The sequence below is a fragment of the Lathamus discolor genome, chromosome 11 (genome assembly GCF_037157495.1).
Source record: "Lathamus discolor isolate bLatDis1 chromosome 11, bLatDis1.hap1, whole genome shotgun sequence".
NCBI classification, from domain to species: domain Eukaryota; kingdom Metazoa; phylum Chordata; class Aves; order Psittaciformes; family Psittacidae; genus Lathamus; species Lathamus discolor.
Genome location: NC_088894.1, coordinates 10,684,630 through 10,756,112, shown reverse-complemented (window position 1 = coordinate 10,756,112; position 71,483 = coordinate 10,684,630). Strand labels below are relative to the sequence as shown.

At 38.8% G+C, this 71,483-nt stretch overlaps 3 protein-coding genes across 7 annotated transcripts; 2 read left to right on the top strand and 1 right to left on the bottom strand.

The window, feature by feature from the left end:
* Positions 1-21,336: 21,336 nt before the first annotated feature.
* FAM217B (family with sequence similarity 217 member B) lies at positions 21,337-31,918 on the bottom strand. Of its 4 annotated transcripts, none has more exons than XM_065691499.1 (5): positions 31,860-31,918; positions 30,582-30,787; positions 29,355-29,460; positions 27,201-27,286; positions 21,337-26,839 (listed from the first exon to the last, which is right to left on the bottom strand). In XM_065691499.1, the coding sequence occupies exons 2-5, from the start codon at positions 30,674-30,676 to the stop codon at positions 25,654-25,656; spliced, it is 1,473 nt and encodes a 490-aa protein (XP_065547571.1). In that variant the 5' UTR covers positions 30,677-30,787; positions 31,860-31,918; the 3' UTR covers positions 21,337-25,653. The 4 variants fall into 4 exon arrangements, with proteins under 4 accessions (XP_065547571.1, XP_065547574.1, XP_065547572.1 ...); XM_065691502.1 differs by having other exon boundaries at positions 30,722-30,787; XM_065691500.1 differs by having other exon boundaries at positions 31,870-31,916.
* On the top strand, positions 31,909-37,002 carry PPP1R3D (protein phosphatase 1 regulatory subunit 3D). Of its 2 annotated transcripts, none has more exons than XM_065691503.1 (2): positions 31,909-31,988; positions 32,175-37,002. In XM_065691503.1, exon 2 carries the CDS (start codon positions 32,885-32,887, stop codon positions 33,797-33,799), a length of 915 nt encoding a protein of 304 aa, XP_065547575.1. In that variant the 5' UTR covers positions 31,909-31,988; positions 32,175-32,884; the 3' UTR covers positions 33,800-37,002. The 2 variants fall into 2 exon arrangements, with proteins under 2 accessions (XP_065547575.1, XP_065547576.1); XM_065691504.1 differs by lacking the exon at positions 31,909-31,988 and having other exon boundaries at positions 31,999-32,720; positions 32,879-37,002.
* A 4,616-nt stretch (positions 37,003-41,618) lies between these two features.
* Positions 41,619-71,188, top strand: SYCP2 (synaptonemal complex protein 2). The gene is made up of 46 exons (XM_065691671.1): positions 41,619-41,790; positions 42,542-42,654; positions 43,339-43,479; positions 43,716-43,844; positions 44,720-44,824; positions 45,349-45,373; positions 46,602-46,687; positions 47,524-47,612; positions 48,379-48,413; positions 49,083-49,225; positions 49,304-49,356; positions 49,935-49,980; positions 50,182-50,277; positions 50,758-50,818; positions 51,361-51,509; positions 52,289-52,363; positions 52,826-52,972; positions 53,366-53,459; positions 55,231-55,346; positions 56,131-56,226; positions 56,357-56,429; positions 56,541-56,598; positions 57,279-57,400; positions 57,753-57,850; positions 58,357-58,475; positions 59,244-59,274; positions 59,880-59,944; positions 60,045-60,102; positions 60,722-60,777; positions 61,291-61,339; positions 61,460-61,634; positions 62,007-62,080; positions 63,307-63,486; positions 64,263-64,449; positions 64,877-65,124; positions 65,243-65,413; positions 66,142-66,171; positions 66,372-66,462; positions 67,033-67,194; positions 67,501-67,628; positions 68,368-68,462; positions 68,544-68,643; positions 69,354-69,412; positions 69,748-69,826; positions 70,231-70,287; positions 70,613-71,188. The coding sequence occupies exons 2-46, from the start codon at positions 42,631-42,633 to the stop codon at positions 70,685-70,687; spliced, it is 4,350 nt and encodes a 1,449-aa protein (XP_065547743.1). The 5' UTR covers positions 41,619-41,790; positions 42,542-42,630; the 3' UTR covers positions 70,688-71,188.
* The last annotated feature ends 295 nt before the right edge of the window (positions 71,189-71,483 follow it).

The following is a 71,483-nucleotide window of genomic DNA, read 5'->3' as shown; positions in this document are numbered from 1 at the left end:
AGAGAGGTACTTAAAACCAGCCTAGATTCATGCTTTATGAAAACCCAGCAGTTCTAGCTGGTGTTTGTAGTATCTCCCACTTGTAAACTATTAAGAGTCTAGAGATCATTGAGGATATTTTGAAAGGCATTAGTTTTAAGAATCAGTGAAGAAAACCTGTAGTTGGTCATTACTGGTGCTGCAGCAACACTCCAAGGTTCTGCTAGTGCTCAGACTCCAATATGCTGTGAATCCATAGGAAAACATGATCCAGGCAAAGAAAAGGTTGATGCAAATAAAGCAGCAAAACTTTTCACTCTGCGGTATGTTATATCAACAAGTTGCGCCTTTCTGTAAGCATTCCCCAAAAGTCTCCTTGGCAGAGACCACAGAAATGCAGAGAGCAGCAGACGGCGCCCAGCAGGTGTCTGCATGAAATGCTGCTCCTGAAGAGATTTCCAAAAGCAATAGCACTGCCTTTACCTTTGATCTTTTCCTCAACCAAAAGCCTGTTGTGGTTTTGTTTTGTTTTATCGTTTTTTTCCCCATTCTCTTTCTGTCTCATCCTCAGCCACAAATCCATTTGACAGAATTTCTGCCCTTAGTGTTTTTCAGCTACCAAGAGGTATTTGGAATCTGGCAAGGCTAAATATCATCTTTCGTTGTCTGTACACCAATTATCTACAGGAATCTTTCATTCTTCAAGTCACACCACAGGGCTCTGAATATTGACACGAGACCACAAATATCTCGTCAACCTCCTGTTACTGAGCACCATAGCTGGTTTCAGTTTAAGCCTTAAAAAATTAGGTATCAATGTGCACCTTAGAAATTTTGTCTTGTGAATTGTTATAGCTGCTGTGCCAGAACACCAGCTGACCAACGTTCATATAAAGTTCTCACTAATAAAACTCAATATACATTCCTGTGTACTGGAAATCTTTAAGTACTTGCATAAAAGCATATGTCTCACGGTACGCTTTAGGTGTGCCATCTGTCCTGCTACCTTGTTTGTAGATACAAAGATGTACTATCTGCTGCAAAAGCATTTACCATCTGAAGTGAATAAAGAAATGATGGTGGTACTGTGGAAGGAAAGTTTGTCCACACAGAAGGAGAATCAGGTTCGAGTAGAAGAGCAGTGTTTCTCCTGTGTCATACATCTCTCTTCCCGCATTGAGGGTGAACTGCCTGCTCATGTTTCTGCAATGAACCGAGAAAGAGTAACAGGGACCAAGCCTAGCATTTAGATTTGTGTTGAAAATGAGGGGGCACAGGTGCTCTCAAAGCCTTGTACTTGATGAAGGTATCATTTTACTTTGTTTCTGTGCATTCATATTTGTCATGGCAATGGAGAGTCCACTTTTTTAATTGAAACAACTGGATTTTAAGAGGTGTTTTCTTGGCTGCTTTTAATAAGCTCTTCTAATTGCCAGAGGGGTCTGAATAGTGTTTTCCCAAGAGGAAGAGAAAATGTAGTCCATGCAGGGATAAATAATGAAATAAGTGGTCCATCAGAAGGTAGAAAGAACTGAGCCATGGTTTAAAACATGTGACAGCACCCAGGATGGGAAGGAAGGTAACATGTTCCAGATGACAGGGCATGCAAATAAGTCTCTCATACTTTTAGGCACCACAGTAATTCTCATTTTTTAATCCAAACAGAATAATCACTCACATCATTTCCTGCCGTGCAAAGAGCTGACTTGATCAGACGAGCTTGTTACAAATTCACATAGGCATTTTCTTCCTCTCTTGTTCAGCCTTCATGCCTTGCCCTTTTCCCATCAGCAGCGAGTCCAGGTCATTTTACAAGTCCCTTCACTTTTTCTGAAGAATGCCCTGTGAGCTGTGGTCAGCTGCTCCTATTTCACCCGATTTGTGCCTCCTGATGTAGCATCTCCTGTCAATCATTGTCATGCCACTGGTGTTGCTCCCAGCAATGCCAGTTCAACAAAGAAGAGATAAGCTGTCTAATGGTTGCCAGCAGCTGAAGTGAGGCAGAATAGCTCTTTCAAGTATTTTAGGCATTTGTTTGGTACTAGCTGTAGTCCATCTTGTTGCCAGTGGCAGGGATGTTCACTAATTGAATGGAAAGCTTCAGAATTTGCCTGTGCGTCCTCTTCTCCTTGGTAGCCAAAGCCAGCCAAGCACAATTGCATTGCACTGATTTTCCCAGCTCTTCAGGTTCAGCAGGATTAGGAGGTATGTGTACCAGGAGTCATCACAGTGCCAGCCTGGCCCACAGAGACCACAGGCCCAGATCATTGCCATCATGTCATGAAACAAGAGGAGCAACAGATGTTGTACATTTAAGACAGAAATTAATCATTTTTGGAAGGAAAGAAAAATAAATGGATCTCTAAGCAAACCCACTTGCAAACACTATGAAGTGTTTCACACCATTCTTCTTCCAGTCCGCCTCTGGGCTACATGATATGCCATGAAAGAGATGTTACCTCTCCATTCCTGCATTTCTGCAGCCCTACTGCACTGTTTAACTTGTCAATTTACAGCTGCAGCACAAACTTTTGATTTTATTTTCGTAGGAGTGTCTGATAAGAAAAAAGTGTCTCCTACCTCCCCAAGACTGACTTTGAGTCGCTAACCCGATATTTAAGGGCTGACACATTCATTTCTTCCTACGTTGTTTAGAATTTCCTGATCATAGACTCCTTAACTGGAACATAAATTCTGCAGGTAGGGTGGTGGTGTCATACATTGCACGCTGTGTAACACTGGTATTAAATTGTTCATCTTCAGACATGCAAATTGCCTGCAGATATACAATCTGGTTTATGTGTGTGAATACTAAAACCACAGAAAATAGCTGAGTCACTGCTCACAAAAATTCATTCAAAAAGTTAATGAAAAAAAAAAAAAGAATGCCCTTTTCAGTTCCCTGTCCTAGCAACAATTTCTGATTTCTAGCATCTGTTTAATCTGTGTCCACTATTAATGAAAAATATCTTTGCACTAAAGGACATGAAAAGTCATCTTTGCTCTGGGAGTCCAGATTTCCTTCAAGCCTTGCAAACTGCAGGCAACTGGCAGTTTGGGTACCTGTTATGTAGTCCATCCTTCTCTCCTTATAATCGGGTACATTTTGACAGTTCTTACCGATGTGTTTTAAATTATTCAAAGATGAATAAACGATTCCACTGTTTCCTTGAGCAATCTGGAAAACTGACCCTTTTCCTTTTCCCTTACTGAAAGTGAAATGATACACTTCTTGTTTTAGTCTCCGTAGACAGGGAGAGCAGTTCAGCAGCGATGTATCCTTCAGTCTTCTCTTTGCTTCAGCAAACCAGTCCAGGTGTTTTGTTCACATCTACTGCCGGTTTTGTCCCTCTCCTCTGGCTTCTCTGCATTTTATAAACAGCTTTCCCAAAGTATGAATTCCAGATCCAGAGGTAATATACTTGACCTGAAGCATTAGTGCTTGTTGGAAATAAATCATTATTAGCAGTATTTGTTTATTATTTTTTGTAGTAACATGGCCTTATTGGCCTCCACTTTAACTCACACAAACCTTCTGCATTATGATGCCTGTTACATACTTTTATGACTACAATACTTTGAAATTATTTGATGAGATTTCATCTTATATTCATCTTTGACTGGCCATTCATTCATGGAAAATTTCAGCCTCAAGCTGAAGAGCTGTATGATATATAATATCTCACATGAGCAAGTTTGCTAAGGGGAGGAAATGGATTCTGTAATGCTGCACCTGACATAAAAGACTTATTTGTATTCCAGACCTCTTAATAATTTCCTATTAGAATAGTACTGAAATGAAGAAAAAAAATGTTAAATGCTAATAGAAAGTGTTAAAACTTATTTGGTGGAATGTGGCTCATTCACCACGTTACTTTTATATCAGTGTCAATATATGTGGGATTTTTAAGCATCATTATATACTGTATTCCTGTTGATGTTTCTTCAGTTATTGCTGTGGTAAAACATTTGGCTCAAGGGACATATATGATGCTAACATTTCTATGATATACATACCCAATAAAAGCTTTATCAATTTCATTACTTTGACAGGCAGATTCCAGTAATACATCCACAATAATCATGTTCCTTTTCTTCAGAATCTAAGAGAAGAGGATTATTAAGAATTATACACAATACCTCTGTACACTTAATCTCTCCAAATTCACTTTACAGTTGCTGTCAACATCAATAATGTCAGACAGTATAATCAGGTTTGTATAAAACATCAGAACTTGGATATTCTCCAGAGGAGATTGCTCTCCCACCTAACAATTCAGCTGGGTGTTTCTTTCAGTCAGAAAAAGATGCTCCCAAATGCCTGTGGAGATGTATGTGCTGTATGATAGCCAGGTGCAGCTCCTTCATCTCATCCCATCTTCCATACTGTACCTTTGGTGCACCTTTCCATTTCAAAAACCACATCATACATAATGAAAGGAATGGGTCTTCCAATACTACAGAAACCTTTCTTTAGGAGAAGAGAGAGCTTAGAGAACCCATATTCCTTCTTCTTCAACTGTCATAGGTTGCACATGAGTACCCAGAAGCCCAAGGGTAAATTCCTTAAGAGTTTGTTGAGAACTCATTGTTTTGCACTGCTGGTTTACTCCTCAGTAGATGGAATTTGAATTAAGTTCTGTGGACAAATAATATGGCAAGTAATTGTTTCCTGGGTTTAGTATGGATTTTAAAGAATGCTTGTTGCACCGTTACCAGGCTTTGTATTTGCAGTGCATGAAAAACATTCTCATCAAGGACAAGTATGCTGCATGTCCAGCTGCTCTAGTGGCATTCTTAGACACAGCTAGAGCGGATAGAATTCAGCTCTTACTAAGTTTGATGCACAAAGTGATTGAATCCTTCTGAAAATCCAGATTTTCATTAAATCATTCCGGTGTGTGTGAGGGATCATATTGTCTTCATGTACATTGCTCTCAAATCAAACTATGCCTACTGATTTAATCTTTCGTGATACTACCTTTTCAATATCGGTATCAAATCCCATGAATAACCCTGTATGCAACATTTATAAAACCAGTTTGTGTCACAACTTTTTACAGAACAACTGCGTGCACTCATTTTTATACCAGGCTTATCAGTCAATCTAGCAAATAAAATACAAAACCTATAAAACATAATATAGTTTCATTTTTCCATTAGGTTCCTGGAAAGTCAAGTTAAGTGTGAGCAAATGGAGTTCATTACTGGTCTCTAATACGTTTTGCCAACAGTTCTATGAGTTGTCAGGCAAAGATCACTGAGATACAGAAGCAGTTGTATCTTAAGTCAAAAGCAGCTCAAACTGGGAAGTGACTTATGCACTGCTAAAGGTTGTCTACAGGTTTCCAACAGTGTGTTGTTAAGTAATGATTGCTTAATGGCACCCACTTTATATTGAACAAGGGGCTTTTATCCTTTTATATTCTAGTGTTGTCTACATTTATTGCAAGTACCTCAGACAGGGGAGACATAACAGAAAATTACTTTAATGTTTGAGCAATAATGCAACATCAATAGCATATATATGTGTTTAATAAGTTTAACATGAATGATGACCCCTATTCCGAGCACAGTCAGGGCTTCAGTCAGATAATCCGATTTTTCTTAATGCCCAGTTTGTAAACCATAAGAGAGATGCGTCAGGTATATGCATATGGATATAGATCAAAAGGGTGGCTGCAGATGTTGACAGGACACTAATTAAATTGATCCGCAGTTAGTGATTACCTATTCTGAGCTGTTAATTTTGCAAGCGAGAAGATAAGCTGCCTTCTTTTTTCTAATTAAAGAGGTGCTGATCCTGTCTATCTCCTCTAGACAGTGAGTGCCACCTACCGTACACTCACTGCCTTGGAACTCCAGGAACTCAAAACGTGAATACATCCGAAAAAAGGGAATACTGTGCAGTAGTACAAAAAAGTGCTTCTTCATCAGAGCCGGTGTCTAGTGCCTTAATTCTGACCTACAGTATGTAAATCATCTCATAGAATAGATAGAAAATAGACTGAAATCTCCATGAGAGTGTATGGAAATTTGGTAAGTAATGGTTCTTCCATCAGTGATCCTACAAGGCCATGCAAGTGTTTTAATAACTGGAGGCAGAGAGCTTCAAGGGATCTAAAAGCTGTGGCCATGACACTTCCCAGTACTGAGGCACTGGGGTGGATTTTTTTACTCAAGTCTCCATAGTTATGCTGGTCAAACCTTGGTTAAGATCAAAAAGTAAGAGTACTGAAGCAGTTGACAGTGTTGATATTTAATAAAACACAGTTATGTTTCTGCTGATCATCTCGGTGAACTCAAGCAAGAACAAGAGATGATAAGGCATCTGTCAAAAATTCTTTACCAAGAGAAACTTCACGGGTAATTCTCAGAAAATGTGCTTTGGGGGGGTTCAACAAGCCCTTAAGTGGCTGTGTGAAGACAAATACTAGAAGAATACTGTTAGGAGAAGCTGGATTTAATAATGTATTTAAGATATTGTAATGTACCAGACAGAGCTATCATTAGCAAAAGCTTTGTTGCCACAGAAAATTATACTGAGAGGGTTTCTTGACAAACTGCTACCAAAGAGGTTATGCAAATTCATAGTGTTTTGCATGCAGTCCATTTTTTCACGGCAAAATGGTATCTTCATGCCAAAAGGGGATAGGCATGGCTTCTCTGACGAGGTCAGGACAAAGTGACTCCAATCAAAAGGCAGAAATGCTGAAGTTTGACTAAAATCAAAACAAATTCAAGAAAGGAATCCTAGGCAACCCTTTGTCCTTTGAATTTCAGTCCAGCGGGAGATTAGAAGCTGAAAATGTACTTCAAATGACTACACAGAAAACTTTGCAACTGTGCTACAAGAGGGATTTGTAAGCCAAAAGAAATTGGTTTATGTATCTTGCTTAGAGTCTGAGCCAATGACCATAGAATTAATAAGGGTTTTTTTTTATTTTAGAGAGCTTTGGTTCAGATAGTTGGCAATAAAAAAATGAAAAAAATGAAATTAAGCGATGAAAACAGTTCAAGGTCAAAAGATTTTACAAGTGGTGAGCTGACGCAACAGTGCTATGTATGTTTAATACATATTGATCAGCATCTCATGAACAAAGGATTTAGGATGGATCCATACTTTATTGCAAACCTTTCTTTCAATCTAATAGATTTTTTTGTGTTTATAGGCCAGATCTGTAATTTAATGAAGGATTTACAAGAGGAACGTAAAGGATGTAAGCACTCAGCTGCTTATGAAGTTCAACGGCATTTCAGTGTCTGACTCCCTCAGGCTCATATAATGAGTTAAAACTGTAACTTATTGACAATAGTCTTTCAGTCAGAAAGCACAAAATTATTACCTTTACAACAACAGAGTATTTGTTTTCTAGCCATAAGAATAATCTAGTCTGTCTTCCAGAGACTATTTTGTGGTCAAAATCAGGATAATTGACACAGTTTACCTCAATGGAAAATTCAGCTTTGTGTATGTGGGAATGCTGGCTTTACTATAAATTTACAATAACAAGTTCCTACCTAAAAGATATTATTGCCTGCTCCAGCTTTTCCCTCTTGTCTACTCCCTGACCACATTTATTCAGCAGACCTTCAGCCCAGCCCAGAATTGCTTCCTCAGCATCTCTAACCTGGGTCTGATCCAAGCCTCGCAGACTTTATTCCCAGCTCCCTCTCCTCAGGAATTGGTCTGGTTCCCAAAAACACCCCACTCCATCATCTCTGTCCAGCTCTAAGAGTCTAAATTAAGTGTTAGGACATAAAACCAAGAGTTAGTTGTGAGGGAGACATGTCTGGAGTGTTGGGTGAAGATCCAGTTTGTCCTGTGGTCTTTGTAGGTAGATTTTGTGAGAACAAATTCTGATAAATATCTGTATGTGCACGAAGGGAGTCTCCCTCTGCTGCAGAGCTACACTTGGTGTGTGACCTGCAGAAAGGGGCAAACAGAGCTTAGAGACACATTTTGCTGTTCTGATAGTTGGGCCGGCCAACAGCAGGGACAAATGCCTGTTCTGCAATTCTTTGTGGTAGATAAAGGATATTAAGTTCTATGGCTGTCGTTGCATAACATTCCTTGACTATTAAAATGTCTGTTGGAAAGTGCAAAGAGACAGCAAGGAAACTGCATGCCTTTAAAACAGGGCCAGAATAAGGGTAGTGGTAACTATTATGGGAATACTTAATAAGGTCTCTGAGTTGCTCTAGAAACTCAACATATCCTTTTGACGCGATGCCTATAAACAGTGATTACTGCTTGACTGAAGGTGTGAGGACGGAAATTCTAAGACAAAGTTAATTTACATCTTAAAAGAGTTCCCTCTTAAAAAAACCCACAGCATAGTAACAGAATTTCAGTATTGTAGTGATTAATGTCAGCACACTGTACTGCCTCTACCGCCTCATAATTAAATAGAAGATATTCAGTTGTATAGCACTTGAATGGGATAATGGTTTATGTATTAACTCATCCACCTTGCAATTTCTTGACCTATTTTTCATTTTTAGAGGCATATAATGATGGAATGTTTGCACTAGCATAAACTGAATAGTCATGGGGGAAGGAAAAATACTATTGCTATTGGCTTTACATAAGCCTTCCTGACAAACTGAAATAAAAACCTGGAAGTACATTTTCTGAGGACTTTCCAGGTATCCAAATTTAAGTTCTATATACTTAATTCCCAGAATATGGTTCTAAAAATTTTCCATGAACCAAATGAGAGCCAAAAAGGAAAACTGGGAACTTTGCTGTTCCGTTTGTTGTGAATTGCCGCTCGCTGATTTAGGGATTGCCTTCTGTTAAAACAGAGAAAACTAGCTCCTGTTCAAACACACCTTCCACCTCCTGCAGTAATCCAGGAAGAATGTAGTCTGCATTTTGAGTGTTAGACAAGATTTCCTATAATGATGTCTCTTTGCCATGTTAAAACCACCTACATTGAAAGATCTTGGGATTTTAAATCAGCAGACGTGTCTGGGGTTTGCCTGTTTCTGTCAACATATCACTGTGATGTTTGCCAAGTATCTTACATGAACTGTTTGAGTGCCTGAAGTTAACCATTGACATTCAACAAAATACTGAAATAAATCTCAATTTTTCAGAGGTGTTGAACTCCCCCACACTCAGTTAAGTCAAGCACATAATTTTTCACCCTGGTAATGGTATTGTTACCAGATATCCAGCAACACCATAGCAGTGTGTTTTCCTCCTTATTCCTGATATAACTAGCTCCTCTACGTGAAAGCACAGACTAGAAGCAATATTGGATCTTTAGCTTAAAAAATGCATGTCCTGATGAATATTTATTCAGCACATTAAAAATATCACCCATGCCTGGCTTTCATTTGGCTCATAAACCTGAATATTGTGAAAAAGCTAAAGACAATATTTGTTCAGCACATCAGCATATCATTAGTTAAGGAAAAATTCATATTTATGTTTAGGATACTTACACATTTGCTATTACAGTCCTGTCAAAGCACTTCATAATCTCTGGAAGTATTTAAGACAGGAAGGACTTTCCCCATTTCACAGATGGAGAGAAGTAGCAGACAGATTTATGACTTCTAATTCTCATTAATTCCAGTGGCGGTAGGTGCTGATACACTTTGTTAAAATCTGGCTGCAGATTTACCCAGAGTCACAGAGGAATCTCATGATTTTCAGAGTCGCTGATCAGCAATCAGCACATGGACACCTAACTTCCTGGTTTTCCTCTCATGCTGAGGGTACTTTCTTTTGGGTACCAGGACTAAGGGTACACAGCAGTATTAGCTTAGGTTTTCAGCTCAGACTTGAGCCAGAACTTCCCCATTATCCATCATACCATACTGGTAGCTTGCTCTCTGTTTTGGAGTAAGCCACCTGGATGTTCAAGCAAGAAAACTTATGTCCTAATTATTGGCCTTGGCAGTGCTTCCCAGCTTCTATGACGGATGCATGCTCCAGTTACGAGATGCAAACATGAACTGTCTCTTCCACATGAGGTCCTGGTTTGCTTGCAAAAAGACACTGCTGTGTCTGGAGAGGGATTTTGCAGTTTGAGTACTCATCCATGTACGGAATTGCTCTGGGGACAGAGCACCTCTCTAGTGCAGTTATATCTAGGTTTGCATTATACCCTTCCCAGTACAGTACTCCGCTTACAAACAATATTAAACCTTTAAATGTTCAGTCACTCCAGAATTCATTCTTGTTCATTCCAGTTTGGGTTTGAAGAGGTACTGGTTTATAGTATGATTTTTAAGAGTATCTTAATAAGAAGTTGCCCAGATTTTAAGAGTATCTGAATACGAAGTTGCCCAGATTCTGCAGTCCAGGCTTTCCCGACTTCTGACATCACAGGGAAAGCTTTTTAGCTTCCTTTTCCGATTTCCATAAGTTTGACTCCTCTTGACTATATACTTTCCAAAATGTCTTCTCTCCAACAAGACATATGGTTCCTCCTGTGTAATGCTAGCATCTGTAAGTAGAATGTCCTGGTCACTGACACGGATACTCTGACCAAGAACTGTATTGGGCCCTATCCTCTCAATTTGCTCCATTTGATCACACTGGCTTTACTAGAATCATTCTTGATTTTCCCTAACATAACAGAAAGACGGATCAGGCACTGGAGTGAGAAATTCATTCCACTGTAGATGGAATTAGGAATTTGCTTGTCACTACTGCTTTCAAATGGATTTCTAAATGAAAATACTTTTTATGCTGTCAGCACTGTAACATGGAGATGACAGGTTCTCTTGGATTTCCATCGGTTACAGCCGGTATCAGCAGCTTTTCAGGATCCAGAATACACTCAAATTTCTAAACTAAACTAAAAGCCATTTCTTTATGTTGACTTTCTGCTAGGAACAACTGTGAGTGCTAGTGCCTTCTGATGCATTTGTGATTACTGTTTTTTCATATACAAATCTGTAACATGTTCTTTGGAAGACTTGGTACAGCTTCCACCATCATCTCCTCTTCTTCTCCATACCTTTTCTAAATGCAACTCAGTTAAATAGGTTGTTGGTATTTGCATTAACCTAAGCAGCATTCTTGGTGATACAACAAGCCAAACTGGACTGAGTTTTTGTGGTTTTCTGATAGTCCTGGCCATAGCTGATATTTCTTAAGCTAAATATTTGAAAACAAAACCATGGATTTTTTTTAAAAATGTGAGATTTCTGGTTATGTTTGGTGTGGATCAGGAAGGATGGTGAAGCGATGCTCTACAGTTCCGAAAGAAAAAGTTTAATATTTTTAATTCTCTTTTGTATTAATATGCTCATCTCTTCTAATCCTGAACATTTTACCCTTATCATTTCCTTGGAATTAATTCAGAACTTAGGAATGTGGCGTTTGCCTTGCCTGCTGTTTACAAGTCTCCCTACATAACTGAACTGTTGCATCTCAGAGCTCATTTGTAACAACTCTACTAACTCAGCTCTTGGCCTTTCATAAGGGGAGGCTTCAACTATGACATCTGTGTCACTTTGCAAATGCCTAGGAAAAAAGATGTGAATGCAGAACCTATCAAGGTCACTTTCAGCATCTGAATAATCAAGATTTGACCCAAGGTCCAAGAAGTGTTGCTTGTTGAATTGCATTTCTCCATGGTTTCACTTCTGGGAAATAACCTTAGTGCAACAGACAGCAGATTTCAAGTTAGCAAATGTCATACCCATGCCAAGTACTCTTATATTTTCAAGAGCTACACTTTGACACTATCAGATGTCTCCCTGAGCCATGATTAAGGCATTTAATTAATAACATTGAATAAAAAGAAAGAAACTGATCTCCCCTAATTTTTTCCATCTTTGAAGTATCAGTTACCACAGTGAGCAGAGCATCTTTTCTGTTTACGGGATTTATAGATTTGGATATTTAAAATATATATCAGAATATGTAAATTGCTCATATGGAAAGTTACATATTGAAGACCAGTTGCAAACATAAATCCCCAGTTTGTGCTCAGAAGTGTTCATTGCTGGTATGAATGGATTCTCTCATGTGCCCTGTACTTTTAGAAATTACTTGAATAAAACCCATTGGAAAAGCAAACATTGAAATGAGCTACACAGACCATGATACAGATACAAAAATACAGAGGTATCTGTCTTAGTAGCCATTGTTGCTGTCTCTTCATGGAAAGAAGCAGTGGACAAACAGATTTCTAAATAGCCTAATGCAAAAAGAAAAAGAAATCATCTGCTTAAGATTTTCATATTAGCCTCCTCACATTCCTTTTTCTCAGTATGGTTATATAGATATCAAGTGGTACTTTCCTTGCATGATGCTGATGAGGAAAGGGTTATGTCTTAAGAAATAAAACTCCTCTCCACTGACCATACCGAAATACAGATTTTTATATTTGTTTTTAAACAGGGTGTTAATAAACCTCCCGTAGTTTTACTTCGTGGTACTGGAAGACCGATAACTGGCCTACTTATGCCATCTTCTGGATAATTACAGAACTGTCTTTATGCAGGAAAAGCCTCTATCAAGAAACATTAATGATTATCAGTGCCTTGAAATAATTTGCTAATTGAATCCCTGAAGTAGTTTTCTTTCTTATTTTATAGAATTTAGAACAACCCAAAGCCTACTGAATTATTAACGATGTATCATGTTAGGCTATTATGAATAATCAGTGGATTGTACAAAAAAGATCTTTGTAAGTGTGGTCTCAGCAATACTGAGATATTTATTGAAGTTTTGTTTTATAGAAGAGTATTTTTTTATACAGATATCCTACTAATGCGAGCCCCATTTTCTCATCAAAAGACTGGGTTTTCATCTCTTGGGAATAACCGGAAAGAAGGAATAGATGATAATCATGTTGCATAATATGTTGCTGGAGATAACTGCGCTGTTTGACACTGTCACTGTTCTGATGCCAGTGGTAGAAGAAAGTGCAAATAGCAGATGATGTTCTATGAGCTTTCTGGAGATATTTGCTATTCTATTTACTCATGTAATGTGGAGGATTGGCTTGTCGAAAAAGGTCAAAAGGTCACGCTCCCATCAACGAGCTGAAACAAGACATCTGTGTAGAACATGGTGCAAACCTCTCACGCCAGATAATGAGGAAATGAAGGACACCGGCAAACAGCAACATACTATGACCAATCACAGCCAAGGCCACTAAGTGATAAGTGCATGAGAAGGAGGATGGTGGGGGGGTGCATGGTGTAGCTGCAAAAATGTAGAAGCTATAAACCAATGATCTTGTAACATGTAAAAGCTATAAGCCAATGATCTCTCTGTAACCAAACTATAAACATGCAAGCAAGGTATATAAGTATCCATCTGCTTAGCAATAAATGAGACTTGTCGGTCATCATCGGATGAGCTCGTCTCCCGGCGATTCCCACAATGTAATCCTTCTTGCTAAATCTCACATTGGGTAATTACATCTCTCTAGGGGACAGGGAAAAAGGCTGAAGGGCCTCCACTGTCTTCTGTAGCATCTGCTTGCTTTATTTGCTAGAGTACAGAATGGTTATCCTGCAAACTAGGGGTTACTGCAGCATCCTCAGCAAGAGAGAGCAGACACATGCACAGCAGAAGAAATGTAAAAGTTTATCCTTCAGAGTAAAACACATTGCATGAGTTTGAGTTTCAGTTCACGCCTCATAGGGCAACTGGAAATAGTGGACTCCTAGCATAAATGTTAATAAAACAAAGTGGACATATAAATACTAAATATTCAAGTTTTTCAAATGCCTTCTGGTTTTGAGAAATGCAATGGTCCCTAAAAAATGTGCACTCAGGATACAATTAAGTCATTATAGAAGACATTGTAAATTATGCTATTCTCGACATCAGAAAGCATCCTGCTCAGATGTAGGTCAATGCACTGTCTCGCCAACAGGGTGAGCAGAGGTGAGTGGATGTTTCCATTCTGAATACTTCCCATCACTTTTGAAACTTATGAAATAATAGCAGTGTGGAGAACAGGAATGGCCCAAGGAAGCCATGCTACAGCATCTGCTTGCCTGAGCTTTTCATGTGTCTTTGCTCACTTTTCCCCAATCACCGGCTTTCCCATCCAGGTGCAATTATGGGCTAAAATGGAAAGCCACATTGGAATGGCATAGTTGTGAACTTAGTCTTCAGCATCTGCACATGCTAAGAAAGAGAAAGCCCACTTTCAGTTTCTTTGAAGGTGATAGTGGCTTTTGAACTGAGTTAAGAAACTCGCAACTACCACAAATGCTACAATACCTGTTCCCTGCTTGCTCTCCAAAAACCTTAAGAGAAGTCTCCAGCTTGGGCTGTGGTATTTTTTAAAACCCTAATCCAACACTCTGTTACTAAGCATTTAATTATTAGGATTGTGAAATATGAGAACACCCAAGGCATTCATAGAAGGAACTAATTATAGCCCACTCAGCATGTGGTTTACCCTTCACTTATAAAATCTCTTGTCATTTATTTGTCCTTTAAATGACTTCTTGTAAGACCCTTATCAAGACAAATGGATCTTCCAGAAGGGAGAAAATGACCCCAAACTGGCACAGAAAGATTTGATTAAAAATCATACTCCTTCTGTGGCAGCCCAAAGATCCCGAGGGATCTGCCATTGCACAGCAGTGGAGAGGAGAGAGCACACAGGGAAAATGCTTTCTGTCTGAGACCGATTTTATTGCTAACGTGCTGACATCCACTCTCTGTAAGACTACCCTGTGATCAGTATCTCTTGTTTCCTTTAAACCTCAGTGTCAGAAGTTTGGTTCCAGTGTGATTAATTCCCCCTTTACTGATTTTGTGTCATTTACTTTTAAGTAAGATTTTTATAAATGAGGCAAAACAAAGACAGAGATGAAGATTGTGCGGAGATAAACATTTGTGCTGCTGGGTCTCCCACTGACTTGGGCACAGCAGGAGCCAGCAGTAATGGGGATTCACAGGCATCATGATTAGACCTCTCACTGTGAACAGGTAATTGAAAGACTATAGCCTATCACCAGCACTTACAAAACAGCGAGCCATGGAGGTACTTAGTTTAAAGCAGACCTTGAAAAAAACAGAGGCTTTACACTTTCCCTCTGTCATGCATGGGCAAAGCATAAGCTGGGGATACAAATAACATCTATGTGCGTTTGTGCAGACAGCACTCCTCTGACACCAGTGCTGGTACTGTCCCCTGAGCCATGGCTGTTCATGTGTGGTCTGTGGGCCATGCACAAGTTGTCTGCACCAGACAGAGGGGCCTTGGGAAGAAATGTGGCAAGTTGCCTTGACCAAATGTCCTGTTCCTCAGCCTCAGTTCGCTGCAAGGCACTGGCCACAAAGGGGTATGTATAAGGCAGAGATCTCACATTAACCTTCATGTGAAGGTTTGAAAGCTCCCTCAGTGGGTGGTTCACTGGCGTCCTCACTGGGGACAGGGTTAACAGGGGTTTGAGACTCAAAGTCTGATTGGGATATCATCATAAAATCCAGTGTGCTGTATGGCACAAGTAAACATGCTGCCACCAGGCACTTTTGTCCATCTCCTGATGCATGTAGACATGTAGATGCCATAAAGAGCCCTTTACAGACTAGTTCCCTGCAACAGTGTATTTAAAAGTGTGATTGATGCAAATGTATGAAATAGGTGAGAAATGCTGATTTACACCTCATTTTCACTACTTAGCAATCATTGTGTCCCATGAAAGCCTTTAAAGAAACCTTTGTGACTGTAGTAATTTTAGTAGTGGAGGTGTACCTCATTGGCCTGAGCCTCCCTTCTGCGGAACTCCACTTAAAAGTTACTGGTGTCTCAAGCAGATGTTTCTAGTTTTTAAGACAATGGGAGGTTAATAAACTAGTTTAGGTTTCCTTCACTCCCATTTGAGAAGAAATGTCAACTCAGAGCTTATGCCCATATGGTGAAAGAAGTGTCATATGGAGACAAATACCTACAACACTAGACTTTCTGGGTCCTCTGTTGAGTTTTGCTGTTGTCCAGACACCCCCAGTCAATGTGTGGTGGATTAACTGTCCATGTTTTGGCATCAGGGATCATAATAGCTTTCAGCAGCCTGAGTGGGTTTTTAGGTGTTTATAGCATTGTCCTGGGTTCAGCAGTAGCAGTCAGTTTTTCTCCTTCTTAGTAGCTGGTGCAAGCTCTTGTGTTTTGACTTTCAGCCTGGGAACAGTGCTGATAACACCGATGGTTTTAGTTGTTGCTCAGTAATGTTCACTCTGACCAAGGACTTTGTGAGCCTCATGCTCTGCCAGGGACGAGGGGAGGCCGGGAGGAAGCAGAGACAGGACACCTGACCCAAGCTGGCCAAAGAGGTATTCCATACCACAGCACGGCATGCCCAGGGAGGTAACAGAGTTACCCGGAAGGGCACGGCCTCTCTTCGGGGTGGGGGGGTAGGTCAAACTCTTTCGGTGGTGGTATTGTATTCTCTTCCCTTGTTATTTTCTCTTATCATTATTATCATTGGCGGTAGCAGCAGTGATTTGTGTTATACCTTAGTTACTGGGCTGTTCTTATCTCAACCCATGGGAGTTACATTCTCTTGATTCTCCTCCCCATCCCTCAGGGAGCAGGGAGGGGAAGGGGTGGAAGGAAAGAAAGAGGGAGAAAAAGGGGGGGGAGTGAGTGAACGAGCTGTGTGGCTCAGTTTAAACCACAACAAGCATGCTTTGTCATTCCTACATAAAAGTACTCATTCCTATTTAAAGGCACATAAAATATTAGAGCAATCATTTAAATGAACTGAACACATCATTATGCACTTCCATGATATATACAGCTGCTGTAGTTAGCTGAAAGATCAATGAAAAATGTGATCATTAACAGGAGTTCAAGTGTCACATCACCAGATTTGTGACTGCAAATGCTTAGTGAGAAAAAAAAGGAATACTTTTTGTCCAGGTAATTGCATAAATGACAGGGCTTGACAGGAAATACGAATAGAATTATTGCAATGCCAAAAGGGGATTCTGAAAATCTAGATCCGTTCTGCAAGCCTCTTTTTGATGATGGGAGCTGACTTATGATTTCTGTGCATCAGTCCCTTATCTGTAAAATGAAGGGTTTAATTTGTTACTTCCATCACTGTTTGCTCTGAGACTGTATGTACTACAGATTTTGTACTGGTTTGATATGACCATAGCAGAGTGTGTATTCTCCAGGTATGGCCAAAAGAACGCTGTAAAAAGCTGCTGCAAAGGTCAACATAATAATATTGTGAAAGGCAAGATACACACAGAGCACAACTGCTAAGTGCCATTCTTTAGTTTGCTGCAAGCTCCCTGTGTGACCGGTCAACCCAGGAGCTCTTGCAGCCTGAATTTCTGCTTTTTAAAGTGTAAACACATCTTGCAGTGATGCTGGGAAGCTGTATTAGCTCACTGTGTATAGGTCTTCTTGAAGACACTGAGATAATGACTGTTGCTATCTGTATGGGCACATCGTAGATGACTGTAAGACCCTCCAATGAACATCCTCGTTTGCTCTACAATAGCTTTTCCTTAAAACAGTTCTTTTTTTCCCTATGCAAGAGAGAGTCAGCTTTCTCTGGCATTAGCAACTGTGGGCCCGACCATATCTACTGTTTTGGTGTTTATAAACGTGGTGCGCTATAGGCCCGATACAAGCTTAGACAAAAAATGAACACACAGAATACTTTTACTATTATTTTTAATCTTCCCTAATTTTCAGAAGAAACAGCAAAACATGGCACAGTTTGAACCTTACAAAATATGGTTATAGTCTGCAATAAAATTGTTATTAGCAGTGCTGCTACATCCCTGACCTGACTTGAAGTCTTCCATCTGGAATTAGAAGTCAAGGCCAGTTTATCAGAGTAGTGATTTGTTGTGCAAACAGATCCTGTTGCTGGTATTTAGGAAAACTTATCTGCCTGCCACTCAGTCAACTTCTTTTATCACACTTGGTTTAAGTTTCCAGCCTTGAATTACTAGTTAATAATATCGGAGCAAAAGTGTAATTTATTAAGTAAATTTTGAAACAGAAAACCAGTACCTTAGATACCAGACTTAGTGCTTGCCTTAGGCAAAGCATTTTTCTTTTAGCACAGAACTGTAATAGAACAGAAGTAAGATTTGTGACTAATTCCATCTCGTATTGCATGTATAACTTACCTAATAGCTGAACACTGTCTTCTGAGCTATTCTTTCCTCATTCACATATTGTAACCCCGATAGCCATCGTGCTATAACTGAGCATAGGTCAACTGCACACATTCAGACATGTACAAACCACAGAATTTAAAAGTAACAGATCTGTGGTTCCCATATGGGGAAATCTGATGCCATCCTCTATTATTTCATCTGTTTTATGAATGGTGCTTGAGGAAATAGGAGAATTTTCTCATCATGGTCACTTGTAACAAATTTAGAGAATTCAAATTTATTCAAGTTCAAATTTATTTGAATGAAAGGAATAACCATATCTTGTCCTCTATCAACAATTTCTTAGCTTTTAGATTATTTATAATAATCTAAATCTATTTATAATAAATCTAAATCTATTTATAATGATCTTTTAGATTATTATTTACAATAATCTAAATAGTGTGATAATACTAACAGCCACCAGATGCCAGCATAAGCTCGCAAACACTAAATAAATGCCTGGTTTATGCTAGAAGGCAAGGATGGTGCAGACATCCCCGGTCTTCATGTGGTTACAGTCACACTAAGAGTGGAAGTGCACTTTGAGTTTCAGTGTCCTATGGGAATTAAAGATCTGATCATCAAATCTGATCCACACAGAAGTGTACTATCATTAATCTTGGATTTAAAGAGACCACTGGAGAAAGGAGTGTTTCGCTGGCCCAGCCGGCTTATTTCCATACAGAACTTAGGAATTTCTAGTCTAGTAGACCTGTTTTTTTCTGTTGCATACTAAATAAAGTATCCTTAATACCAGAACTTACGTTTGTTTAAGTCTGCTCAGAATATGCCATCATCTCTGCAGAGCAGAGTGGACCTTCCAGGCACATCATGCTCTTGGCTGACAATTGTAACGCTTCTTTGATGTGGTCTGAAAGAGTAGCTGAAGCCATCACAGCTTCCCAGTTTTGCAACTCTTTTTTCCTATTCTTAAAAGCCAGCTTGACAAAGGAGGGATTCAACATTCATCTCTTATCTGACCTAGTATTTTGTCCACTGTCTGGATGATGTAATCAAGGTGTCTTACTCAGAATGTCTCATTACTGTACAGGTCATCCTGGAAGCCAGATACAGTATCTCAGGTTTGACCAGCATAAAGTTACCTACTAACATTTCTTTCCGATACAAATATTCATAGAACCATAGAATAGTTAGGGTTGGAAAGGACCTCAAGATCATCCAGTTCCAACCCCCCTGCCATAGGCAGGGACACCTCACACTAAACCATCCCACCCAAGGCTTCATCCAACCTGGCCTTGAACACTGCCAGGGATGGAGCACTCACAACCTCCCTGGGCAACCCATTCCAGTGCCTCACCACCCTAACAGGAAAGAATTTCCTCCTTAGATCCAATCTAAACTTCCCCTGTTTAAGTTTTAACCCGTTACCCCTTGTCCTGTCACTACAGTCCCTGACGAAGAGTCCCTCCCCAGCATCCCCATAGGCCCCCTTCAGGTACTGGAAGGCTGCTATGAGGTCTCCACACAGCCTTCTCTTCTCCAGGCTGAACAGCCCCAACTTCCTCAGCCTGTCTTCATACGGGAGGTGCTCCAGTCCCCTGATCATCCTCGTGGCCTCCTCTGGACTTGTTCCAACAGTTCCATGTCCTTTTTATGTTGAGGACACCAGAACTGCAAATAAGTCCAATTATCTTTCTGTTACACCAATTTACCTTATGCTGCCTTCTCCAGTTACATTCCAGCTTATTCTGGAGCTTATTCTGGAACTTATTCAGGGACTCTGAAGCTTATTCAGGGACTGTTTCTTCTTCTGAGTACATACTCTCTGTGTACATGGAGTCCTCAACTGTAGGCATTCTTTATAATTTCCAGTAGTTAAATACGTTTCTTTCTCTAAATTTATTGCATTCCTTTTCATTAATTGCATCAAACATGACAACAGAACTTTATAATGTCTACTCACACAGGTAATCCTAGCTCCTAACTATTGTCTTAAGAATTGTGGAATTGGGTTCTTACATACTAGTTTACATTTTCTTTGTCTGCTGTAACACAGAGGTTGAGTTTCCTAGTGGTCATGATGTACTTATGAACAGGGCACATGGCAGTCACCTACTGACGTAGACCAAAATTTCCTCCAGGCATTCTTTACAACAAACACAGACATTCTGTAGAGAATAGAGCTCAAACCCCTTCTGGATGTCTTGTCTTAAAGTGCAGTTTTCAGTTTAATGAGAAAATCTGTTGCCAGAAGGAACCTTGTGAAAAAAAAAAACCAAAACAACAAAAAAAGGTGATTATGAGAACTGTGGCTACCGAGAAAACATTGATACGTTGTCTAGGGGAAATTTAGCTTCACATAAACATATTGATCCAGTTTTGACAGAGTTGTATTAAATTGTATCTATCACTGGAACAACCCAGTTCAGGACCATGAAACCCACATAAATACTCATGGAAATACACTGAGTTACTGTGGGGGATCATTAAATTAGCACGGTCAACACTACGCACCAGTGTGATCCATCAGGCATGAACACCCTGGTGTCCCTAGTGAGAGAGCCTGGAAACCTGCTTCCAGGAGACCTGAGCCTAGTACTGTGGGACAAAGGAGCCACCATTCTCATAGGCACCTTACGGGGACCGATGGTGTCTTCCGTGCAGCCAGAGCCCTCGTCCCTGTGGGAAGCCAAAACATTCTGATTGTAAAATACTTGTGCGATAAACTCACAGAAGAGTTTCGTAATGCTTGATATTAGGATTACAAGAATAGGAAAGCAAAGGGATTTTCAGCAACAGGAAATGCCTTTTTTTTTCCTCTCTCCATTAATTTTCATCTTGATTAGTCTCATCTGAATATATGAACACACAGTGTGTGAAATTAAGTTAAACATACTTATCCACGTATACTAGCAGCATGGATATGCGGCTCTCTGCAAGCACATGTCCTGTTCTTTGGATCATGTTCTAAGTGTCCTGGAGATTACAATAGAGAGTGTGAAACTCATTGATTAGTGCATTTAAAAGAGAAGGTATAAATACGTAGAAGTAAGTTTTTCCTGTTATTTTCACCTATTATGATGCCTTAACACAGCCATTACAGAAGTGGCTGCCACATGGAGAAGAAATAATCACACAGCTTAAATTATCCACCTTGGCCATCAGCAGCAATATAGCTGAGAGGTGCTGAGCCAAAAGCTCTATCCTACTAAGTAAGGAGAAAAACTCAGAGGTGCCATCTTGTGGGTGATGAAAAAAATACAAGTAACAACTGGTATCGCATTTTTAATATAGTAAATATATAGTCACTTTGAATGACAAGATCACTTTCCAATGAAATTACTGGCAAAAATACCCACAAAAAGTTGAAATAAATAAGAACACATGATCACTAACATCAAAAGCTGGGATGCGGGTTCTCAGTTGAGTTCCAGTCTTTCTAGACAGAGCAGTCTGTTTATTTTTCAGAAGAAAACCCACTAATGCCAATGGTAGCAACAAAGGCTCAATACCTTTAAAATAAGGCAAAAAATAGTACATTAAGGGAATTTTCATACTGCAGCAATTTCAACTATATCAACTCCAAAAGAGGTATCACATACTGACTGAATAAACTCTTGTCAAAACATTCTCAAACTTCTAACAAGATCCTTTAAACAGCGAATACAAGATAAAAGTTACCTCAAACAACAATCAATGAAACACAGAAAGCACACAAGCAATAGCAGGATTACAGCAGAATTGAGCAGTCTGTAATCAAACAAGGCAGTTTAGTCCAATTAAGTAAGTGCAACCACCCCGTGCAGCATCACACCCCTCTTCTGAGGGTTACAAGGGGTATGGCAGCACTTGGGGCAGGGCTGAGAGCTATGGCCACAGCATCTTGAGAGGGGGGCATCAGTGGGAGATGAGCAACCTGCTTGTGGCAGCCCATCTGCTCTGAACTCAGATTTCTCAAGAACGAATACTGCTGAGCCTTTTCACCTCTGTGAGAAGCACTATCACCCATGAATTTGTACCAGCAAATGCAATCTCTCATTTGGGAAGAAGAACATGGACCACCTTATCAGCTTTAACAAGGGGCCACCTCTTAACTGGTACTGAATCAGCAGCATGGATTGACTTGAGTCTCCCTTGCAAGGCTCTTCCACTTGAGGAAGATGTGAAGCCCCTCTTCCCAGAATTGTAGGCATTGCTCACACAGCGATAACCCTCTTGGGTGCATAAATTCTCAGTCACTGCAGAAGCTTGATACCCGTACTCATAACAGAGCAAGGACCTGGAGACATTGTGCAGAAACTTCAGAACTGCTGTAAATAACTGAAAGCTACAAGGTCTCAGGGGGTGCAAGGGAGATAAAACATTGACTGATCACACTATTTCACTGCAGAAATGCAAGTAATGGAGAAAAAGAACCATTTCAAGAGAGAAACAATATTGTTTTAAATTTCAGGTTACACGTTAAAAATACAGTTCAACTTTACTAAGGAAAACAGTTTGTACATATTGGAATAAAATTCTTGTTTCTTCACATCTTTGTAACTGGGTAATTTCATTGAAAACACTACAGTTGTTCAAAGCTTATACTAATATAACTGACATAGAATTTGGCTATTTATTTAAAATGCAACCTGAGTATATTTGTTCTGTATAGTACTGCAGAACATTAAACCTTTAAATTATCTAGAAAAAAAATAAACCACTTTTTAAATATCTCACTTCACAGTAAATTGTTCTTCAAGAAGCATCATCAATGCTAGGCTTAGACACACATATAATCATACTGCTAAACATAGTGAAAAAAATATAAATAGCCACACAAATATTGTGCTGTGGAACTATTTTAATTCCAAGCTGAATGCATTTGATGGAATAAACTTTTCTGCGATATTCAGAAGTGCTTCTAAAGATAATGTCCATCAATACAAAACAAAGGAAACCTAAAGCAGAGTCCTATTTGTAAGTAGAGCTCTTTATAAGCCCAGAACATAATCAAGCTAAAACAGAAGCAAAAGTGCTGCAGGATAAAATCCAGCCCTTGCACGTCTGCTCAGTTTAGAAGCTGTCTGTTTCTGTATGTGAAACAAGATGACTATGGAAGAAGTATCAAATTAATGAACAATAATTAGTGTTGTATGATTACTGTGTGAGACAAACTTACTTGGCCAGATCACAGTCAGAGCTTAATGATGAACCAGAACTCGGACTTAAAACACTGTTTATTTGTTCTTTTAAGAAGTGATCATACAAAATCTGCCTGTATCTATATACCCTCCTTATAACCCAGGAAGGCATCAATATAGAGTTAATGTTTCAGAGGAAAATTTAGCATACACTAATATTCAGTGCTATAACAACATGCTAAATTAATTGCATGTAACAGAACTTGTTTAAAAAACTTGCTACTCTGATTATTGAGCCTGCTCACCTTGCTTATGGCGCTTGTAACAGTGCTTTAGAACAGTGTGCTAAAATCATGCACTGCAGTAGTGCTTACTGGCAAGAGCAGGCCTACTACCTGCCACTACCATTAATGTGAATCAGGAAAATGTGACTAATGAAGGCTTGCAGAATTTGGCCACAGCTTGAAATTCTACTATTGGATGCAAGAACCTTTCATCTAAAGAAAGCTGAAATAGATGATGAGTCTGGAAGAAAAGGATGAAATAGGAACAATGGAATGTGCTGGTCCTCTACAGTTGCTGGTGTTGAATACCATCCTTTGACTTTCACCACACCTCTGTCTGACACAGCTGATTTATTTGATCTGTAAGCATGTCAGATTGTTTCACTTTAATTGCATAGAGCTGAATGTACATGCAACTACAATTCATTTTAACTGTAACTTCACAAATAATGAATATGGAAATATAATACTGTACATTTGTTGCCTTTACCAGTTTAAAGTTTCACATTTGGTCTCCAGCAGGCTAGGAAAAAAAACCCACTAAAAATATTTCTCTAACTATTCCTGAGCAATGTTTTTATGTACTGTAAAATACTCTAGTTTATTACTACATTCTCACATTTTAAACTACATATAAACCCATGCTTTGAAATTTTACAAAGCTGAACATCTGGTAGGCACAATGAAAGAATAGAAACAGCTAAGCATCTTAAAACCCATATGAGATCAACAACAGAAGTGCAATTTAACTATATACATAATGTACTCTTTAATATTTGCTACTTTTTAATTTTCTATCATAATGTGAAGGATCCACTTGCAAAATCCAGTCTGTCAGACCTCACATCACTTCTCAGGAACAATTCACTGTCACTGGTTCCTGAGGGTGAAGTTAATGCTGCTCAGTAAGTCAATCTAAAATGAAAGTACAAAACTTCCTCTGGAATTTCATTTTTAACAAGAATGTGCCTCCAGCTGCTGTGATTGATTGGAAACTGTGGCAGATGAACTGAAACTTGAATAGTCACTGAACCGTCCTCTGTATTCTCTTGTACCTCATGGACACAAGAGAAAACAGAGGGTCTGAAGACAGGATTTGCTCCTGGTTGTACCATTTATTTCTGTAGGGTATTTCCCCATGTCAGTTCACTAACCTTGAAAAAAGAATCTATGCTAACTGAAGTAGGCTGGTCCATGGGATAAAGAGTAATCATCTTGGGTGACTGAAAATAGGTATCTTTTCTACCAAAATATATCTTTACTTGAACTAACAATAGCCTTTAATTTCATCCCCAAGAGTCCATTTTTTTTGTTTTGAGAGGCTACCCATTCTGCAAACTAGGCCACAGAGAGTCTCTAGTAACACCCTCACTTTGCATTAGTCATATATATCCATGTACAATTTGAAATTTGGTCATTTCCTCTGAATGACAAGGCTTACAAAAGAAACTTCTCAAGGAAAGCTGTCTGTAAACACAGTGAAAATTCCTGGGTATAAAAATACACATTCAATTTTCTTAACCTGTCACTAGTGAAGCTGTCTGCTCCCTATTAATTTTTTGTCCTAAAGAGAATCCTTTCTGCATTAAAATATTTCAAAACATTATCTCCATCCTTATAAAAAATATCTATTCATCAAAAAAATCCAATTCATCATCTTCTGTGAAGAATTAGTTTGACTTTGCATAGATAAGCATGCTCCATTGCTTTATAAAAACAGTTGAACCCTTTTCCATCAGAAAACACCATCAAACCTGTCTCACAAAATAACACATCTCTTCAGAAGAGCATGAATCCTTTTCTTTCAAATATACCATGGTAATTGTGAGAAACAGCAAAGACTTCAGTTGACTTCCACTGGTGCAAACAGGACATGTTATAATTACATATTTCACTCAACTTTCATACTCTGCTATTGTAACCTTCATTGAGCAATTGGAAATATTTTTGAGGAAAGACCAGTGGAAGACACCTGCCTTCAGGGAAAGGATTTCCTGCTGGCCTTGCTGGCTTAGGATCACATGTATTGAAATCATAGAATGAACAGTGCTGACTTAGAGCCATGCATCAAGAACGTATTTTCTCAGGATCTTCCTATAAAGAAAGTATGACCCCCCTGCATTGGCCAAATGCTTTCTAGTAGTCAAGAAGCATTAAGATTTACTGATGATTTTTTTCTTCATTTAAATTTGCATGATGTTTGCTTTGTGCCATTTATTTTCCTGTCCCCTACTGGTTTTTTTGAAGGAACGTAACTGTTGACATTGCCATTTTTCTTTGGATTTGTACACGCATATGTTTTTAAGCCTCTGATGGGAGCAGCTGAACCATGAAATACTGGGGTTTGCTTAGGGGGTCTGATATTACCAACACTTTGAATTTTAGAACCATTCTCGGAGGGCTCCACATTGAGAAGCTGTTGCTTTGCAGTTGGTTTTTTCTTCAGTTCACTCCTTACTTCTCCAGATTGTCTCTGAGAAGACATTGCACATCCCGTTCTCTCTGAAAGCTTCAAGTGACCTGCATGAGAATATAACTGGCGACTTTTTTCACAGTATGAATCTCCCCTGTGACCCAAATAGCTTCTGGGAAGCTTCGTAACACTTTCTTGGGGAACCAGCTGCTTGTTAGGCAAAGGGCTGAGCAATGCTTTGCCTTTGCCAGGGCTTTTTAGGGTACGGACAGAGCCAGGAGCAGTCTGTGGCCTGGCTTTGGCTGCCTTTCCTTTCTCGTTCTGTACAGTCTGCATCTGCAGCCATTCCAGCTGCAAAAGGCGATCAATGTATTTCTGAAGAAATCCTGTTGGCTTTGGTCGAAACTCAGTTTTACCCTCTACGTTAACAAAGATGGCCAGTTGCTTTAAGTCCCATGAGTTGAAAGGGGGTGGGAGGAAGTCTGGGTAGTAATATTCTGATTCTTTAAAACCTGTATCAGGGACGTGTTCCAAACAAACTGGATCAATTTCTTCAGCTCTGAGAATGAGTTCTGGTGGTGTGCAGGGAGATGGGGGAATGGGAATCCTTTCTGAATCAGACAGATCACTAGCACTATCATCTTCAGCATCTTCTTTAATAATTTGTACTGATTCAAAATCAAGAAACATTTCATGTACAGATGCTTCTTGCCATTTAGAAGAGCATGGACCAGCTATAGCAACATGTTCTTTGTGATTCATTTCCAACTGTTCTTTTTTACTGCAGTAAAAATGTTGCACTGGGAAGTCTTTAACCCTGCAGAAGCTACCTTGTGTGCTGTCCTTTGTGCTAAGAGAGATCCTGTGCAGAAAAGGTTCATTCTGACTTCTTTCTGGGAGACTTCTCTTTGGTCCTTGTACTCTGTGCAGTGACGTGCAAACACCTGTGGTCCTAAATTAAAGATCATATCCTGTTAGAATAATTAATGCTTTTGAACATCAATCTATAAAGGTCTTGCTACCTCCTTCAAGGACATGGATTTACATGAATGAAGCTTGGTAACAAGGTAAAATTAGTATTTGCTGGCAGAGGTAACGCTGCCTACCTACAGACTTTTTGTTTTATTTTGTTCTGATTTTGCCTGAGAACTCACTAGGGCAGGATAGTAAGTTTCCATATTGATAACTTAAATTTGTTATCCTCATAAATGCTGAACTCTGAGGTCAGTGAAGTCAAAGACGAAATACATCACAAGCATTTTATATACCAGCTTGAAATGACTACAGATTAAACAATCTTAACATGAAACTACCTCTTTGGCTGAGTACTGTCATCCAGAATGTTTCTTCCCTTCTTGAGAATAGTTGATTGGTTACCATCTTGAGTGTCATGTGGAATCTGAAAAAATATATATTGATAAGGAGCTGCTGAGAAAAGTTCGAAGGAAAAAGAGGCTTATAAAAGGTGGAAGCAAGGACAGGCAGCGTGGGAAGAATACAAGGATGTTGTCCGGGAAGCTAGGGACCAGGTTAGGAAAGCTAAGGCCCAGTTAGAATTAAACTTAGCTAAGGATGTTAAGGATAACAGGAGGGGATTCTATAGGTACACAGCAAATAAAAAACAGACTAGGGACAATGTAGGCCCCCTGAGGAAGCTCTCGGGAGAACTGGCTACCCAGGATTTGGAGAAGGCTGAGGTTCTGAATGACTTCTTCGCCTCGGTCTTCACTGGCAAAGGCTCTGACCGCACCACCCAAGTCTTAGAAGGCAGACACAGGGACTGTGAGAATGAAGACCTTGGGCCCACTGTAGGAGAGGATCTGGTTCAAGACCATCTTAAAAATCTGAACGTGCACAAGTCCACGGGACCTGATGGAATCCATCCGCGGGTCCTGAAGGAGCTGGCGAATGAAGTTGCTAAGCCACTGGCCATCATATTTGAAAAATCATGGAAGTCAGGTGAAGTTCCCGAGGACTGGAAAAAGGGAAATAGAACCCCCATTTTCAAGAAGGGGAAAATGGATGACCCAGGGAACTACAGACCAGTCAGTCTCACCTCTGTGCCTGTAAAATCTTGGAGCACATTCTCCTGGAAGGCATGCTAAGGCACATGAAAAACAACAAGGTGCTTGGTGACAGCCAGCATGGCTTCACTAAGGGGAAATCCTGCCTCACCAATTTGGTGGCCTTCCATGATGGGGCTACGGAACTGATGGACAGGGGTAGAGCAGTTGATGTCATCTACCTGGACTTGTGCAAAGCGTTCGACACTGTCCCACACAACATCCTGGTCTCTAAATTGGAGAGACACCAATTTGATGGATGGACCACTCGGTGGATAAAGAACTGGCTGGATGGCCGCACACAAACAGTTGTGGTCAATGGCTCAGCATCCAGCTGGAGTTCAGTAACGAGTGGTGTCCCTCAGGGATCGGTGCTGGGACCGGTCTTGTTCAACATCTTTGTCGCTGCCATGGACAGTGGGATTGAGTGCGCCCTCAGCAAGTTTGCTGATGACACCAAGCTGTGTGGTCCGGTTGATACGCTGGAGGGAAGGGATGCCATCCAGAGGGACCTCAACACACTTGTGACGTGGGCTGATGCCAACCCTATGAAGTTCAACCATGACAAGTGCAAGGTCCTACACCTGGGTCAGAGCAATCCCAGGCACAGCTACAGACTGGGCAAAGAAGAGATTCAGAGCAGCCCTGCGGAGAAGGACCTGGGGGTGTTGGTCAATGAGAAAATGAACATGAACCAGCAGTGTGCGCTCGCAGCCCAAAAAGCCAACCGTATCCTGGGCTGCATTAAAAGGAGCGTGACCACCAGGTCGAAGGAGGTGATCCTGCCCCTCTACTCTGCTCTTGTGAGACCTCACCTGGAGCATTGTGTGCAGTTCTGGTGTCCTCAACATAAAAAGGACATGGAACTGCTGGAACAAGTCCAGAGGAGGGCCACGAGGATGATCAGGGGACTGGAGCACCTCCCGTATGAAGACAGGCTGAGGAAGTTGGGGCTGTTCAGCCTGGAGAAGAGAAGGCTGTGTGGAGACCTCAGAGCAGCCTTCCAGTACCTGAAGGGGGCCTATGGGGATGCTGGGGAGGGACTCTTCGTCAGGGACTGTAGTGATAGGACAAGGGGTAACAGGTTAAAACTTAAACAGGGGAAGTTTAGATTGGATATAAGGAGGAAATTCTTTCCTGTTAGGGTGGTGAGGCACTGGAATCGGTTGCCCAGGGAGGCTGTGAATGCTCCATCCCTGGCAGTGTTCAAGGCCAGGCTGGACGAAGCCTTGGGTAGTATGGTTTAGTGTGAGGTGTCCCTGCCCGTGACAGGGGGGTTGGAACTAGATGATCTTAAGGTCCTTTCCAACCCTAACTATTCTATGATTCTATGTTATTAAGAAGCTGACATATACTAAGTACCCTTCTTCTGTAAGCAAAAACCAACCAACCAAAAATATTTACCTTTTCAATGGCACTTGATACATTTTTGTCTAATTTTCCAGGAGAAGGTTTCATATACAAAATTGGTTTATTTAGTCCTTTGGTGCTCAGATGGCTTTTTCCATTACTGTAATTAGCAAGGATTAAACAGAATAAAACATCTAAACAGCAACATATACAATCATCAGAACAGAAACACAATAGAAGTTTAGAGTGCAATTCAGTTTTTAAAAGTGAGACAGTCAATTACAACTACTCTTAGAAGTTCACCAGAACTATGCCATGGTCACTTTTGAGTTTTTATACTACTAATGCAAAAGTGAGTAATTCAGTCAGATAGTATAATAATAGAATTCAGCCTTTATTTGTAAGTAAGATCATGAATAACAAATAGTAAATATTAGAGACTACATATGCAACTACTAATTTCTATAGTACCTAGTACATGGTCCTACTGCAATTTAACAAAATGAATTAATTATAAAGTACTGTATGAAGGCCACTGCAAGCCAAATCCTGGCTGCCTTTCTCATGTGCATACTCTCAACAACATTTAAAGGATTATTCCTATGAAGCTAAGGAATGGAAGCGAGCAGGGAGTATACAGTCTATTCTGATCTTAATACTATTTTACAACAAAAACACAAACAAAATTCACTATTTTATGTTATAATAAAGTTGTGGAAATACTAGTAGGAGAAAAACATATGCAAGCAAAGGGAATGGCATTACTGATCTGAACAGCTTAAAACCAAAATATGTATTTCCCCAATTAAATGAGACATATTTCTTTGTAAGCACAAAGAATCATTAAATCAGTGTATTCCATAAAAATCAGGAAAGTGTTTGTTCTACGAACAAGAAGTATTACTAATTTTAATAAAGGAAAGCTTTTAAATGTCATTTTAGAACTGGAATAAGCAAACTGTGCCCTCCCAGTCTAGTCTAGTTTGACTGCAGTTTAGTTAACTTGTCAGGCAGTTTTTATGTCAGTATAGCCAGATTTTATTTTAAAACCCAAGATGTCACCATGAAGTGATTATAAAAGAATGAAAATGAGTCTTGTGCCTCCAGCACTGATGCAGTCACCTCTGTGACTTTGTGACCTACACAATCACACTAAACAATTGCTTCTGTTGCTGTGAATCAGAGGACAGGATGAGAATCTGAGCAGTTCGGCCACACACTTATTAACTAATCTACAGTATGTACAGAATTCTGTAACAAGAGAGAAAATAATTTCCTTACTTTACCATTCCTTTGTGGCTTTCATTGATTTGGCTCTCCTTTTTCTGTGTCTCTCCGTGCAGTAATAAGGGATATTCTTGAATGCCTGGTCCCATAATTTCTATTTTTAAAGGGTTATGCCACTTTTATTTTTACATCACCTTAAAACAGCTCCAGTCTTTGGGGTTTGTAAGACACAGTGTATCGAATGCAAACATCACCACCTCCTAGAGAACAAATAAACAAACACCACGTGATTCCTCCCAACTTGATTTAATTTTAAAGCATTAAGGTATATATAATAAGCTACCAAATGAACAACAAACCACTGAGCTCTTCCCATGAGGTTCACAAGCCAGTCCCTGAAGGATTGTTGGTAAAATATAGGAAAAGATCTGACAGTACAGCAGCACTGGAAGAGCTACTTTTCATTGTGTAACATGCTCATCATCATTTTGTTCCTCCTGCGCAGCATTCCGTGTATTGACTGGAGCCAAGTATCACAGTCAAACGGTGGTGGGTGTTTCTGCTCTTAATTTAACAAGAATAGATGATCAGCCGCCTGCGGTTGGAGCATGTGGAGTTGTCTTTTTTGCCCCAGAAAATGCGCTCTTCCTATATTCATATATGCAAATTTTGTATCAAATCGTTTTTTTTTTTCTCCCTTTTCCAGAACAAATCTCTCGGTATCATAAATTCGTACTAAAAACAGACCAGAATACCTAGCATTCTTTTATTTTCCAGAATCTGCATTCCCATACCCGGGGGGGGGCACAGAGAGGACCTGCGACAGCTGACAGATGTTGCGCACCCGAACACCTCATCCACCTCTGTTTTTGTTGCAGTGATGTTTATATATTTATATCCATGTCATTGCAGTGGCGTTTATGTATTTACAATCACATCAGTGTCTGTTTACATCGGATGCTGTCCTGGTTCTCCAGTGCCTCTCTCCGCCACCCCCCAGCCGAGCTCCCAGCGCTGCATGCCGGTGGGCCGGGACCCGGGGGCTCAGCCCACCGCGCCCACGGGCAGCTCACCAGCCGGGAAGGGCCGATCTAACACAGCAGCGGCTGCAGGCAGCTTCCACGGCTCAGAGCCGCAGCCGGGGCCCGGCGGGCCCGGCCCCGCTCCGCTCCCTCCCTCCCGGGCTGCACCAGCAGCTCCCGATGCTGACCCCGACCACGCTGCATGGAGGAAACGACCGCGGGCAGCTCCTCAATTAGAGGACAGGACCGCCCTCCCGGACCGCCCGCTTGCCCTCCCCGGCAGCCCTCCCGCTCCGGCCCGCCCCGGTACCTGCATCCACCTCAGCCGCGAACAGCAGCTAAGGGCATCCCAAGCGCTGCGGCGTCACGTGGGCAGTGCGCAGGCGCTCGGAGGCTGGCGGGCTGGAGGGGCGGCTCCGCGCATGCGCTGCCGCCGAGGGTGAGTTCGCCGCCGCGGGCGCTGCGGGGGAAGAGTGGTGTCGGTGCTCGGGTGTCCCGGGTCTGGGGGTGCCGGTGCCGCTGTGCCCTCGGCCGGAGCACAGGCTGGCCGCGGGAGGGAGGGAGGGAGGACTGTGCAGCTGATGTGGGCTGTAGAGTCCCCAGGCGAGGATCGTTCTTCCTCCAGCTGCAGTACCGAGCCTTCCTCCGCAGCCCCGCCCGACAGCCTCCGCCGCGACAGCCCCTGCAGCAGTACCGGTCTCGGCTCCGGCTCCTTCCCGCCCGACAGCCTCCAAGCCTTCCCCAGCCTCGGCAGCCCTCGCGACTCGCCCAGCATCCAGTGTGACAGCCTGGAGTGTCCCTGCTGCTGCTGCTGCGGGAGCGCAGGGTCGGCCGGAGCGGGCGAGGACAGCCTGCAGGGCCCTCTGCTCCTCTGTAGCGGGCTGGCGTGCTGTGGGGTGCACCGCTGCAACCCCCAGGCATTCAGCGGCCTCTCCGACAGCCTGGAGTCTCTTGGTGTCCTGCAAGACAGCCTCCAGTCGGTGTCCAGTCTGTGTGAGAGCTTCAGGTCCTCCAGCATCACCGGTGATAGTCTTGAATCCCTTTCCAGCCTGAGCAACGGGACCACCAGCCAGCACAGCAGTCTCGAGCTTACCAGCCAGTGAGACTGCCTTCATCTCCCTGTACCGTGCACTAGCTTCTGGTTCACTTCAGCTACTGTCAGAGCTTCCAGGTTTGTGCCCTTTATTCAGAAGGCTGCATTGCTTCAGTTGATTCTTGCTGCATGTAGTACCTCAAATACTTGCTGCCCGTAGCTGCCACTCCCAAGTTAAGTGCTTCAGAGAGGCAGCGTGTATTACCTGCTCTGTAAACACTGATTTTTGTCATCAGCTAACAATGGAGGTACATGGTCCTCGGAGGAATCCCAGCTATCTCTCTGACCTCTATCAGAACATGTTACGGGCTGAAGAAGAGCCAAGACGTGGCCAGCAACAGTCCCCTGCAATCCATACAAGTAGCAATATGATTCTTTGGAGCAATACCCCAGCTAAGGGGAGCCCCCAGGCACAGAGCAGCACTTCCTCCAGCTGCGATCCAGCATTACGGCCTATCATACGGCGCCGGGCAAGATCTTTGCCTACGTCGCCCGAAAGAAGGAAGCGAGCTGGAGTGCAGTGTCAAGTTCCTGGATGCCAGAGTCGTCTGAACCGGGTGAGATTTGCTGATGCTTTGGGCTTGGAGCTCACTGAAGTGAAAATCTTCCAGAGCGGGGAGGATCCATCCATCCCCTTGCATGTCCTTTCCAGGCTCTCCATAAACTCAGACCTCTGGTACAGCAGCTCAGACTTGGAGTTTACTATGCAGTGTTTGGTCCCTGACTTCCAGCAGCCTGCAGACTGTATGGATTTCTCCTCCCGACTTCAGGAGCAGCAGGTGTGTCTTGAACGAGTGACCAGCTCAGATTTGGGGCTCAGTGGCACCATCCAGGTTCGCAACGTTGCTTTTGAGAAGCAGGTATCTGTGCGATACACCTTCAACCAGTGGAAAAGCCTCCATGAAGTGTGTGCTCACTGGCACAGTAGCATCCGTGAGAAAAACGGGCAGGATCAGGTTGATGTTTTCTCCTTCTTTCTCCCTGTGCCTCCTTTCCTCCTTCAGCTGTGCTCTGTAGTCCAGTTTGCAGCAAGGTACCAAGTCAATGGCCAGGAGTACTGGGATAACAACAGAGGGAATAACTACAGTCTTACCTGCCGGACTCACCCCCTTAAGATGCCTAGAGAATGTGAGGAGAGCTGGATCCACTTTATCTAACAGAGGAAGTAGGCACAGAGCAGCTTGTCAGTAGTCTGGTGGCACTCTCTTCCTTGGCATGGTGCTCTGCTCCTATGGCAACAGTCTCCTTTTTGAAACCTGCCAAACCTGATGAAGTGCTCCAGGGCAAGGAAGTAGCCAATGACCCGGACAAACTGTTCTAAACTTTTCAGCGAGGAAAAAAGGCCAAAATGTGTATTGAGTTACATTTGTTGAAAGCCCCTGTGTTTTCTTGTAGTGTATGAGTTGGTGCAGAATGGTCCCAGGGGATGCTGTCAGACTACCAGAGAGCAAAACAAGACACTTCATGTGACTAGCAATATTCTACGTTTCATAGGATATTTCTAACTGATTTATTTTACGATTTTGTACTGTCTGTTTCCTAAGAACGTAGTGTGGCTTTACTGGTTTTGTTTCTAATTTTGTTTATATTATCTCACCAAGTCTGGGCACTTTTCCATTTATGCATAACTTGGATGGCAGACACTTAAGGGAGTACTTGTATTTTTATATATATATTATTAAGACTGTAACCACGTTGAATATTTCTGTTAATATTTCGGTTGGAAATTAGATATTATTATGATCAGAACATACATGAAAATGTGCCATTAGCCCCTCTGTTACCCTTAGGAAAATAAAAAAGGTGCCTTTTCTTATCTCCACTGTTTGCAGCAGGCAGCAGGAATGACTGTTCCCAAAGTGTGTGCAAGGCAGATCTTCACAGGGAAGTTCTCATCTCTTTCAGATGATGCACAAGTAGGCTTTTTTCTCTAGGTGGTAGTACAGGAATTGTCCATTCCTTGTGTGCCTGTTTTTTACTAGGGGAAACTAGAACAATTTTGCACTTGTGTAGCAATTGTAGTTGAAGATCTTAAGAGTGCTACATGAATGCTGGTGATTTTACCACTGTTCCTGGTAAATTTATAAATCAAGAAATTAATATAAGATATATATATATATGTATAAAATAAATGGCCACTACAGGGAGCTGGTTGCAGAGTCTTGGAATAGCGTGCCAGAACCCTGAATCCTGGCTCCATGTTCCCCAGCATCCCAGTACTGTTGCAGTTGTACCGTTGTATTCTTGAATCAACTGTTTCTCATTATAAACCAGTTGAACTCCAAGACTGCATCCTTCGCAATACAAAGAGGGAACTTCAAAGCAAAATGATGTTTGGTAAACTGGTATTTCCACAGACCCACAAACAGAATCCTTTCTACAGCTGGGAGAGCACAGGAACACTGTTAGATGCAGTCTTCCCATGCTTCTTGCTCTACTACTTTCACTCTGGTTTTAGTGTGACTTAAGATTGGCATCAGGCTTAAATCTAGTAAGTAAAAGATTGTTAAAAAAAAAAAAAAAGGTAAAATGCTTTGTTTCATATGTATTCATAACAGCATGGAAAGTTTAGCTTTATATGTGTAGCATAAACTTTCAAAACCATCTGGTTGTATAAGAGCTCCTTTTTGGGACTGTACTATGAAAATTAGGCCACTTGGGTATCTTATTTTGGATTGCTGCTTATTCATCAAAATCACAAGTTGTTTTAAAAATCACTATTGTAAGCAACCCACAGCCAAGTATATCTTAGTCCAGAAAGCTTACTGAGTAATTCTGGAAGTGCAGAAACCCCAAGAAAATTCATGTCTGGCAACTTTATGTTACTCCTTAGTTGTGATAACCATTTAGCAAAGCAGGGATTTCAAGTGAAGAAGCTGCCTGGTTCCATTGACATTTGGCTTTCAAAGGAACCAAAGTCATGCAGATGATCCTATGAGCTTCTGAGCAGTTACTTACAGTACTGAGAAAATTCAGTCCTGTTTGAAACCATTGAGAATTAACTGTGTGTCTGCTCCAACTTTGTGTTGGAGCACTGTGAGGTTGAAAGTTTAACTTAAAATTGTTCTGAAGGATTAGGTGAGGCTGAGGTGCAATTGCAAACTACAGAGAGGAAGGGGTGCTGCCTGCTTCCAATCCACCTGCATTGTTTTCTGTCAGACTTATAGGACTGATGATTTTAAAGTATTGTTGTACTCCTCCTCTCTCCCCAATTACTGTATTTTTTCCATCAGCGAAACTACTCAATCACCTCTCAGCACACCATTAAAAATTCCTCTCTTATGAGACCGGTATTTGACACCACTCTACAGTAGCTGTTGCTGGAGCCCAGTGCTGTTATTTGTCTTATTGGCAGAAAGATGCTGTTGCCACCTTCTGAGTGAGACTCTTTCATATGCTACCAAAGGTCAAATCTAAGTGTTACTGCAGGCAGGGACTGATTATGTAAAGCTGAGGTTGTCAGTGTGAAGATTAGTGTCATGTGTACCACAGTGTCAGAGAGAGGTGAATAATTAATGACTTGGAAATGAGTTTGGCTTGTATTGTCTTTCTTCCATGACCTCTCAGGGTGTTTGCATGTACAAAATCTTGAACGCTAGAGTATTATTCCAGGTTTGCCTTTCCTCTCTTTGCTTGCTGGAGATTGCGCTCAGGCACTGCTGGAGAAGAACTGACATAGCTGTTACTAACCCAGTTGTCTGGTGATGCAAAGTTGAGCAGCCCTGCCTTGTTACGGAACTGAGTGATCTCTGGGTTAAGCTGCTGAACATTCACACAAGTGCTGGCACCTGTCATGCAAGATGAAATTTGCACTTAGGCTTTCCTGTCATACTCAGTAGTGAATATCAAAAGGATTCTAGCTGACAAAAAAAGGGATGAAGCCATTAAGTAGTGGTATTACACACCTGTGGTGAAGGTCAATTTCTGACCACCTTATAAATTCTCAGGACAACTTGACTGCTTGCACTGTGTTCAAACTGAGCACTTCCCTTATAATGAGGAGTTTGTAAAAGTGAATTCTTCACAAGGGTTATTGCCATATAATGCACTTTTAAAAACATGTATTTATTATAGTATTACAATAAATGTCTAGTCCAGTTTCAAGGTTCTTTTGGGCATGTTTTCTAAATAAACATATGGGATCCATGTAAATGAAAAGGGGTTGTCTTTCCCAATTAATCGTCCAGATGAAAGTACATTACACAGTATATCAGTAAAACACATACACTAGACAAAAGGTCATTTTGTTTTAGTGGAGAGTTGTATAATTGCAAAGTGCTTCACTTTATTTCATTTTTAAAACAATAAAATATTGGCTATTGTAATACAAAAGATTGTAATAAAGCTTTTCACAATTTTATGGTTTTGTCAATGGTTCTCCTGTTAACAGATAAGGAAACTCCTGAGTTTAGTGGCTCTTAGTACTGAGTTGTCACTAAGAGCAGCATACTCAGGAAAGTAAGGTGGGTTTGAGTTGCTAAAAAATGAAGAACCCTTGCTAAAAATACAGTGATCAGTCTATATAGCTGCTGAAATGATTAGGCTGCCCCTTCTGACATGGAATTTGCTTCCATTTCAGCTAAGAGTTCTGTGCATGCAGCACCTGACAGATTATGATGTAATGTTGGAAAGTGGCACACTGCCAGCTGATTCAAATGTTGTTTCATGGAAGAGAAAGAGGTTTTCTTCTAATTCCACTTCCCAAGGGTGTGCTAGATTGTACATAGCACATTAATTTTTGAGCCTCACAGTTGTGTTATTCTTTCATCTGTTTGTTCTTTAGTTTTCATTGCTGCAGACTGTCCTCTCTCAATCCACCATTTTCTTTTCACTCACTGGTTTCTTGAAAATATATCTGAATGCAGTATGGTAAAAGAGCATCCATTATCTGTGCATCTCTTGAGTGTCCATATCCTCTATATGAATCACAGAATCATAGAATAGTTAGGGTTGGAAAGGACCTCAAGATCATCTAGTTCCAACCCCCTGCCATGGGCAGGGACACCTCACACTAAACAATACCACCCAAAGCTTCATCCAACCTGGCCTTGAACACTGCCAGGGAGCACTCACAACCTCCCTGGGCAACCCATTCCAGTGCCTCACCACCCTAACAGGAAAGAATTTCCTCCTTAGATCCAATCTAAACTTCCCCTGTTTCAGTTTTAACGCGTTACCCCTTGTCCTGTCACTACAGTCCCTGATGAAGAGTCCCTCCCCAGCATCCCTACAGGCCCCCTTCAGGTACTGGAAGGCTGCTCTGAGGTCTCCATGCAGCCTTCTCCAGGCTGAATAGCCCCAACGTTCTCAGCCTCTCTTTGTACGGGAGGTGCTCCAGTCCCCTGATCATCCTCGTGGCCCTTCTCTGGGCTTGTTCCACATCTCCATCAGTGTCAAGCTTTTACTTGATACAGTCCAAGATTTGAATGATTTGTTGCCAGGATTCTTCCAAAGCAAAATGGAGACATTTAACTAGAAGACATAATTAATAAAGAAAGACATACATTACCAGTTACTTTTTAATCAGTGTTGATAACTTCAACACTACATCGTCCAAGTTGCTTGGGGGAAGGACAATTATTGCAAATTTAAATTTGCAATTTAAATACAAGGGAATGTCTTTATTATGCTAAATTGCTTAAGAATGTCAGTGTTACTTTTTATTACAAAGTATACAGATTATGTGTTATATGCATGCAGATGCATAAAGGAGGGTGCTTTTAGAGGGCATGGTATTATATCTTGTCTTTAGGATTCTTGTTTTTGCATTTTCCTATACTACTGATCTAAATCAGAACTAGCAATACCACCTTAATTGTTGTAACTTCACCCATGAAAAGAGTATTGTCATCTGGAAATAAATATGCCAACCGCAGTGCAGACTAGCCAGGAGACCAGCAAAGGACAAAGACAGTGGTCTTTAATAAATCACTTGAAAACAATTGGAGCAGGCTGGGTGTAATTAAGAGAAGGACTGGCTTTTGCTGTGAATATCCAACTGTCAGATTTATCTTACAGGTAGTTAGTGTTATTTGTAATACAGGTGTTATTTTTACATTTAGTTTCAAATTTGTAATTTCTTTGTATTTATCTTACAGAGAATAAATTAAATTCAACCTGTAGTAATAGTAATATGCTAACAAGTCGGCTGTAACTACAGTTCTTAATTTACTGAATCACCAGTGCTCAGTACAGTCTTATGTGTCCTTTAGAGCATTGCTGGTCAAGACACAGAACAGCAAGTCTAAATCATTAGTCATTTGTCAATATGAGTCTAATGTTAGTACTGACTTATTTCCTAACTTGACTTGCTCCTTATGATCTCAGATCTGCAACTATTTCAGCTGACATTTGATATTAAAACTGTTGGCATCAATGCTTTTGACCCTTCTCACTTCTGCACACAACAGCAGCTGTGCCAAAGGGTGATTGTATTGACCAGTACAGTGTTTTCACGTACCTGAAATGAAGGTAAATATTTCTGCTGCTTTAGTGAAGGGTCCCTATACTTCGTTTGCTTCCACCTTCTCTGAAAATTGTAAGTGTAGTTGCCATATCTGTGGCCCGAATAATTTCACTGTGTGTTCCAGTCTGTTTAACACGTAACTTAATGGAAATTCAGCTTTCTGTTGCCATCCCTTCTGCTAAACCAAACAAAAGAGACATTAGAGAAAGTGAAATGAACATACAGTAGTCTCCCATTCATGTCAATGTACCTAGTGAAGGATAGAAAGTTTATGACCTGCTTCTCCTGTACTGTCTGACTCACTTTTCTTTCACTATAGAATGGGTAAGGCTGTTCTCTTTACAAGATCTGGCAGTCTGTGGACAGTCTAAGCCTGGGTGTATGCTAATGTGACTGGTACAGGAAAGCATCAAATGCAAACTGGCTTTTATTACTTCTGCTTCATATGATGAAAGTGGAATTCAAAATTCAGTTTTTACAGAAAACTTCTGATGCCCCAAATTCCTCATGTGAAGTTTCGTCCTAGGAGGTTTCTCAGTAAAGCTGTACTTGTTCAAATCTGCTTCAGATCACCCACTGCCTTCCAATAAGTTATCCCAACAGCAAATAAAACAGTGGTTAATGCTGCAGTTAATCCTTTTGGCTGAATATTCCCAGCCCTACTCACTCCTGTGGGATCTCCTCCTCTGAACCACTTGTCATTTTCTTGAGTTACAGTGACATCTGGTGGTACTCGAATACTTTGTGTACAGCTTTCCCCCCCCCCCCTTTTATAGTATTGATTCGGTTTCTTTCTTATTCTAGTAAGTCAGTGGTGTTCTTTATACACTGTTGCTCCACGTTTATCTGCCATGAAGGTGATTCCATTCTTAGCTGCTCCATTATAGCTGCTCATTCCAGGTATGAACAGAAATGCTGCCTGATACTGCACTGGAACATGTGAGATTCATGCTAAATTTTCTCTCTTCTATTTGTGATACAGATGTCAGATACATCCATATAACATCAGTACAGGTAAAGCCCCTCTTTGGAACTGTTGGATTTCATTCAAACACATTACCCGGTTCCATCTGTATAATAAAGACCACAAATGTCAGTAGGAGCTCTTTATCAACACAAGGTCTGTGTCTGAGTTTCTGTATGTTCTTTACCTACTTGGGCACTTGATGGTAGTGAAAATGTTTCTGAATTAAGCATACAAATGAATTACACTGGTTTAGCAACCTCATGCCCAGTAACTCTTGTCTACAGTATGCACTGAAATTAATGTTCTAAATACTGCTTATCAAAAAAGGCAATTTGTAACATAGAACAGTTAGAATGGTGCAGGTAAGCAGTCACAGTCCTTTGATAATGTGACTATTGCTCAATAGTGAAACCACTCCACAGCCCTCTCCTTCCGCACCACACGAATTACCTAACACCAGGTAGGAAGGGACTTCAAGGCTCATCTGGTCCAAACTTTCCAGGCAGAACATGAGCTAGACTAGATGTTCCAGCACCCTGACCAGCCAAATCTTAACAGTGGACAGTGCTGGGGAAGCCATCAGCTCCCTGGGGAGATTACTGCAATGGCTGATTGTTCCCATTGGTAAGTATTTTCCTCTTGTGTCCAGCTGGAATCTCCCCAGAAGTAATTTGTGCCCATCACCCCTTGTCTTTTTCGTTTGTCTCCTTGTAAAAAGGGAGTCTCAATCTTCTCCATAGCCATTCATAGGCACCCTTTGAACACTGGAACATGGAGATAAAGTCTCCCCTGAGCCTTTTTTTCTCAAGGCTGAAGAAACCCAGCTCTCAGCCTCTCCTTATGTGGCTTCCCAGTCCTTGCATCATCACTGTGGCCCTTCTTTGGACCTTCTCCAGCCCATCCACATCTTTTTTTGTAGAGCAGGGACCAAAACTGAACACTGTATTCCAGGTGTGGCCTGACAAGCACTGGGCAGGGTGGGATAATGACTTCTTTATCCCTGCTCGTGATGCCCTGGTGGATGCGACCCAGCATGCTGCTCGCTCCTGTCGAGCTTGTGTCCACCAGGCCCCCAGGGTCACTTCCCTCAGCGCTGGGCGGGAAAGGCAGGCACCCCGCACGCAGGGGTTTTACAGCCGTTAGGGCAGCCGCGGCCCCAGCCGCGGCCCCATCCGCGGCTCCACTGCCACCCGGGGGCAGGAGCCTCCTTCGCGGGGGCGCGCAGCTCCCCTCAGGTAAAGCGTGCGGAGACGCCGCCAGATGCAGCCCCCCCTCAGCGGCAGCGCGGCGACACCGGCCCGGGGGCTGCGGGCGGAGAAACACCTGCGCGAGGCAAGGAAGCCCCACCTCCCACCCTTCGTCTCCGACGGCGATTGGTCGGCACGACGCACTCGCGGGCAAGGATTGGCTGTAGGTTACCGGCGCTGCGAGTGATTGGTCAGAGAGAAATGGCGCTTCTTTCTGCTTCGGCGGTGAGGTGAGGACGCCATGCTGCGTGTGGCCTCGCTGCTGAGGCGGAGGGGCTGCTGCCGGGCGCGTTCTTCTGAGTAGCAAAGCTCTGTGGGCGGATGCCAGGGACTGCGTGTGGATAGAGGGTGGAGGCCTCACGACTTCGTCGAGAAGGAGGCCCCTGGAAGGGGTTGATAGTTTCTTTTCTGTTTTGTCTGACTAGTCAGGAGGCGAGAGCCCTGTGAGGTGATAGCAAAGGCTTCAATGTAGGCTGTTGTGTTTGTGTTGAGGAAAATAAATAAATTGCACTGCAGTTGCTATTTCCGTATTATTTAGGTGTACAGAAACGACTAACTTGCTTGTTCTATAGAAGTTGTTCTCTATTTTTAGTCATTTCCCTTTGCTTTGTCTAGTGCTGTGTGATTTCTGGGATGGAGAGACCGAAATTGCGTATGGTAGATTGGTCAACGTAGATTAATTTGTGCAAAGTATCAAAAAGTTTATTGTGGGGTTTTTTGTTTGTTGTTTGGTTTTTTACATGTTAACTCTAAAAAACAAGATAACTTGATGGTTCTTCAGTATTAAAACTGTTTTCAGTAAACTAGGTTTGCAATCTCACATTTGCTGTTAACAGTTATCTCAGAGCCCATCACTGTATCTGTAATTAAGAAGACTTTTCCCCTGCATGCATTTGTCACTTTTTTCCTAAGTGATTTATAATGAGGCCCTTCTGGAGTTCTGCTGCTGGCTTGCCTGTTTTGAATAATGTGATGGTGACCATCTTCATGTTCTTTTCCTGCTGAGAAATATTGAGGGTCCACTGCAGGACCTTCAGTTCCTATATTGCCATAGCTGATCGTTCCTTCCAGTCTTAATTCAAGCAGTTGTCTTATCCATGTAAGGATGTTTCTTTAAAGCCACAGTTACTTTAATTTCTTAAAATAATAATAATATTTGTACTAGTGACAAACGTTAGCATTTGTAATGTGTTTTGACTGGTAACTGACATGTTTCCAGAACCTATTTGAAGCTTGTGTCAGTGAGCTGTGTTTTGGTCAGGTGGTGATTGCTCCCTTCCTGTGCAGCTGAGTAGATGGATTGCAAGAATGGCAACCAGGAGTGAGATGCAGGTATGTGCTTATGGACCAGAATATGAGTATTGATTGTTTTAATTACTTAGCTTAAAGCGCTCCTGGTACTTGATTACATGTAAAATTTGCACTGTGACCAAGAATGACAGAGGAAGACATTTTCCTTTGACACAGTTTAGTGCTAAGTAGCTGGGTAGAAAGCAAGAGGAACTGGAAGTTATTACTGATTAAAATAAATCGTATGTATTTGTTGCACATCAATCATATGGGATGATACTCAAGATGAGAATGTCAAAATTGGGTTATAGTTGATGTAAAAAGAATGGAGTGGCAAAATAGTTGAGGAAGACAGTAGTCCTCCAATATGTTAGTATCTTTTAAAGTCTCTAATAGATAATATAGAAATACAAAATGCTAAATGTACTAAGGAAGGGGTGTTAACACGGTGAGCACTTGCATAAGCATTTATTTGTAACCCAAGGAAAGAAAAGCCAGTTAAGGAAAACTAGCAAATAATTAAAAACCCGTGAGTATTTGCATGACTCATGTATTAGGTGTGGTGTTCTGGACTTCAGGATTTATATTTCATAGTGCCGTAGTTCATAATATTTGCTTTAGAATGCAACAGATGATTGCAGACAACCTGTGCTAAATACTGTTCAATCAGTATGGGTGTTAAGCATACAGTAATACAGTTGTTCTGTTTACTTTTGTTGTTGACAGTTTGAAAAGTTAATTGATGAAGCTACAAAAAAAAAAGATTTTCAATTATTAGAACAATTTCTGGCAACCGAAGACTGTGAAAATGCCTCTCACAGATGCAGCAAACAGTTTGTCAACAAATTAGACAAGCTTCTGTGTCGGGTAATGTAACCATTCCATCAGAGTCATCTATACTGTCATTGGAATACTCTGAAACAGATTGTTTCATTTGGCTTGGTTTATGCCAGTAGTTGATTTGAAAAACTAAAAGTAAGAATTAAATATCTCCTTCAAGCTACAATTCAGGTGGCTTTTGAGAGCAAAAGGGCACCTGGCTAATTAAATACAGGTTCTTCTAGAACTCTACATTAAAGCTTATGTTACAATTTCAATTTCAGGAAATTGACAAACAAGAAGTCAAAAGCATTTCTGTTTTACTGAATTCTCTTCAGAAATGTGCAGACAAAATCATCATAGCAGGAGAAGATGGGCTCCCAGCAATGATAAAATACGGTCTTATTGGAAGGATAAGTAAAACCATAATGCATACATGAGCTTCTAAAAATAATATAACAATAAAGCATGCGTAATTACTGCTTCAGTGCTCAACAGCTTGGTACTCAATTTGGTCCTTGATTGTTTCTGAATGAAGAATTTCCCATAACTTTGCAACAAACATTATTCAGATTTAAATGTTCTTTAACATGTGGGCCCTTGTAAAGTGACACTGCTCTGCCATAGAGAAGGTTTTGCAAATCATGCAGCAGATAGATAATTTACAGCAATTTCAAGAAGATGGTATCTTTTTCCGTGAGCTTTTAATATTGCTTTTGAGTCAGGAATTGGAATTTCCTGGTGTGTTATTTATTTTTGTTAATGCTCACAACAGCAATGTTGTACCTGTGCTTTCAACAGATCATAGTGCTATTCTGATTTTCTGGTTGTGTTATTTCAACCTGCATGTTAAATGTGTTAAATAAACTCAACATAATACATATACTGAAAAATAGACACCACTTCCTTATTGCTTTCACTAGGGAATTTACTGCAGAAAATTGATGACAATTTCAGCTGAGTGTTACTCAATTGCCTTCTCAACTGCCTTAATTAAAACTAAAAAGGTGGTGGTAATTTCATGCTTATATTCACACCTACAAACACACTTCCTCTTCCACCTACTGCCAGGTTTTCAGCTCCTTATCTGTGATGGCAGATGTAAAAGTAGATGTCTGACTTTTGTGTTAGAAAGTCAGCTACTGAAATTAGTTTGAAATCACGTTTGTTTAGTGTGAGTGAAAAAAAATCCAGTTTGGGGCCAAAGTATGCTCAGCAGAGTAGCTAATTTTACTCAACTATAGTACGTCCTTTTTCATGCTATTAAATAGATTTATTTTCCCTTTACATGGTGAATTGGTTTGAAAAGATAAAAGAAATTTTGATCCTCAGAGGAAATGAAAAGAATGAAATGATTACAAGCCTGGCTGAAGATTTCTTCAGTGTGTTGCTGGTAAAAATAGATTGATAGTAAAATACCTTGTGTGTATTTGTCAAAGTAGTCATTACTAGTTTAGCAGCAAGACTTTCAAATGTGCTTCTGTTTAATATCCTTCTAAAGTTAATAGTTTGCCTGTATTTGTTCTCCTTTTCTGTTCATGATTAGCATCATGAAATAAAGAGAAACGACAATAGAAGTGTTTGGTGAACAAAGAAAATTTCATCCTGGTCGAATTTTAATTACTTAAATTATTGGTATGCTAATCCCAGGACTCCAGGTTTATAAGGTCTGTCAGTTGGCTTCAGTTCATAACATTTTTGTCACTAGGGAAATAATTTCCATGAATTTAACTGAAATATTCTGGGAAGCCACACTTGGGATTAAAAGAATTCTCCTACGTTCTTCATTAAGGATGAAATAATTTTAAAAACTTAAATGCTTTTTGATTACTTGCTTTAGGTTTGTTACCTGACTTTTATGCTGTAATATTTACAGTATCAAAATGATGTCTTTTGTTGTTTTTGTTTTTATTACAGGCTGTATGGGATAGCAGACCTGAAGGTGAGCTTTAAAAAAAGTGTAGACTAAATACGTTAAAGTGTTCTGAAAGAGCATTGCAAAGTTATTGGTGTTAAAGTAACACAGTACTTGTGGAACCATGTTGAGGCAAGGTGGTTCTGAGAACATGTTCAGTGAGGAAGGTGCAGAGTTTTTTGATCCAATGTAAATACCCTGCCAGATCTATTTGCTTCAGTTCACAAACCATAACAGAAACGGACTTATACTCAAGATGGCTGTTCTGCACACAGAGGACTAAATTTTTTATTCATGTGAAAAAAAGCCTTAATGTCATCTGTAACTTTGTTTAATTTGAGGTTTCTCTACTGTCAGATTTCCTTGTAACTTGTTGATGTCAGTAATAAAAAAGCAGGATAGTGTAGTCTTGTCAGAGATGGCAACTGAATTTAGTTTTTCCTAAAAATAGTGGCACTGTTCTGGAGCTCACCGTGTATAGGTGATGCCCAACATCAGTTTTCTGTCCTGGCGCCTTGGGTGTGGGAGCAGGTGCTGGTCATCTGCAGTCTGTGAGCCGTGCCCCAGCACTCCTGATGGTGCACAGAGACACAGAACACAGATGGAGTTTTCCGTGGTTTTATTTTACACAGCTTAGTATGAAGTACATGTTTTCCTGTAAACACCCTAGAACGTGAAGTGTAACTACACAGCTCATCCCCTCACCAATGTAACACACATAGCTATAGGAAAAAGGCAGGCATTGCTCTGTTTCTAAGGTGTCACAGCTTAGCATAGCACAGTTGCCCTTCTTTATTGACTTTGTTATCATGCATGTTATCATTGCACTTATCTTTTAGTATAGCACTAGGTGGAAGGTCACTGCAGACCATTTTGATGTCTCAATCAGAATGAAAGATTCATTTCCTTGTCCCTGGGAAGATAAATTCCTTGGTCAGAATTCGAACTTGGAGACTTAAGTTACAGAATTGATCTGAATATATTTAAAAAATTTGGGTTGCATGGCCAGGGGCCTCATGCAGTGATGCACAGGAGTAGAAACATCATAAAGACCTGTATTTACAAGAGACTGAAATAAGTATTCTGTTTTGCATTTAACCAAGAAGGCTAAGATGTTTATTTTTAAGTATTAGTAATGCTATATGGAAAAGAAGGCATGCTACATTTCTAAATGAAAATGAATCTTCTCCTATATACAGATGAGGGGCCACCCTAATGCGCTGTCAATAATTCTTTATTTTTTCCTGTTCATTAGGTAAAACGGAAATACTGGAAAACTTTGCTCTGAGAACGTGCACCCTCATCACTGATTTAAGAATTAGTATCTATGTCCAGCAAGAGGTAAACATTGTTCTTTGTAAGCAACAGTTTCCTGGTTAGTGTTTTAACAGACTTTGCGAAGGTAGTAATTTAACTGCACAGATGCTGCACAAAAAAGATAATTGGGTAGTGTTGTAGTATTTAATATTTTTCTGGGAATATTTGTTGGTTTCTACATATTGGGGTGGGGTTTTTTTTGAGATTACTAACCTACAATATTTGGTTTGGGCAGTAAATTACACAAGACTGGTATTAAGATTCCAGTGAGAAGGCTGTATAAAAGCATAAAGATTAATATGCTGTGTTTGAACTGCTATAAAGAGGATTAAGATTGTTGGTTGTAAATTCTCGATGCTTGCAGGAAATTTGTGTACCTTCTAGAATACCTCAGATTTCTTCTGTTTGTTTTGGTAATCTCAGGTTGTCAGTTCTTTAACTCTCTAAAGAAAGGGAAAGTTAAAAAAAAATCTTCAGTAAAGGCTACATCCTCAAAGGAAAGGCTTTTAATACAAATTTCAGGAACACTTTAGCTCAGCAAACAACTTCAGACAGAACTCTAGCTTTGAAAGTTGGGGGGGGGTGGGTGTTCTATATTTAAACCTACAAATAAGAGCCATAACCTTTTAACAACTGATATTCACATTAAAGGTAATGTTGTTTATTGAAATTGAGGTAGCTATATTAAGAGAAATACCACTTAAGGTCAGAGAGACCTCATTGTCTTTTCTTGTTTTGTGATTATTTAAGTGTTTTATTTTCTGCAGTGGTATGAAGTATATTAGAAGGGCCAGAAATAAGAATAACTTAAAGTTTAACAACTTATATTAAATCTTGCTCTCTTTTTTCCACTTTTTTAGGTAGTAAGGAAACTTAATTTAATGCTTGACGACATGCCTCGAGATGCCAGGAAAAAGATATTTTCTACAAAGGAAATGTTGTGTGTCATGTAAATAATCTTCATTATAATTTTTATATCATTATGGCATTTGCATAGCTGGGAAGGCAGTTTTTGCTAAGACTGTTTATAACATGTGCAGATCATAGAATCCTAGAATGGTTTAGGTTGGAAAGGACCTTAAGATCATGCAGTTCCAACCCCCTGCCATGGACAGAGACACCTCACACTGCACTGTGTCGCCCAAGGGTCTGTCCAGCCTGGCTTTGAACACCGCCAGGGGTGGAGCATTTACCACTTTTTTGGGCAACCTCTTCCAGTGCTTCACCACCCTCACAGTCCCTGTTTAACTCACTTTTGCATTTGCTATTATTGTGCTGCCAGTGGTAGTGGCTGTGGGCAGGTATTCTCATGGGTTGTTCTCCATTACAAGCCTTAACTTGCCTCTTTCCTGATCTGGGTTAGGCTTTTTTTCATCCCTGTTATCTTAAAATAATAAATTCTTTTTAAGAATGTGTGTAAAGCACATGAATCAGTCACTGGAAAGACAAGCTGTTCACCTTGGGATTTTTATTTTTTTTTTATAGCATGTAAAAAAATAAGTAAAAATTATATATATATATATCAGGTGATTCACTTCTCCTGGTGGTACTTTCAGATGTACAGCCTTAGCATAATACACTGACCCCTTTGAAATCTAATAGTTTAGTAGAATCAGAGGTTTGTCTCCTACATTAAAGCTTGCAATTAAATAAAACTTTTCTTCTGTACTTTGTGCTGCTGTTATATTTTGATGGAACATTACTTTATTTGGCAGGAGTGACATGGGGAAGAGAATTTTGGATGCTGGAGGTGAGCATGAGACTTAATAAGCAATTTAATATCAAGCTGCTTAAAAATTATATGCAGACCCATTAAAAATCCAGAGAAGACATTTAGAAGCTGCAGAGTGTTGCAATTAGTCCTCTGAAAAATAAGAATACTGCATGAAAACAATCTGCAAGCTGGAATGTGTCAGATACATGCAGTGCATGGCTCTTTGATGTTTTCAGTCCTTCTCTAAAATGTAAGTTTCAAAACAGCAGAAGATCATAAGAAAGTCAGTCTTCTCGGATAGTGACCTGCAAGCCATTTTTAGAGTGCTAAACTACTTCTCTCAGGGATCACTTTGGTATCCAGCGGTTTCCCAGATCAGACAGGTGAAAGCTGAAAACCCCTCTTCTTGCTCGCCTTGTGTTCCTCTGACATTCCTAGAAAACTTGCTTGAAATTTCAGTGTGAAAGTTGGTTAGTTGTTCTCATTCCATTACTTCTTTATCTATATATCCAAATACATAACCCATAAAGAATATAATGTGATAGGTAACATTAAATGTTCAGCACTGCTTATACTAGTTTCCTGGTATAATCAGAATATAGTATATAATATACTATTCCATAGTATAATCAAAACATAAGAAGGTTTTTTTATGTCAGTAGTATATTTAAAACTACTATTCCTGTAAAATGCGTTGTGCTGTAGACTATGACCTGCAGGTAGCCATTACAGAAGCTTTATGCAGAATGATATCAGAGAAACAAAGAGGCGAACTGGCATGCCAGTGGTTTTCCATGGAGTTTGTGTCCAGTGCATTTAAAGGAATTAAGGATTCTGAGTTTGAAACAGTAAGTCTTATAAAAAATATTTCCAGGGAGGTAAACTTCCATTTTGCTGTTCTTTAAGAAATTTCTATGTTTTAATAGGATTGCAGAAAATTTCTTAACCAGGTGAATGGCATGCTGGGAGACAAAAGGAGGTAAAATGGAATATCTTAAGCTAAGACATTTTCTTTCTTTTTTTAATTGCTATTCATTGGGAATAACCTTTTTAACACATTGTGTTTGTCTTAGATAACAGCTTGAAGAAACTGTTCACTAAAGAAAGAGCATTCATTTGAAAAGATTCTTAAACAATAGAATCTGTTGGTATACGTTGCTTTATTGATTTAGGAGGTAATGATCAATGAGAATATATGCTAGAGAAATAGGGCATGAAAAGGGAAGAAAATATGAGCTTTTCCTGATCTATATGATCACATGCTCTGTGTGTTTATTTTATGTGTTATGACAGTAAAGAGATTGAATATCATTCTTAAAATATCAGCAGATAAGATGGAAGTATGAACATAGTGACTAGAGGTCTGAGACTACTCTTTAATTGTGAGAATGTTTAAAATTTCATGTTTATCCCCTTTGGGGAAGAAGTGAAGTGACTGCTCTTTTGGTTGCTTTGATCTTTTATTGTGCTGAGAAAGCAGTCAGGTTGCTGTGTTCAGATATGCAAAATTTATTTACAGCAGTTTAGGATACTTGACAAAATACCCTTTTCTTACAGGGTTTTTACATATCCGTGTTTATCAGCAGCTCTTGATGAATATGAGGTAAGTTACAGACTTAATCACATATCCACAGATTTTCCTTTGTGCAGCTGAAGAATTTCTTTGCCTTCTAGTTAAGAAAAAATGTTTTTTTTTCCAGGAGTATACAGATGTGCATGTATTTGAAGTTTGTCACACTGTCACACAAAGCCTGTTACCTGGTGGAAGTCATTGCTTTCAGCTCTTTGTTTTGTTTCGTTTTAGCTACAGATACCGTTGGATGAAAATCTTGAAGAATTTTGGATTGATTTCAATGTTGGTAGCAGAAGTATATCTTTCTATGTGGCAGCAGATGATGCAGTAAGCTAATTTTTGTCCGTCATACTAGACTGGTCTGAGACAGTAGATATGTATTCTTTAGGGGTATCAAATTTATTTCCCTGTGTCAGCATGTTAGAGCTATGTGTATATTTAATGTGGAGGCGGGGAGAAATCTAAACTTGGTGTACCTATTTAGATCAAACAGTTTCCAAGTAATGAGTTTCAGATACTCTTTGCAAACGGTTTAACATACGCATACATGAACAAGAAGCCATTTCACAAAATTGCAGTTGTTTTTGTAGATGAGACTTAACTGTTTAATGTCTTTACCAAAGCTCTTCCAAAACAATGTTTGCTCTTAACAAATGAAGCACGTGCTTATTGTGCTCATTGTCAGTCCTTGTAATAGAGGATTGAAAAAGTTGAAAAATTGTCCTCTCTGAATAATTTCCTGAACATTGATTTTGAATTGTAATATAATGCTTCTCTATCTTTTAAAATACATGTTTTTCTTACAAGGATTGTCACTGGGAAACAGTCATTATACCAGAAGAAGAGGTAGACCAGTACAGCCTAGAAGGTATTGGCACTCAAAAAACGTGACCTTTTGTTACACATTAACTTGGATTAATCCTAAAGTACTGACTCAATCCTCAGAAAAGCAAAATTCTAAATTAAAATATAGGCATTTTATCAGGGATAAAATTACATTTTAGACATGCAGGTGTGATTTTATTCAAATAGCATCTTATAGGTATTTCAATACAAAATGATGCATAAGAAAATAACATTTAATAGTTCCATTTAAACTAGTTTGAATAGTTTTGTAAATTCTCCAGTTTATCTGCAGCTATAGTAAACAACTTTGAAATTCTACAGGATACTATCTGTAGGGAATAAGGATAAGGCAATTCCTACAGGATAATATAGAGAATTTCTTAAAGATGGAATCTTGAATTGTTTCACCAAAAATATGTTGTAGGCTAGAGTGAATTAAATAAAATCTACATTTTAATAGCTGGACTAAAGAACACAAGTAAGTTTCATGTGTTTACAAACATTAATGAGGTGTTATTAAACTGTAATGAAACTGCTTTTCAAATTTCTTTTTTTTTCTTCCAGAAAAAGATTCAAAGAAATTATTAACAATAGCTCTGAAAAGCCCAGTGCACGTGGGGAATCAAGAAGGAGAGAAATTCTTCTTATATTTTGATTCTGTCTTGGAAATCAGAGATGTGACCAGAAAGATTTATGGATTTAATAAATGTAAGGTAAGATTTGAACACCTTTTGAATAATTGACTGATTCAAGATAAATGTCTCCTTGCCACATAAACGTTGTTATAGCTGTGATTATGGTTGTCTGTATGCACCCACGGTTTCTGATTAGTATCGTCAATACAGAGCAACATTTCTGTTATAGTAAGCCTTGGTAAGGGTGCCTAATAAGGACACAAGAAAATGGCCTCATATTTTACCAGGGGAGGTTTAGACTGGATATTAGGAAAAACTTCTTGCCTAAGAGGGTTGTGAAGCACTGGAACAGGCTGCCCAGGGAGGTGGTGGAGTCATTGTCGCTGGAGGTATTTAAAGGACATGTAGCTGTGGTGCCTGGGGACATGGTTTAGTGGTGGACTTTCAACACTGGGTTAATGGTTGGACTTGAGACAAATTCTGCATATATAAATTTCCACAGACACAAGAACTGTGTAAAGAACTGTGCAGAGAACTGTGCTTTCAAATATGGAAGGCTCTCAGAAATGACTCCTTAGCTATCCTGCTTCTACAATGTGCTTACCACTCTTGTGAATTTACTCCTTTAGTAAACTTTTAGCAAGCCATAGCTTACTCCATTTGCTTATGACAAACTGCTTTGCTCTGAACTCTTAGAAACTTGTGAGGAATGGAAGTGCTTTGGGCTTGGAGAATCTGTTTTCCCCTATAACCTGATTGCAGACATGTATCATCTGACTTAAATGCTTTGTTTCCATTTCTGGTTTTAAAAAGTGACCAAAGTGTGTATTTTACATAGATGGTTACTCACTTTGTAGGATTTTAGTAAGAAGCAGTCTGCATCTGTTGCCAAAACAACCGTACATGTTGTCTTTGATGAAAGCGGATCACAGGTATTTTACTTCAGTATGCCAAGATTCTTGTTTTCATGGGGTTTATATTTTGTCTGATTATTAACTAATTTATGATCATTCAGTGTAAAAACAGTAATTTACAAAGTGCCAATAAGATAACTTGTAAACCAGTAAAGTGATTTCTCGTAAGCATGTATTGTGTGTTTGGGGAGGTAATAATATTAATATCTAAATTTTAGAATAAATCAGGCAAACATACACAAGTGCATTTCTTTTATGTAAATTGTGATTTGGTAACTTGTCCTAGTTAGTGAAAATAACAGGTTGGATGTATTTAAAACTAGAAGTATATAAGCTCTGAAGTTTTATCAAAATCTGGAGTAAGGAATGTGGTGCTTAAGGGTAAAGAGTTACTCTGTGTGTTGGTATAAATATAAAATATCAAACATGATAACATCAAAACATTGTATAAAAATTTAAGTGATGCAAAATATTATATAGGTTCTGGTACCAGAAAGTCAGTTGTCACCAGAAAAATCTGAAGAGGAAGAGAAACTCAGTAAGTACAAAACCCATCAACTTCCTGGATCTTTGAGGACTCTGAATAAAAATAACAGTCAAGAAAACTGCAGAGGTGGCTTCTCCAAGGTAAGTAGGATTATCAAGGCAGAGGGCATAAAAACTACAAGTCAATTTAAGTATTTATATGATAGCTTTGCAGAAACTCCTGGGGAATCATCTTGGCTACTTTGATTGTTGACAAGGGTTGGGATTTGTCCATACTTTATTGAATTAATTCAGAAGACAGTAATGACCATCACTAATCTCTGTTCAAAAACATTAGTTTTGAGTATTATATAATTCAAGTATTTTGGTGAACTTTCTCTAAAAAGGGAGCTGCATAAAAAGCACATAACATTGATTTGTGCATTAACAGCGATTGACATTCCAATAATACAGTGTCAAAAGACTCTTGGAGATAGAATTTGTCTTGTCTTTCTTAAATCTGTGTATTATGGTCTAGTTTTTCTGTTCCTCAAGATAACTACGTCTTGTAAAAGGAAAGTGTCTGAAGCATCTGTGATTATTCCTGGAAGATTTTCCACAAGGAGTCCACTGGTATTTGTTAGCACATGTAAGTTTCCAAGTACTTACAGAGGAAAAACGCACTATAAATCATCTTTGAAATACAAGCATAAACTGTGATCCTTTGCAGAGCAGGAAATTAAAAGTAGACCTTATAAATTTCCCTCACAGGTGCTTTAAAATTGAAGCTTTTAAACTAGGCCACTTGCTGCTGGTCTGTAGACGTGATGCAGGGTAGTAGCTGCACATGCATTCCAAATAGCCAAAGACCACCTATTGTTGTGAGTTCTGCTATCAGTCAGCTGCTTGTGCTGGAGCAAGCTGAAAAGTTGGCAGTCTATTAGAAGATGTAAAAGTGGATGGGTTTACATCTCACTCCTCACATGCTCTTGGTTTAAAGACTCCTCAGCAATGCTTTTTATAGCAGTGGCGGTGGAAAATCAGCTTTCTCCAATGTGTACATTTTACTGTTATCTAAAAACTGTATGTGTTTCTTAAAGGGGTAGTTGATTACGGGGCTAGTGAGCAAGGTGGGAACCACTGCCAGGTTGAGTTACAGGTCCAGTGCCAATGATGCTTATGTCAGAAGTGCTTCTTGCAGAACAGGATAAGGAAGACTTCATCACAAATAGGAGTCATTACTTTCCTGCTAATAGTCTTACTGTAACAGATATTTAATACTTTCTACAAGGGAGAGATTTATAAGACAAAGACCACTTAGAGGCTGGAGATGCAACTAGTGGCAGAACAGCAGGACTAACAAGCTTAATTTTCCTGCTTTAACTCTCTCACATGCATAGAATCATAAAACAGGGTTGGAAAAGACCTCAAGATCATCTAGTTCCAACCCCCCTGCCATGGGCCAGGGACACCTCACAGTAAACCATCCCACACAAGGCTGCATCCAACCTGGCCTTGAACACTGCCAGGGATGGAGCACTCACAACCTCCCTGGGCAACCCATTCCAGTGCCTCACCACCCTAACAGAGAAAGAATTTCCTCCTTATATCCAATCTAAACTTCCCCTGTTTCAGTTTTAACCCGTTACCCCTTGTCCTGTCACTACAGTCCCTGACGAAGAGACCCTCCCCAGCATCCCTATAGGCCCCCTTCAGATACTGGAAGGCTGCTGTTAGGTCCCCACGCAGCCTTCTCTTCTCCAGGCTGAACAGCCCCAACGTTCTCAGCCTCTCTTCATACGGGAGGTGCTCCAGTCCCCTGATCATCCTCATGGCCTCCTCTGGACTTGTTCCAGCAGTTCCATGTCCTTTTTATGTTGAGGACACCAGAACTGCACACAATGCTCCAGGTGAGGTCTCACGAGAGCAGAGTAGAGGGGCAGGATCACCTCCTTCGACCTGCTGATCACGAGTATCCATAGTCATGTATAACCATGTATCATGTATAAATTAAGAGTACCAGAGGCTAGAAAAGAAAGCATTTTCAGATTGGAATGGAACAAGATTTAGAACTTAATATGACTTTTTCTATTTGGAACTTAACCAGTCTATTCCAGCAAAAATATATTACAGTAAAATCTTTAAATAGATGACCAACTATTTTTCACCAGAGCCAGCCTGTAAAAGCATTGTTTACCTCCACACATCCCCAGTTGATGGGCTTGTTAACCTCCATGTAACTCAATTGAAAACAGTAGAATTAGAAAAGGTACATGAGGTGATATAAGCACTAAATATTTTTTAATGTTTATGGAATAAATGTTATTATGGACAAAACTTTTCATATTGATATCACAGACACACAGGAATTTTAATAGAAGAAATGGTAGAATTCTAACATGTTTCTGGGTTGTTTTCAGCCACTCCTTGCAAAGGACGATTTAAATTACCTTTGGAAATGATGAGCTCTGCTGAAAGGTCTAACAGTGCAGTAAATGAGACCAGAACAAAGAACTTCTATGAAGAACCTACTGGAGTATACATGTCATCTGTAGCTAAGTCTTTTACTTAGAGTAACATTAAATTCTACTCTAGTAGAAATTCTACTCTAGTTTGTTCCTAATTAATATTTTAAAAAGTTAAAAGAGTTTTGCAGTCAGCAACTCACTTTTAGAAAATAGTGTGTTTACTTTATTGCATAATGTTTTCTTGACCTCTGGATTTCAGGTTTAAAATGTCTAAAGTCAGATAAAAATTTTCCAAAATTAGCTAAAATTTGTAGTCCTCAGTTCTGATCCCAGTGTTAATTGCATTTATTAGGCCACGATTCTTCCTTTGTATATAATATGAAAATGGAGTATGCACAGAATCCCAAATTAATTATGCAGTGTTGAAATACCCCTAAAAGCATACGTTCAGCTGTAGCTGTGACATGTTAATGCCTTAAGGATATAGTATTTGTCATATTGGGTTTAGCGCATTTTTTATTAGGCATTCACTAAAATCAAACGAAACTATATAGATGTCACAGAACTGCGGTTTGGGTATATGTATTTTTGCTTGTGTTCCAGTTGAACAAAGACTTAAAAGTATCATTTTTATTTTATTCTTGGCCCTAAATATCTTTCTGGATGAAATTCAGATCCAGTCCCAGTCTATAGGATTCTAAAGCATTTTTTACTGTAGTTGTGCTTTTGAAAAATGCTTTAACATATAGAACGTGTGGTTTAGAATATTTCAAGTGCTACTTTCTATGAGAATTTTCCTTCTTTTGTGTTTATTGGTTGTAGTTGTTTACTATTACTACTTGTGCTTTCCAGAGTGGGCAGCGACGTACACAGAACTTGTTGTCTAGTGAAACAGAACAGAAAATCAGGAAATCAAGTATGAGAAATGAGGCAAAACCCCCTGAAAAGGTACTTGAATCAGCACTTGTATGAAATGAAAAATAATTTCATACTTTATTAGGGAAAATACAAGTTTATGCAGTTCTACTGCTTGTAGTCCTACACTAATATTTTCTTTTGTGTATTAATCCCACTGTAGCAAACATGTGCTAAAGAAGTTTTAGAAATGATGCAAGAGGTAGAAGTTGGGGCCACACAAAAGCAAACCTTAGGCAAGTAATTATCCAGGTGTTGATAGCCTTAAAATTTAAACCTTTGAAAAATGATTTTGATTTTGTCCATTTCTTTTGTAATAATTGATACCAAATTAATGTCTCATACAGATGAAGTGTTAGATGTTGTTCCTGATTCTCAGCCACTAGGGAGAAGCAACAAACCTTTGTAAGTATTGGAAAAGAATGCCAAGTCACTGTTGTCCCTCACTTTGAAGGGAGTATTTAAAGTATTGCCAGAATTGAAGTTTTGTTGCATAGTTTCAGAAAATGCCAGAATTGAATTGTTTTGTAAGTCGGGTAAATTTTATTATGTCACTTTTTTTGTTAGCCTGAAATCCTTGGCACTAAAACAGCGCTCCTACTGCTTCATGAACATACTAGTCTGTTGTCTTAATCGAAAGATTCTGAATGGGTGAATCTGTTGATGAAAATACTACTCACTAATACAATCTAGAGTAGGAGTTTAAGTAAGCCTTAGTAGTAACAAGGAGAGTAATTTAGATGACATCAGAAAGTGAAATACAAGTGACACATAGGTTTATATAAGTAAAATGTGCCATAAAAAGTAGTAAATTTGACACATCATATCTACCTAGGTTCAAGGTTTAATGATGGCTGTAGGATGTTGCCTTTTTGAAGCTGACTTAAAAATATGTCTTGTTTCTGAAGGTTTGCCATTTTACAAGTTGTTGGCTACTTGAACAGTGCTAGCAGGCTTAGGTACTGCTCTAAAATGCATTGATAGCTACAAGATAGCACTATTTTCCTATTTTTGATGCATGTTTGTTATAAAAAAGACTCACTTTCTGCAGTTCACTGATAATAACATGTTATTACTTTTGTTAGGCTTCCTTGTGTTTTAGAGAGTTCTTTTGATAAAAGCAAAACATGGAAAAAAAGAGCATGCTCTGTTCCTGAGAAGAATATAACAACGGGTGGCAAGCAAAAGCTGAATCAATCATTGGAACGTATGTCCCATACAGTTTATGTTCCCACTTTGTTAACCATTAACATTAAAGTGTTTTAGATGAAATTTGAACCTACAGCTGTACTTCTTATTTTGATCTTGTATTAGTTTCTGTTGGTGGTGAATGAGCCGTGAAATAAAAATCATTTTTTGGTGGGTGTTTAAGTATCTCAAGATAAGCAAAAAAATTATAAAAAAGAGAAGAAAACCAAGAAAATTTCATTTATATCATATGGGAAGAAAACAGCAAAATACTTAGTAGACAGTTAATGTTAGTCATTTGGAAGAGAAGCTGTTAAGTACAGAAGGGAAAAAAACTACTACTGAAATATCATTTAAAACATTTCTTTCAGCTAGGGTGTCTGAAACATCTTTGCATTTTGGTTTTACAAAGGAGGAATCTGATGTTCCCTTTAGAAAAGAGACTGCAAATCCAAAAGCATCAGACACGGTGGGAGCTTCTTACCTTCATTTTTTTGACTTGCAGTTAAGAGAGTTATTGAATTTTCAGTGTTTCAGAATTTGGTTTTACTTTAACTTAGTCACAAACTTATTGATTTTTCACTAATACTGTGTGCATTAAATACCATCAGCTTCACTCTTTGCTTTTTCAGTGTGACCTGTGTAAGATTAGTTTACTCTGAATTACTTTTTAGTAGTCATCTTTTTACAAAATAATTTCTAACTGAGCACCAACTTCTGCTTCTCATGTACTTTTTTGTTTACTTTTGAATGTTATAGTACCCAAACCCACAACGTGGAAAAGATCTGCTAAACAGATATTTCATTGCTTACTCTTTGGGTAATGCAAGGGAAAATAGTTTTCAGAGAATTGATAGTACATCTTGAAGGCATTTAGGGAAGTTGAGGTGACTGCTGGGAACCTGTAGTTCCGTTTTCAGCTTTGTTCTTCTGTTGAATGGGTTCAAAGCTGAGTCTTAAATTCTGTTTTTTTAGAAAACAAAGTCTAAAGAAATGACAGATGCTGCAAAATCACTAATTAGTAAAATCAGTGACAGATATAACGTAAAGACAGATGAGAAAAACAAAGCAAGAGACTCCTTGGGTTCTAACAGGTACGATGGGAACTATTAATTTACTTTTGTGCTTGTTCTTGTGCCTGTGGCTTTATCTGTGATCTACTCCTCTGTCTACAGTTGTTTCACATCCTGCTTTCATATGAATCTTTTATTCACTTCTGATAAACACTGGTACACTGAGGAATAGGAGTCTAGTAGTCATACAGTTCCAGTAGTTGAAATAACTAAAAGGCTGTTAGAAACTCTGTTCAGTGGTTTGTTGCTCAGTGAAGAGAAATCAGCAGGTATGGTTCATGGGCACTGCACCTGGCTGTCTCCTTTCCATCATCATAGTTTGGGGGTTCAAACACGGATTCAGTCATCAACCTTCTGATCCTCTAGAACTCCTAGTTGTCTTCCTGAAAGAGCTGACTGTTAGTTTAAATTTAGCAGATTCTTAAATAAGAAAATCAGTCTTTCCTTGCTGGAACTGGTGTTTGCAAATACACTCTGCATGTAATTACATGCTGCCCATGTTTGTAACTTGGTGATGAAGGACTGGAACAGTGAGGCTGTGTCACTTTTTAAATGTTTTGGATAGCAACTTGGAAGCCATGCAGAACCTGCAGTGTAGCTGTGTAAGCTGGAGTCAGTTTTTCTAGGGTGCAGAAAAGAAAGGGTCTGATCTCTCTTAATCCACTTACGTTTGTACTTAAATGCCTGAATAAATTTGTTGTGCTTGATAAGGTTTTTATTACATATAATCAGTATTCTAAATGCATATATTCTAATTGTCATTCAACAAAATGTGTTCTTACTTTTTAGGCCACATTTAAATAAATCCCGTGTCTCTAAGGTAACATATTGCTTTTGTTGGAAATATTTTTCATATCTGATAGATGTATATAGGGTGGTAGTAGATGTAAACCAAAAGTTCACAAAATGTTAAATAGTTAAATATCTATAGATGTTCATTATGCATTGACTGTATATACTTAAAAATTTTTTATTTACTTACGTATTTATTTACGTATTTATTTATTTTTACAGACAGCTATCAGCCACTGAAACCCAAAGTAATTTCTGTTCACATATTATAGAACTGAACCTGTTCATTTTGAATGTGGCAATGCTAAATATTTAGAATAAAAGTATTGTCATAAATGAGATTACAGAATCCTTGAATGAGATATAGCCAGGACAGAAATCAGTTTAATGTTTCAAGCGGGGGGGGGGGGGGGGGGGCGTTGGTTCTGAGGGTTTGTTGATACCCTTAAAAGTTAAATACTAAAAGATTTAGTTTCTATTAGCCCTTGTCCCCTTTTGCCTCATTCTACTGTTGCTGATCAAGTGGGGGCCTGAGGTTTTCCGTATGCTATGGATTAAGAACTTTGTGAGGTGACTGTACATGAAAGCACAGTCCAAATTTAGCATAGGAGTTAACTTTTTCTTTATATATAGGATGAAGTTCAGGATAGAAAGCTGAAAAGCTCTACTTTTCTTAATACAACTGCTGGTCGTGTTGCGTAAGTAGTTAAAACATTTTCAAACAAAATTTACAGGTACTCAACTTTGTGGAATGTTCACAATTCAGTCACAAAACTGATAGCTGTGTCTCTTTGACAGGGATGATGTCTACAACTTTAACATCAGTGGGTTTGATGAGCCTACAATAAAGCTTGGAGTAAGAGTATAACTGAAACCGATATGAATAGAATATAAAGGAACTCAGTCAACTGAAAGTATTGTCAACATCTAAAAATTCAAATCATATCACTGAACTAAGTGGGGGAAAATGTTTGCTGTGCAAATATCCTACACTTAAAGCTATAACAATGTTTTCCTGCATTAAGAATCAAACCTGTTTGTTAGGAGTATCATTATTTTTCAATTATCCTGTTACCCTGAAAGTGTTATTGCCATCCTTCTGATCCCCATTGTAAAGATATCTTTGCACAGATGTTTGAGTGAAAAGGGAATGGAGCTAAGATAGAAGCAAAAGACAAGGAAAGATAGTTTTGTTCCTTATGGCTCAAAGGAACCTGCTGGAATGGTGAAAGTAGCGAAGCAAGTGAATGGAAACTCTTATTAGTTTGAGACAGTGAAAGCTTCAGTCATTGCCACTTGGTTCTGTTCTTACATAATTTTAAAGACAGAGATTAATCATCACAAGTTAGTTGCTGAGTATAAAAAGCAAAAAAAAAAAAAGCCCGTAGCTTTTACTGAGGTGGCCTTTTAAATTTTGTTAAAACTGCATAACAAATGAAAAGCTCCACTTGTTTCTTATTTATTTACATTTTCAGATGAAAGAATTGCATGTTACTGAAGTGAGCGCTCCTACAGCTTTAAACAAAAAAGGGTAGGGATGCACTATTTTGTCTAGTCTGCTGATTATCAGGAATAGTACTGTTTGCATTCAGCAGCATTCCGTTATGAAAATCCAGGGAATGTATTCATGACAGTAATAGCTTGACTGTGTTAGTTTTTCAGTCAACAAACATAGCTGCTGTGCTCTCATGATTTTCCTCTGGGAAGCTGACTAAAAGAAAAGAATGTGTTTCATGAAGAAAACGGCTCTAGTTCTCTTCATAGAATACTACAGGGATAGAAACTCCTGAGTAGAGGGGGGAGGATTTTGTTTATGATCAGCCTCCAAAGAGGCATATCCTTATTGAGTGTTCTCATGGATCATTAGCAAATAAGCATCCTTTTGGGTTTGATGTGAACAGGTATTCCCAAAATCGATGTGAAAACAGAAAGTAGGTGCATTTGTTCGAATCCTTAATCCACATATCACATGAACAGTAGAAACACTTAGAACAAGTATTTGTAAATGTATCATTTAGAGATGTGTCTTGTTTTTCTCATTAAGGAATGCAGATGATGGTAAAACAAGCACTGAAGGGAAACAAAGAAAACAAGTAAGGCTTTTATTTTTGTGGCTCAGAATACCTTGTCGTCCTGCCTTTACATGCCGATTATGTAAGTGAAAGGTATATTAAAAGTAAATGGATAAATTAGAAAGATGTTTTGTCTTGCAGATTACAAACAATAAAAACAAGAAGCATCTCTTCAGTGACACAGACACAGAAACAAGAGGTGATGACTGCAAGACAGACATTAGTTGGCTACGAGAATCAAATAGAAAACCTAAAGCCCAGTTAATTGATTACAGCAGAAATAAGCACTTGGGGAAACCCATAAAAACAGACAAAAGTGAGAAACTTTTTCTGTATTTCTTAAGAATGCTGCAGTAAGTTTGTTCATATACATTAATTGCACAGCATGTAATGTGCTGTGGTATGGATAAGAGGTTTTTGTCTTATTTACAGTCATAAGGAATGTTCAGATTAGTTCTAATAATTTGCAGAGGTGAATTTCTAAAAAGGATGGATTTTAACATGGAAAATGGGACAGGCAGAGGTGGTTGTGTGCAAAAAAACCCCTTTGGCTTTTGAAAATGTGTTGAAAGCAGTGTACTGACTTAGTAACTTTTGTGGGTGTAAAAGTGTTTCTGTGACTCTACAGCTAAAACTCTGGATGTCAAACATTTGAATATTTTGCTGATTTTTGTAATTTTGTGCATAGTAACAGCCGAGAAGTTGCCTGAACCTGTCTGCCACGTGGATAAACCTAAGGGCAAAAATACAAATCAGAAAAAGGTAAATGTAAATTTGCAACTAGACTTGTAATACATATTAATAATGTTTAAACTGACTACATAAAGTGTTTTAGAATATTTTTTTCATAAATACATGCCATTTTTTCGTGCTTATTTCAAGTTGTTAAATACAGTTTATTTTTTTCAGGTACTGTATTCTTTTTCTGTAATATCTAACTAGTATTTCAGGCATAACACTGGCTATGAGTTAGAATGACTGTTATACATTATTTTTTTTAAGTTCTACTGCATAAAATTATTGATGATGTCCATTTACTGCTTAATAGCCATCTACTCTTGAGTATATAGTATTCATATAATAATTCATTGTAATATAATAATCATATAATAATCATTCATATAATAACTTGAAGAGCATTCAGTTGCTCAGTGTTGAATCTGTCTGCTTGCTAATGTGTGCTTTTTTAGTAACAAAATGCCCCAATCTACTCAAGCAAGTTCAAAGTGCCTACTTTGAGGAGACAGGGTTCCACTACTCCATAGATTTAGGTGGAGAGCATCTAAAGTCACTAATAGATTTGACCCTAGAAATGAGGAAGCTGTTTCCCAGCATACATATTGTGTAGAGCACTTTTCAAGAGAGCAGAAGGCCAGAGTTCTAATCTCTTCTAGTCTGAGAGGTGTTGCAAGTACATGTTTTCATCCCTTCTAATGTCAGGTCCCTGGGGTACTTTCAGTGAGAACATGCTTTGCTCTATTTCTGAACATTGCCTTCTGTGTGGAGTGGCAGTAGTAATGGAGCAGAAGGGGACAGATAAAAAAAGGAAGACTGATTCTGGTCTGGTGGTTAAGGTGATCAGTTCCGAGGTAATGAGCAAGGATGCTGGTTCCTGCTCACTGTGCAGGCTTTTGGCTTTGTTCTATTTCAAACTAGTTAGTCTCATTTAAACGGGTGTGTATTTCAGAGAGCCACCTTTGGAAACCCACTGCAGCTTTGCTGTAGTTCAAAAATGGCATTTATTTTGACTCTTCTCTTTTTTGACTCTTGCATTCCTGACTGCACTGTGCCTGATCTACAGTGAAAATTATCTGCGTAAAATACTTAGTCGTTTGATAGTTGGACTCTCCAAGACTTAGTAAAGTTATGATTTTTAGTTGTTTTGAAATAATGGATTTCAAATAATGAAAACAAGTTATCTGCCATTTCTTCTTATATAATTCTTAATTATGCTGATGTAAGCTTAAGTTATTTTTATTCTTCCAAAGACAAGCAGATGCAAAAAACAGAATTCAAGAACTGATGAACCAGTAAAACAAATGACCAGACAAAAATGGCCTCGAAGAGCAGCATTAGCAAAAAACTACAAAGAGCCTTCCAGTTCAGAGTCGGAGAGTGAAAGGGAGTCTTTAGCATGCATCTCTAGGGAGGAGAAATCAAAAATACAGGTATGGCATTGTGCTTTATTCTTAGAAATCCAATTCTGACTTTTTTTTTCCCCCGATGTATTCTGGTCTACTTTGTACTTAGTGCTCATGAATTTTAAGTGCCCAACATGAGCAACTTGAAATGAACTTTATTTCTAGTAGTGCCCTTTTTAATAATGAGTGTTTAGTTGCTAAGAAAATTAGTCCTAAATAATCTTTCAGTCATAATAGGATTTCAGTTTCCATTCATGAAATTTATTCTGCTGCAAAGTACTACTGTGTTCTTTATTTCAAGAATATAACGAGTCCTATGGAGCCAGTTTGCTCTTTTCTGTAGTGTGATATGGGTAATCCTAAGCCTGTTCTGCATACAATAAAAAGACTGACTTGACAGGGGGTATGTCAGTATATTTACTGAATACCCAAACAGGATTTCTAGTAAATTAGCAATGACACTGGCTGCTAAAACTCTTTGCATTCTTTTAGCATAGCATTTTCCTGTATCTGGATGTCTGCAAACTTCATTGACTAGATCCTGAAGCATCAGTAATTGTTTCCAGTCATGAAGAAGTTTGTAAGAATAGAAATTTGGTTGCTGAATTAAACAAATTCAATCTTTACTAGAACACCTGATATGAATTTATGCACTTCTAATAATGTTTCTTTTGGACCTTCTGCTTGTTCAACATTACATATAGATAATATGCTCTTTACCTCTCTGTCTGTGTGTATATGTATTTTCCATATGTTGCCATATGTTTACAAATAATGTGTATATAAACTTTGTATTGTAATAGAAACGTAAGAATGGAGAAAAGGGGGATGATAATCAGCAAAAGGAACTCCAGAATATTTCACCTATGGAGCCAAAGAGAGTAGCAAACTATGTACCCAAAGCCTTTACTGAATCAAAGAACTTTGCAGAAGAAGAGAAAATTGAAATGCCCTCATTTGAGAGTCCTGTGTCTCTTGAGATCATGAGATGTGGGTATTTTGACTTTATAGCAACACTGTATCAAAAGTTGGAGCTTAAATGAGGATTATCGTAATAGTACAATTTTATGTTTATTTCATCTTTTAAAAAGATATCTCCTAATTCAGTGTGTAGCACATAATTTAAGGAAGTGTATTAACATGTCACTAACAATTTTATAGTTTGATGCAGTTATTTGACATCAGCATAGTATAGAAGTGCATGCAGAAGTGTTAGAATGAATGTGGTAACTGCTAAAATAGTGCAGGGAGTGCAAAAATTGAAAGTGTGGGAAGCTGTATACCAACACTTGAACTGAAATTCTGCCCATCTGAGATGGGCAAATACGTAGAGTTGCAACAGTTAGCAATATGGAGCTTTAACTTACCTTTTTCAGCTTTCATTCCTTGTGCTGACAGTTAAGTAACTCTTTTCTAGGTACTGAAAGAATATCAGGAGGTGTTACTCAAGAACATACTGGCAGTGAAAGGTCACTTGGTCTTCAGGATTCAACACCAGAAAAAGCAAAAATGTTGAACTGTGAGAAAGGAATCTCTCCCAGTGATTTTCATCCCCAGAAAAAGAACTTTCAAAGTTTGTGTCTAAATCAGTCCCCTGAGATGCTTGCTAAAAAGTTAACATTTGGAAATACAAGTTTCTCACCAGCTTTAAGTGAAGCATCTTTGGTAAGAATATTGAAATTACTCTCTAGTTATTTTAACTGAAAATTATTCCATTCAGCTGCCAACTGCTTTATGCTTTTTGTACATCTCCTCTCAATTGTTACGTTTTGTTAATGTGTAGCACAGCTTACCAACATATAAAACTGTCAATGGAAAACATGCAAAGGGATCTGCATGCAAAACACGTGATAATAATCAAGATTCAAGTTTCAGACATTGCTTTTTGGACACATGTTCTATTAAAGGAAAACTACAAGATGTGACTAAACGTACCACCAAAAGTAAAGAGGAGGTATGTTACTAAAGCCTTTGCTCTCCAGAAGTGTGTAGCCATTTTTCCTCTATTTTATCTACTTTACACATGGGGAGTTTTAAGGGAAATGCATCTTAATGTTAAACACTATATATAATGTTGATTTGTGACCTTCTTGGAAAATCTTACTAATTATTGTTTAAATATTTGAGATAAGTTAGGGAATTGTTTGTCACATGAATACAAAGGAAGAAGTTCAGAGATAATTAGTATCTTAAACAACAGGAAGTAAATATTTTCCTCTGGATTTTCCATAGAAAAGAAACAATTTTTCAGAAATTAAAGAATTGTGACGTCTACATGGAAAAATTCTTGAGGTGGAAAGGTGCTCTTATAGTTTAAGTGTTAGTGTACTGCTCAATATAATAAATATTGTATTTATATGTATTTATATATTTTTATTATATATTACATATATATTATATATTTTTATATTTTATATATATATAAAATATGTAATATATAACACATATATATTTTATATATTTTTATATATTATATATGTATTATATAATTATATAATATATATATTATATAATATATATATTATATATATGTTATATATATATATATATATATATATATATATATATATATAACTAACCGAAACTGCTGTATACCTTCAGACCACTGCTTCTGAGTACTTTTTCTGGTGAAAATAAGCACTGACTTCTTTATGAAATTCTTTTGTTTGTGTTCTATTGCAGGAAACAGTTAGACCTTATTGGTCACTTGAGGTACTGCTATCATTAATGATCGATATGGTGAAGTTGTTTATTCTTTCATCTAGTGCAACTTAGTAGCAATTCATGCAGTGATCCTTTTTTCTTGAAGTGTGTTCATGTGCCTGGTATAATGAAAAGCAACACAAATGTGGGTTTCTGAAGACTTCTGAAAGTGCTTAAGTTTGGAAGTTAATCAGTGACTTTTCTTTCAGGATTGTGTAGCACCAACTCCATCGTCTGCTTCCAGTGGAAGTAAAGTACAGTCTTGGAGTGAAGAACCTTATGCCCCCATGCATGAGTCAGGTACAGACATTTCATTTTAAGCAGGAGACTTTCTACATGTGTCTGTGGAGGTTAAGAAAAATGTTTATTTGTCATAAAAATGTGACTCCAGTTCTTAAATTATGTTTTCTTTTACATATTTTCAGTATTATTCCATGTCTGCTCTCTTTCTCATTTTCTGCATTAATTATCCCATTCACGAGAAAAAACAAAAATAAATAAAGGCTCCAAAATGCAGTTACTGTAAAGAGTTAACTGTGCTCTTAAGATACTGATTAAGATTTCTATGGATACTGGAAGAAAAGTGGGGCTAAATGGTATCAGGAAAAGAGAGCTTAGCATGAACCTCTTTAATAAACAAGTCCTAAATGGGTCAAAGAGTTCTGTGTTTCTTGAAATCCTGCTGTTCATTGACATCAAGTTATCCTATCACTGAATGAAGGATTACTCCATGAAGGTAACGCTAATTAATTTTTATATAATTCTCGAGCTTTAAAGCCAGATACTCCTAAAATTTGGCTCTTCTTTATCCTCGTGTGTAATTATTTTAAATAATCCTAATAACTAGCTTGGTTTTCATGTTTATTAAAGGACCAACTATACAGCCTTTTCTCAAACGAAGGTACCACAGTGATCCAGAAAGCAATTCTGATGAAGGAGAAACAAGCAAAGAGAAGGAAAAGAAAGGAAAGAGAAGAACAAAGTTACACCCTAAAGAAATATTTAAAACAGAGAGTGCTGCTACTTACAGAGGTTAGTTACGGAGTGAAAGCTGTGCTTGTGCAGAAGTTTAAAGTAACATAACAAAGTTCTAACAAGAAAAGATAATATCCAAAAACATTTTATGTATTTAAAAAATAAATAAAAAAAAATCTAACTATTTAGAGCCTATATCCATTAAAAAAAAAATTACATGAAAACAGAAACTGGTCTCAGCCATTTAATATCTGAGCCATTTCAGACATCTGTATGTAACAAAAGCTGTTATAGGCTCTTTTGTAACTTCAGATAGGATACTTCTTCTTTCCGAATTGTAACATTATCTTGTTTTTACTTCAGTGTCTGAAAGCATATCTCCTGCATCTGCAAATGATCTGTCTGGTTTGGATGGGGAAATCTGGGAGCCTGGTTGTTCAACTATCAGTATCTGTCAGAAGCTCCAAAAAGAATTTACTAAGAAAATTGAGGCAAGATATTTCATATACAATATTAGTTGTCTGAATACATGTGCATATAAATGATAGCTTGTAGTACACTACAGCATTTCCTTAAAAGGACATAAAAATAGCTATGTGCATAGAACTTAAGGAAATAATAAAATTCCAAGTTTCCTTTTATGCCTTTTTCAGTTCCTTTATGTATGTGACTCTCCAACAATTTTCTTTCCAGGCCTGCTTTGGTTTTTATAATGTGTGTATTTTCAAAACAAGTGTATGTATTTAAAGGAGTGGGCATACTACATTTTGATTTTTATTTTTTTAATTATGAAAGCCATGAATGAAATTAATTTGCAAAAAGGAAAACATGAGCCTGAATGATGTATTTGTTCATCTCAGACAGCTGCATGCGCACATTATTCATTCCATGTGTACTTTATTCTAGTTTGAAGAAATGTATTTTTAAACAATGTACTTCTAATTAAGTCCATTATTTAATTTTATATATGTACATAATGTACTTCTATTTAAGTACATTAAAATTAGGTAGAGTTTTATTAAAAACATAAAGCTATCTTTACTTACATTTCATAATGGAAAGCTTTTCCTTCAAAGACAGGGAGGTGGTAAAAAAAGGGGGATTTTGCTTAGTATGATCTGTGATACTGAGCAATTAAAGTACTAAGCATGCTCCAGGGTTGGTTTTTTTGTTTGGTTTTTTTTCTTAAAGTGAAAATAATCTGAATTTAGTGTAAAAACATCCCCATAGAGCCGCTCCAGGAAAGTGGATAATTTTACTAAACAATCGCTACGAGCTGCCAATGAGCATTTGTCAGCCATGAGTTACCAGCTTCGTGAATGCAGGTCTGTAACCAAAGATTTGTTTTAAAACATGCTTGAAGTGCAGTGAATACATCCTGAAAGCAGCCGGTTTTGTTTTGGTAGGAGCAGGCAGCTGGAGGAATTCCGTTCTGCTCTCCTTGAGCAACTTGAGAATTTTGAAAATGATTCTCAGTCCCTGAAAAACATGGAAAAAGAATTCTCGGTTTGTATTTTAATTGCTTGATCATGGAGAAAAAGGAATTCTTATGGAATCCATCAGCTTTAAGTTGGGATCATTAGTTTTGTTTTAAAAAGCCTTTATCATTTTGCTTAAAGTTGGGTCCCATTACAAATAATGGGTTTGAGGTGTTAGCATTGGCTAATGCATTGCTCTTAGAATTTCTAGGTCACCGCTCTATGGTTTTCTTCCTAGAACAAACTACCCCAACCAGTTTCAATGGGCTGTTTACCCCACTTCAGGAGCCTTTTTTTCAGGAACAGCATGTAGGCTGATTTGCTGTGTGCTCTACGACCAGCCAGTTGACATTGTTCCTGCTACTTGCTGTAATGTAAAAATCAATATACTAATACCCATGCCAACACAAGACTACATTTGCTTTTTGTTTTACTCTGAAGGCATGACTTAAATTATATGGAAGGTCTGATTAAAATGCTATGCAGGTTCTTTTTCATTGTTTTGAAATTGGTAGGCAGAGCAGATTTTTGGTTAAATTGGTTCCATTCAAATAGAATTCCTGAAGTACCCCATCCTGCCAGCTAAGCTTCTCCTCCCCTACCAGTGATTCTGTGGTGACTCTGTTAACTCCTACCCATTCTGTGCTAAGTCTGTGATTTATTCATAGTAGGTATTAATTTTAGGTCAGAAAATATGAGTTCCTACTGATTATCATCTATTAATATTTTTCTTTCCAGACCTTTTGGAAAAAGCACACGCATACTTTCAGTACATATGTGAAAAATGAGCAGCAGAGGTTAGTAGGCTTCACTAGGCCTGGGATCAGATATGTGTTGTGTTTGTTTGAATTGTAAGTTAGGCCAACTCTGTGCAGTTTCTTTCTTCCATAAAATAGACATAGCAAATGAGATGAGAAAACTGGATTAAAATGTTATATTACAGGAAAAATGTAATTATTCTCCACGTAAATTTTTCCACATACTTGAGGGACTATTCCGGTAGTAGCAATGATGGTAACATTTATCCATGCTTTTTAAGTATAAATAGACTACAAATAATGGCATGTATTCATGGTAGGTGTGGAAAGTTCATACGTACTTAAGCTGTTTGAACTGCCTTTTATTTATCTAGAATTCAGATTCTTAAAAGTTCATTTGAAAAGAACGTCTGCCATACTAGTGACTGTGAAGAACGTGTTTTTACTTCAGAGGTATGATGAGCTTTTGTTTCTTTTTCTTGTTCTTAACAATTCTTAAATTTTGCCAATGGATACAGCATCGACTGTTTTTCCCAAAGAAAGTCTTTATCCTTTTTCATTGTCATAAAATGCCCTTTAACATAACAATATTCAATGTTTTAGGCCTAGATTTCATGCATTAGAAGGTCTATGCAATTACCTGCAAAACTGGTAGAAGATGTATGTGTTCTGTAACTCTGTTTACCAGTGTTTAATCATCCAAGAAAGAGCACATACAAAACACGACTCCCTTTCATTCAGAAGGTGGATGCATGTGCATCTGTATCTCTGTTAGAAACCATTTAGGGATGTAATTGTCTTCTTGAAATGGGTTACCAATTGTGAACACAGAAGGTACTGAATGTATCTTTTTATAGATGCATCTAATGAAAGAAGAATTAAAAGGATTGCAAGAGAAGCTTCTGAAAGAAATGGTAAATGAAGTTATGTTGTCTTCATTTTTATTCATTGTTTAAGTATAGCTGTTTGAATAGTAAATTATTAAAAATTGCAGCTTCTAGTCCTATATAAAAAAAAAAAAAAAGAATCAGAATCCAAGTGTCACTGACATGTTATACTTGAAACCTTATCTGGGGGATGAAAGCAGCAGGTAGATTCAGACAGACTGTTTTAACTCTGAGTCTTAATATATTGAACATTGACATGGAAAAGAAAAATCATATTTGATACGTTAAAAGCAGCATATGCTATTCACCAGAATTAGAATACATTGTGATAAATGTAATGCTTTTTACACAGCAAGAAGAGGAGCTGTGTAATGTTCGCAGAGGATTGCAGACATTGTTTCAATCAGAAGATAGAATTCTGCAGTGAAATTACCAGATACCTTCCTGAAATTCAAGGTGAATATAAACGCTCTTTTACAATGTAAAATTTTACAACTTCTGGTTTTTACTCTCAAGGGAGCTGCTGTAATGAAAGTGTATTTTGCTTAATAATACTCAAATCTTTGTGGATAAGACTTCTTTTGTATGTGATTTGAAATTATTTTACAGAATCTGATAAAATGCAGTATATAAATTCTTAGATTTGTAGCATATGCTATTTTTTAAGAAATCTAACAATTTTGATAGGTTAACTGACTTTCAAAGAAATCCCTTTGAATTTCACTTTGAATCTCTGTTCTGGGTCTGTGTGTACAAAATACTGCTTTTGTCTGATCCAGAATACAGTCAGAATTTATTTAGGGATCAAATTGCCTGTATTGATCTCAGCCGTATTGGCCTGTGCTGTTAGACTTCAGTAGGAGTTTCTAAGAGAAAACAAAATCTGAACACTTGTGGTTGAGCTGTATTGCAAATCGTTGAATTAAACATGTCAAGAAAAATGTATATTGTCTGTCTTTTGTTTTGAAAAATGTCATTACTGTTTTGCTTTAAATCTGTAATACATATTTGGACATCGGTCAAATACATCTTACTGCTGCAAACCAGTGTGCACTGAGAGTAGAATGCAGAGTAAGTGTTCTTAGTCTTCAGTAATGAGGAGATGGTTATTACAGAAATAGCTGTAAATGAAATATATTCCCTATATAAAAAATACAAGGATGTGTTGTCTCTGGAAATTATTATATGGAGGTTGTCTGTAAATAATTTTTTCCACTCATCCC

Excerpts from the sequence above, each read along its gene's own strand:
- PPP1R3D (XM_065691503.1), top strand. The coding sequence starts at position 32,885 with ATGGAGGTACATGGTCCTCGGAGGAATCCCAGCTATCTCTCTGACCTC.
- SYCP2 (XM_065691671.1), top strand. The coding sequence starts at position 42,631 with ATGGCAACCAGGAGTGAGATGCAG. Across the intron at positions 60,103-60,721 it reads AGCCTACAATAAAGCTTGGA|ATGAAAGAATTGCATGTTAC; the intron begins GTAAGAGTATAA and ends TTACATTTTCAG. Across the intron at positions 70,288-70,612 it reads AGAAGCTTCTGAAAGAAATG|CAAGAAGAGGAGCTGTGTAA; the intron begins GTAAATGAAGTT and ends CTTTTTACACAG.
- FAM217B (XM_065691499.1), bottom strand. The coding sequence starts at position 30,676 with ATGGGACCAGGCATTCAAGAATATCCCTTATTACTGCACGGAGAGACA. Across the intron at positions 29,461-30,581 it reads AGCCACAAAGGAATGGTAAA|TAATGGAAAAAGCCATCTGA; the intron begins GTAAGGAAATTA and ends TGCTAATTACAG. Across the intron at positions 27,287-29,354 it reads TATCAAGTGCCATTGAAAAG|ATTCCACATGACACTCAAGA; the intron begins GTAAATATTTTT and ends ATATTTTTTCAG.